Below are 71341 nucleotides of genomic sequence, written 5' to 3'. Positions count from 1 at the left end.
CCTTCCAGGGGTTTCCTAGAGCTAACCCTTGGGTCATCTACTGACTACTTACCTCCCTGAGGAGTCAAGTGTGAGGCTGTTACCTGCCCACAGGTGTGTCTCAGGTAGGCTGATGTTTTGTCTTGTCTTGGCTGTCTATTCACTTCCCCCAGGAAACCTGCCAAGTCTTACATTTGAAAATGCAGTCTAGCTGTGCCTTGCTGGGCCCCGGGGTCACCCCTATCCTCTGCAGACACATTTGGGGGCTCCCTGTAGCCCCAGGAGCAAGAGCCTGTCTCTGGAAACTGGGCTCCATGATGCCCACAGCTCCTTTCCCACCCACACCGGGTCTCTGCCCAGGAAGGACGGACTTCCAGCCTCACGCCCTTGATTCAGCTTCGCCTGCATTCAACTCCAGCTAGACATTTGCATGGTCCTTTATATTCACCTCTGTTTTATAAAACGTTCTTGAATTCTCACATCACCCCCTCCTGTACTACTGAGTTGAGTGATTTGCCCGAGGTCATACAGCTAGCTCATAGGTGGCAGCACCAGAAGGCACACCCAGCTCTCCCCGACTCCCACACTTCCTCTCCCTGCTTCCCTTTCCATGTGGGTCTCTCTGAGGTCAGGGCTACTTTTCCTCAGCCCCTCGATGTGGGCCCTGGTGGTCTAGCAGATGCTTTATTCCCTGCTCTGCTGAGAGCACTTCTCGTGTTGCACCCCAGCACTGGGGAGGGCAGATTCACCCCGTGGCCCCAACACCCCCCATAGCAGGTAAGGTTAATTACCTGATGCCCAGACATGCGGCTCCCATGACTCACCCCAGCCTGGGCACGGCCCTCCTGCCTCCTGAGAAGTGCTGTGGAGACCAGCTGGGTGGGTCTGCGCTGGCAGAACACCCCGTCTGCCCACTCTCCCTGCCAGCCCAAGTGGCCATGTGACCCTGGTTTTTCCCACTGGGATGATGGGTTTAGGGAAATAACATTCTGTCTTCTAGGTCTGCCCACCTCCTAGAGCTAAAAAATAAAAAGAAGAAGAAAGAAACAACAGGCCCCAAATGGAGTCATGTATGCCAAGCCCCAGCAAACTTAGCATCTCACCTAGTTGCAGTTTCAGCCTCTCCCCAAAGTGGAAATTCAAGCTAACCAATCTAGGGTTTCCTAGTTGGCACTTGTGACATAATATGCGTGATATCACCATCCCTTCCTGCCTCCCTTCCTGGAAGGTGGCTTTGCCTGAAGTTACCCCTTTTGTGCTCATAACCCAATCCCACCCTGTTTCTGACTGTAAAAACCCTCCATTTAAACACCTTCTTGCAGAGCCCTTCTACTTGCCAGCTGGATTCCCAAATCATTTAATAGCCAATTAGATCTTTAACTAATTGGGTGAACTCAGATTTTTTTTTATTGAACAGGGTTCTGACAGAATCCACCAGTTCCCTGAGATCTAAGAAAGATTTCATTTGAAACAAGCCTCAAATTCTGAGGAGCAGCTTCCTCTTGGATATTAACAGTGGCTACTAGCTTTGGTCAACAGCATGGCACTGTTCCAAACACAGAAAAGCTTTTGTCTGGATCCCAGGAAGCAGCATAAGACAGTAAAAGCACGTGCCCAATTGTTCAGGTGCCGGAAGTGAGGGCAGAGAGGGAGCTATCTGGGTCGCTGGAGGTGAGAGTGAAATCCAGTTTCCTGGTCTTCTGTCTCCTCCCACGTCGGTACCATTTCCAAGGCATCAAGCTGCCTTCCAGGAGCAAAAAGATGCTACTTGTGTTTCAGAGCAAAGGTTAATGCAAGAGGAACTTACTAGTGTCCACCCTTGGACATGGTGACTTCAGATTTACTGGAAGCAGAAACAGGCAGAGGAGAGTGTGCTGGAAACTGACATAATGAATGTGGTCAGAGGGAGGCAGGACTCCAAGCAGGCGCAGATGCAAAAACAAAGTTAATGCCCTGAACTAAAATGCTAACCCAGGCAAGTTGGGACGAGCCCACACAGATTTTTCAGAGTGGTTTAGAGAATCGGTAGAGCCTGCTAGCTCCCTGCATTGTGCAAGAGCTGATTGCAGAGAGCTCAAAAAGCTGATGCTGAAAGCTTTCAGCAGACTCTTCTTTTAAAAGCACAACATTCTGAACCCAGGAGGTGCATGTGGACTGTTGGCTTTCCGGGGAGGTCTATTTGTTGATGTTGTTTTAAGAGCAGCAACATCACTTTAGATCACTGGACTGATTTGCCAATCCCACCGGGCGAGTCTTTGTCCCACGGAGACAGTCAGTTCCAGGAGAGGGGTTGTTAGAGTGGGAGGCAGAAGACAATCTTGATTTTCTGCTTAAGGGAGTTTCAGGCACTGGATCCAGAGATTCAGGTCTGAGAGAGAAAGAGAGGAACTGGGAGAGAAATATTAGCGGCCCCTGATGGGCTTGGGGCCAGAGGCCCCTTTAACTTGAAGAGTCCCTCCAGTAGGCATATTGTAAAACTGTTCTACTTGTTCTAGAAGCTCCTTAGAAAACAGAGGTTTCCATGGTGCAACATGGAAGGTCTAATGGAGATGTTCATTGATTTTCGGTTAAAGATCTGTAAGTGATTCTCAGTACATCTCTTGGAAAGAATTCAAGGATTTGAGTGACACTGAGAGCACAAGATTCCTCCAGCTTCCATGTAATTATATGAACAAGGCTCTAAATTCATATATCAATTAAAATGAAAATTAGGGGTATGATCGAGGGTGACTCCTCTCTCAGACTAGGAATAAATAACACTTATCAATGTGTACATGAAAACACATTTTAAAAATTCATCTCGATAAAATTTAACTCCATATTCAAATTGTTATGCCAAGTTTTGATGTCTTTGTGGCTTTGATTAATTAGGTGTAAGAAATGTAAAAGCAACTCTAGCCAGAGAAAATAGCACTTCAAGATGTATGGGCAAATTAAACATTAAAACTGGAATTTAGGTGCAAATTTTTGTTGCAAAGAAATGGAGGCACAAGGGTTAAAGTCTCAGCTCTAATCAAGCTATCACCAGCCACTGCAGCATGAATTTGATCCCCCGGCCAGGGAGCTACCCACATGGCACAGCAAACCTCTCCTGTCTCGCCTGCTGCTCCCCTCAGCAGTGTGTTTCAGTAAATCTACCTGTTCAGCTCCCCACTCTGTCTCTAGTGAATCCTCTCACCCTGCACACCTCTGGCCTACACCCCAGTTCTTCTACACACACACACAAAGAAATATACCATGTGATCCTTCGGACTATAAGCGTAAATATCAATTGCCTGTGTGATTGAATTCTGTGGGGAGAGAGGATGGAACAGGAGCTCAAAGAGAAAAAGGATCAGTGTGTATAAAATTTTGATTGGAAAATGTCCATGCATTGTATTCAAAGGGCGATGGTGAGTAGAGGGCCCCGAGATGTGTTGGCTTCTCTCCCACCTTCAGTGCCGCCAGCCCAGTTAGCCAGAAGGAAGCTATGCTGTGGGTGTCTTTTTTTTTTTTTCATTTTTTTTTTTACCCCCTTTGGAATATAATCAAAGACAGAAATTTCAAAGCTGACGTCTACGGTGCTCAGCAGAGGAGTCATGTGCAGCCCCTGCAGAAAAACTTCCAGTCTGTCCTTTGCAACTACTGAGTGTTAGGATTAAATAAAACTGAATGTTAACATTGTGCTGAGAGATACACATTTTTCAAATGTCATTAAGGGAACATGTGAGCAGCAGAGTGTGAAAGCAAAAATCTAAAAGAACCGTGGCAACCCACAAGATGATCATCCGCACGTCACTTCACTTTTTTTTTTTTAAATAACTTTGCTTTTTAAAAAATATTTATTTATTTATTCATGCATAGAAGAACTGGGGTGTAGATCAGAAGTGCAGGGGGGGGTGAGTGGACTCACCAGAGACAGAGCAGGGAGCAGAACAGGCGGATCTACTGAAATACACTGCTGAGGGGAGCAGCAGGAGAAACAGGAGAGGTCTGTGGTGCCATGTGGGTCAGCTCCCTGGCCGGGGATCAAACTCAGGCTGTGGTGGTAATAATGCTGAGACTTAACCCCTAGGCCACCAGGGAGGCTCCACAGGTCACTTTTCTCAAAAAACTCTTATCTCCAATTTGGAGGGGATGAGAACCATGTTTTCTCCTAAGCTCATCTCAGTCCCATGAGACCTGTGGTATCAGTGTGTAAATAGACAACAGGGCTGAGCGTGAAGCTGTTCCACTGCTCCACTAACTTGCTGTGGGGCCTCAATGTGCTTAGCCTTCCCCCTTCTGGGCCTTGTTTACTCAACTGCAAGGGTATCAGATCATATTCTTAAACATACAGATTGAAGGTATGTACTGTCCTGAAGTGTAATGACTCTGTGTGTCCCTTTCACAGTAATCATTTTAGAGCCTTTGATGTCTTCCTATATGCACGTTCCTGACCCCTCTCCCAGCTCCCTCCCTCCTGGAGCAGAATGGGCACATCTTTGGGTGAAATATGCTGAATTTGAGACCCTGTGTCTTATAAGTGTGTGAATTTCTGGTAGGAACTTCCTCACTCCCTTTCCCCAAGTGTCTTATCTTTGCTCTAACTGAGCTGGTGCATTTGTGAGGCCATCAGGAACGAATCATGCACCAAGCATCTGCTCCTCGGTGCCAGTGCTCAAACATGAAGAGTAGCGACCACAGGGGAAAAAAAGTACAAAAAACTCCAGCTCTTCATGGGATCTCTCAGCCTGGTGAGGGAGAAATGTGTGTCTGAGCAACTGCAGAAAGACATCCACAAACACAGGAAACAAGGAAACAAGGAAAAGGCTGTCTGAGGCCCAGAGGAGGGCGTGGTCAACCTTTCCGGAAGGTTGGGGAAGCTTCCTAGAGATGTTTGAACAACTGAACAGATGAGGAAGAAAGTGCAAGGTATTTCTAGCCTGGAGAAGTGCAAGAAAGCGGATGTTTTAGACTCGTGAGTCGAGTCACGAGTCTGCCAGGGGAACAGGAGTGCAGGGAGTGGGCTTGGGGCTGGGGCTGGGGCTGGGCACAGAAGCTGCGCGTTGGACAGGTTGGCAAGTAGGGGCCAGATCATGGAGTTGGCCATTATCTTGAAAGCAATTAAGAGAGGAGCGAGAAGATACCTTAAAAATGATGAAGAGAATAGATCGGGGAGGTTGGAGTCAAGGCCAGCAGACTAAGCTCAGGGGCCACAGCAAGAAAGATGATGAAGACCAAATGCAGAAGCAGTGAGGTGCGGGAGGAGATGGATTTGATAGAGGAATTAAGATGGCTCCCACGTGTCCTGCTAGAGAGTGTTAAAAAGAAACCGCAGGCCCAAAATGGAGTCACTGATGCTAAACTTAATACTTAATCTAATTGCAATTGCAGTCTCTCCCAGGAGTGATATTTTAAACCAATCAGTCTGGAATTTCCTGATTAATACAACTGAGTGATCTGCCTGATAAGACCCCATCCCCTAAGGGTGGGTAACCTTGCCTGAAACAAGTCACTCTTCCTAATTCCGCCTTCCTGCCCATAAAAACCGTCCATTTTGTACAACTCCCCAGAGCAGCCTTCTGTTACATGAGATGCTGGCTAACTTATGAATTGTTTAGTAAAGCCAATTACATCTTCAAATTTACTCGGCAGAATTTTGTTTTTCAGCTGGCGTCTGCATTCATCCAGAGAGAATTACAGGAAGAGCAGGTTTAGGGAGGCAAGACATGAGGTTCCTTCATGGACACAATGAGTCAGGCCTGGGCTCAGCTGGCGTGGATCTTGGTCCCAGGTTACACATAAGCCAAGGATGAGAGTTATCAGTTTTCACATGTGGCAAATCATTATAGCTCACAGTGTAATCAAAGTAATAAGTTATTGAAGCACGGACTCTGGAGCCAGATGTTATACAGATGCAAACACAAGTTCAAATTCTCTTCTGTGGACTTTTGGAAAGCAGAAGGGAAGGTAGGTTCTGGAGTAACGAGCAAACAAAAGAAGCAAAAGAAACAAACCAAAAAAAAAAACCACTTCAGTTTAAAATTCTGCTTGAAGGGTCAGCACTGTTTAAGGAAGATAAAAAACTAAGGTTGTCAGATTTAGGCCTGTACCATTTTCGTTTTTTGAAACACAGTAAACACCAGCCCTCCCTCCCCCAATTCCCTAATTAAGTGTTGATAAAATTTCTTTTACGCTTCAGGAGAGGGATATAATTCTATTCTAACTAAGTTGAATAGGGGAAGAGGTGTTTGATGATCTTTTTAGGGGGCATTACTGAGTAATGGTGGAATCTTTAAAAGCTAGGATCAGCATGTAGGCAACATTTACATTAGGCCTGAGAGAGAGACAGGATTTTAAGTGACTGCAAATCCAATGAATCAACAGCATGTGCTGCTGAAAGCAAACAGATATCCTCCTGGTCTGCATTAATAGTCAACGGGGGCGGGGGGAGGGGGGAACCTCCCTGGTGGCACAAGGGGTTAAGTCTCTGCACTATGAAGCTATCAGCAGCCACGGCAGCACAAGTTCAATCCCCCCCAGGGAGCTACCCACATGGCTCATCAAACCTCCCCTGCCTTGCCCGCTGCTCCCCTTAGCAGTGTGTTTCAGTCAGTCTGCCTGTTCTGTTCCCTGCTGTGTCTCTGGTGGATCCTCTCACCACCACCCCTCCACACCTCTGGCCTACACCCCAGTTCTTATGTGCATAAATAAATAAAAATAAATCTCTAAAAAAAATAGTCAGCAGGGGTTTGACTGGTTCCCTTCTCCTACTACAGTCGAGGAATACAAGGAAACACAGAGATGGCTTCTACCCTAAAAGCCACTCCCTTCCAGCAGGCAAGATACAGAGTCAACAGCTGCTGGCCATTTGCGGGAAAGTTGCAATACTAAGCCCTCAGCAGATAGGCAGATTATTTCTTGCTGTGTTTATGTATTTCCTAGCAACAGGGGGCTGCATGGTTTGTTTTCCTTCCCAACAGGCCCTGAACGAGAAGTGAGGGGCTGTGCCAGAGATCTGGATTTGACCTGCTCCAGGCTCACCTTCCCTGAAGATCCAGTCGGGAACCCGAGGGGACAGACAACTGGGAGCTGTCTGACACACCCTACTTTCCCAACAGCAGTACTTGCAAACATCAGAACTCCCAAAATGCCTACCTTCTTTCCTTCATCTGGTAGCCTGACTAGTTCTGGCCCATCTTCTCTGAAAAAAAAAAAAAAAAAGAAAGTGACTAAGAGCCACTCCCCTGAGGTTCATCCCACTCTGGCAGTCAAGGAGGCTAGAGCTCCTGATGCTACAGTTACCAAGTGGAAGGCCAATCAGCTCACATTCAGGAGAAATCTGCTTTGCTCAATATACAGATTCAATGCTATTCCAATCAAAATTTCAATGTCATTCTTCAAAGAAATAGAACAATTATTGATGAAATTCATATGGAATCACAAAAAACCCCGAATAGCCAAAGCTCTCCTGAAAAAAAAAGAAGGGAATGGAGGCATTACACTCCCAGACTTCAAACTATACTACAAAGCCATAATCATCAAAACTGCATGGTATTGGAACAAGAACAGACATACAGACCAATGGAATCGAATAGAAAATCCAGAAATAAATCCACAGATTTATGGTCAACTAATCTTTGACAAAGGAGCAAAGACTATGCATTGGAGCAAAGAAAGTTTGTTCAATAAATGGTGCTGGGAAAACTGGGTCGCTACATGCAAAAGAATGAAGCTTGACCACTACCTCACACCATACACAAAAATCAACTCAAAATGGATTAAAGAACTAGACATAAGACCTGAAACCATAAAATATATAGAAGGAAATATAGGCGAAACACTACGTGATCTGCACATCAAAGACATCTTTACAGACACATCACCCAAAGCAGTGATAGTGAAGGCAAAGATAAACAGCTGGGACTACATCAAATTAAAGAGCTTCTGCACAGCAAAAGAGACAATAACAAAAACAAAGAGAAACCCCACCAACTGGGAGAACATTTTTGCACCCAACACTAATGATAAAGGACTGATCACAAAAATCTGCAAAGAGCTGATGAGACTCAGCAACAACAAAGAAAATAATCCAGTCAAAAAATGGGCAGAAGAGCTAAAAAGAAACTTCTCTGAAGAGGAAATGCAAATGGCCAACAGGCATATGAAAAAATGTTCAACATCACTTGCCATCAGGGAAATGCAAATCAAAACTACCATGAGATACCATCTCACACCAGTGAGAATGGCACATATTAAAAAAACTAGCAACAACAAATGCTGGCGAGGGTGTGGAGAAAAAGGAACTCTTCTGCACTGTTGGTGGGAGTGCAAACTGGTCCAACCACTGTGGAAAGCTGTGTGGAGATTTCTGGACCTACTAAACATAGAGCTTCCATATGATCCAGCAATTCCACTTCTAGGTATTTACCCAAAGGACACAGAAACATCAATTCCAAAGAACACCTGCACCCCTATGTTTATAGCAGCACTGTTTACAATAGCTAAGCTTTGGAAACAACCCAAATGCCCAAAAATAGATGACTGGATCAAGAAGATGTGGTACATATATACCATGGAATATTACTCAGCATTCAAAAAAGATAAACACATGCAATTTGCAGCAACATGGATGGCGCTGGAAGGGATCATGCTCAGCGAAATAAGCCAAAAAGAAAAAGAAAAATACCGGATGGTCTCACTCATAGCAGGAATCTATAAAACTTAAATAAGGGACCAGGAAAATGAATAACTATAAGAAAGTGAAAATCAAAATCAACAAAAAACTATGAACCAGAGACACTTTTAGGGGGGCGGGGGCGGGAGGGGAGGGATTGGAGTCAGAATGGGGGGCTGCAATTGTATGGGGAATATAACAATAAAATTTATAAAAAAAAAAAAAAAAGAAATCTGCTTTGCTCAAACCAATACTGTAGACTTTGTCCATTACATCCATAGGAATAAAGTACCTTGACTAATAAACAACCCACCTTCCTTCTTGACCCCTCTCCGTGGCCCTGTGACAACTCCCCGCTTTTCTTCAGTAATTCAACATTATCTCTGTATCTCCCCTTCTTGTACCCTGCCCCAACCACCCCACCACCACCACCATCCCCCTCCCAGCTCTGGTTCAAACTACTTCACAGCCAGGTCTAAATCAAGTGAGGAAAAACTCACCTAATCTAGGTTGTCACCCTCATTGTGACGACTCCCAAATCTACATCTCTGGCTTGGGAAAGTTGTGACTCCATTTCTTAACGTTATGCAAAATGTGGGGCTTTACAGGATTCGTGGATAACTGATTTTGATCTTATATGAAGTTCTGTTGAGATGTATAAATCAAGGCATCCCTGGTGGCGCAAAGGGTTAAGTCTCTGCACTATGAAGCTATCCACAGCCACTGCAGCATGAGTTCCATTCCTGGCCAGGGAGCTACCCACATGGCACAGCAGACCTCTCCTGTCTCACACGCTCCTCTCCTTAGCAGTGTGTTTCAGTCAATCTGCCTGTTTCGCTCCCCACTCTGTCTGTGGTGAATCCGCTCACCTCCTGCACCTCTGGCCTACATCCCAGTTCGTGTATGCATAAATAATCTTTTTTTTTTAAAGAGGTTTATAAATCAGATTTCTCCCCAGGTTAACTTTTTTTTTTTTTTTTTTTTTTTTTTAAGTTTGCAACTGAAAGAGAGTCTACACTCATTTAAAAAGTCATTTGAACTCAAGTTCTGCTGAACTGTTTACTGGAACCAGTTGTGTGCTTATAAGCCAACTGGGGGTTGGGAGGAAAGCCCCGATAGGGTTTTCCAGTTTCCCATCACAGCTAATCTCCAGTTAGCAGCATGTCACCAACTGTGGAGCTGGGAAGAGATGTGTAATGTTCATGCACTCAGAGGGCGATGCTTCAGTTCTCAGTTTTGTCAGGCAAAACTCCCCACATAGTGTCTCTGACTTTATTTCATAGTCACAACTACCAGCAGGGTGACAACTTGCAGTGATTATTCCCTTTTTGTAGATGAGCAAGCGGAAACCCCCAGGTCTGACATCCAAGCCCTTCCCAGCTCACTCCACCATCCGGTTGGTTTGAGCGGTTCTCAAAGGTTAAGTGTAACAGATTGCTAGGTTCTGTCCCGAGTTTTTTTCAGTAACATTTAGGGAGAAACGCCTGCTGCTGGTACTAAAACCACACGTATGAATCCTTGTCTGTGCAGTTTAGTGGCAAAAAGGTACTGGCTGCGTTCTTTGCTAGCGCTGCCACTAATCAGCTCTGTGACCTTTCGACAGTATATTTTTCCAAAGGAAGATCAGGGCTTCAAGCTTCAGTGATCTCAGGGTATACTTCCCATGCACTCCTATTTTGTTTCATCCCATTACCACTCCATATATAGTGTCTGGAGACAAAAAAAAAAAAAGGCCGGGGAAGCTCCAGATTTTGCAAGCAACAGCATCCCCCAACTATTTGCCTGGATGACAATGGGCAGAGTGAAGTAAATGCAGAGTATCTCCCTCCCTGATGTTATCTAGCACATTTTCCTCTAAAGATAAATGTAAAAGGGTGCAATTAAAAACATTAAAATTGGGTATCCTTGGTGGCATAGGGATTAACTCTCAGCACTATCAAGCTATCTGCAGCCACTGCAGCATGAGTTCAATCCCTGGCCAGGGAGCTGACCCACATGGCGCAGCAGACCTCTCCTGTCATGCCCGCTGCTCCCCTCAGCAGTGTACTTCGGTCAATCTGCCTGTTCTGTTCCCCACTCTGTCTCTGGTGAATCCTCTCATCCCTCGCACCTCTGGCCTGCACCCCAGTTCTTGTATGCATAAGTAAATAAAATAAATCTCTTTTAAAAAAACATTAAAATATACTTATCCTGGAGGCGCAAATTATTAGTCTTAATATCTAACAGACTTGCTTTAATAGGTAGTAGACCCAAATCCTTCATAACAATCTATGGAGTTATTATTAAAGCCTCTGTGAGAACATACACAGGATTTCCTGGAGAGGACCGGAGTTGGTGTGAGATGAGGGAAGATATTTTATCTGCTCTGAAAATCATTCTAAACCCTGATCCCCTATATTTCCCTAGTTTATGCTTGCTTGCTACTGGGATTTTCTCATCTTATCAGCCTCCCTTACCTCCACCACCGAAAAGATCGTTTATCTCATTATCATCCTCGGTTCTCCTTGACGGCAATGCAAGCACTTGCAGATCAATAAAAGTGTCTGGGTAGAAACACACCTGGGTGGGAACTTTCCTATCACATACACCTCTGTATTTCCTCCTTTTTAAAAAATCTATCTCTGAGGGCCATCTCATACCGAAAAGATGAGAACTCCTGGGACTCGCCATCTGTTCTACCTTTCTGACTCTGCGCTAAAGGAATGGGGCTTAGCTGGGTTAGATTATTCTTGCGTGTGTTTTGCTACTATTTCTCCAAGATTAGTCTCCTCAAGGTAAGGAGAGTCATTGCCTGGTGAAACCCTTGTATTCACCCTTCAAGATACAACTCCGAGATTATGCTCTCTGGTTTCCATCTGCTCCCCTAGCAGTGCATTCATTTGGTCATATTCTGTATTTCATATAGTCATGTGAGCTATATCTTGCATCCCCAGGCAACAGAACAGAGCCTGGCACTTGAGAGTCAGTAAATGTTTCTTAGTTGCTAACCTTCTTGTTTAAAAAACAAAAACAAAAACAAAAAACCAACCAGACAAAAAAAACCCAAAAAGCAAATCTCTGTTGTTTGTATAGGATTAAAAAAAAATCATGCATGCCGTCATGTACCATTTAATAAAGCAGCAGTAGTTTACATTTTCCCCATTTTTCTAAGAGACAGGTGGTCAATGATATTAAAAATTGTCCAAAGTATTTACTTTCACGCTTTTTGGTGGCCACTCTCTCCATCTAATTAGTTCTACTGTGTCTAAATCTAGACCAAAACATTACACTTAATGGAGTCACATGTTAGCACAGTGGAAACCAGTTTTGCAATTAATAAAAAATATTTACTTAGCAACTGTTGAGAGCAGTGTCTAAAAATATCCACCTTCCCCCCTTTCTTCCAATCTTAAATATCAAATGCAATACTTCATCACCACCAAGATTTGTGCCTCCGTCTTTGGCAGAGAGCCAATGGAAGACTGCTTGATAGCCCTCAGAAATTGTTCCAAATAGTTAAACTATTTCACTTCTCTGAATCAGTAACACTGCAGACTTAATATGGTCATGTTGAGGACATTTTTCTTGCACATAACATACCAGCTATAAAGAGCTGTAGGGCGGGGTGGGAGAGAGAGGAAATCCTCCTGTGCACACACTAGAGTATCAGAAGCCATGTAAGCCTGGTTACATGGAAACGCTCCCAAAAGTCTAAGTGAGATTTACAATCACAAGCAAAAATAAATTGCCCAGACTTTTTAATCTTAGCAGAATGCAAGTTTTATTTTTATTTTTTTGGTCGGTTACACTCAAAACGCTGTTATCCTGGTCATTCTCCCCGCAAGATATTACCCAATTATTTCACATTCTGGTAGCATGAAATAAACATGTTTGTTGAGATACTGCTGTGGTTATTTACTTTTCAAATTTGCTAAAAAAGAGGGAGATGACCTTTCCTTCAAGGACAGGAAACTAAAAAAAAAATATTCCATAAAGCAAGCAGTGCTCTATGCACTCAGGTGACTGCCCACGTTGGCTAGAAGTGATAAATCCTTTTTAAAATTGTGAGTTAAGGGGGCCTCCCTGGTGGTGCAGGGGGTTGAAGGTCAGCACTATGAAGCAGCCTGCAGCTGCAGCACAAGTTCCATTCCCCGCCAGGGAGGTGTCCCACATGGTGCAGCAGACCTCTCCTGTCTCCCCTCTGCTCCCCTTAGCAGTGTACTTCAGTAAATCTGCCTGCTTGCTCCACATTCTGTCTCTGGTGAGCGCTTTCACACCCCCCACTCACTTCCGGCCTATACCCCCCAGTTCTACACAAACATAAAATTTAAAAAAATAATGAAAAAACGTTCTGAGTTAAATTTCCATTTGCATTCAGGGTATCATTTACTGTTAAATTTGATAATCACGCATAATTATGTCAGCTCTCTTCCCCATCAAATTCCATTACATTTCCCAGGCCAAATGGAGCATGTGCAGCTCAATGCGGGTCAACAGAGGATGGGGGCTCCAGAAACTGTCGGCTGAGGGATACGCCATTCGAAGTCTGCTATGTGTCACTGAACCAAATAACTTTACATCCCTATCTCCCCATTTCTTGTACAAGTTTTATTGATGTATCCTGCTCTTGATCCCTAGATATGGACAATGTGTCTTAAATCCATTCAATATTAAGTTAACTTAATTAAGTTTTAAGCTGATTATAAAAACATTGATTTCAAATTTTATTTAGTAGCAAAACTGGCTGACATTTTCCTTTTGCTATCAACACAAAGACCTTGGTGATAGATTGACACAAGCAACATGTACCAGAATTGTTCTCATATAATGACCTGTGTCACCAGGGCATATTTTTTTTTTTTAAAGATTTATTTATTTATTTATACAAGCACTGGGTACAGTCAGAAGCATGGGAGGGTGAGAGAAATCACCAGAGTCAGAGCAGGGAACAGAACAGGCAGAAGGACCGAAGCACACTGCTGAGGGGAGCAGTGGGTGTGGCAGGAGAGGTCTGCGCGCCATGTGGGACCCTCGCCCGGTGGCCGGGGATCGAACCAGCGCTGTGGTCGGGGATCTAACTGGCACTGCAGAGGCTGCGGGCAGCTTCACAACCCAGCGCTTAACCGCTGCGCCACCGGGGAGGCCCAGGGCATATTTTTTAGTGTGGAAAGTACTTGGCTGGGTTGGTTACAATATTTTTGGGCTTCATTTCCATCCACTCACTTACCCCCCGTGAGACTGAAGAAAACAAGCTCTAGTACTTGGTCCTAAAAGTGAACTCTGCTAACTGCAACAGTTGGGTGCATAAATGATGAAAGCTCTATTACATCATTTCAGATTTTAAGTTCTCTAAGGTTGTCACCCCATTTGATACTTGCTACGTGTGTGTACATATATATACATACACACAAAAATAATATATAGTACAAGTTCTTTTATAAGGGTAAATGTTATTTAAGAAGCCAAGAGAACACAACTACCTTTTCCAACTTAGGGTTCAAATATCCTCAAATGTAAAATGGAGCCAGGAGTTACCTCAAGGGAAACCATTGAGGACTGGAAAATCAATACATGTGAAGCACGTAGAAACGTACCTGAGAATAGCCCTCAACCATGAGTGAGTAATGATCTCTGGTTTTAAAATGGTGACAAAAGGAAAATCAAGTTTCAGTCCCGGCTCTGCATAACTGACAAAGTTGTGCAACCTTGGGTGGTCTGTACTTCTCAGTTCTTATCAAATGAAAAAAGTAAGTTTTCATGATTGTTACAAGGTTGAGATGTACTTAAGAATTTTGAAGACTGTAAAGGGTTCTACGTGGATTTAAATTCCTTAATTCTTTAAGATAGTCTATGAAACTTAGTGTTCCATAATTTAAGATGGGGATGATCTTACCACCTTTTCAACTGAGAATGAGGATCGAAAGACGTTAAGAATATTTTTATTGTCAGGCCACCATGGTTGCCTTTAACATGAGGGTTTGGTTTGCGAGGACTAGCAAGGAGTACCCAAAACCTTCTCTGGTAAGCTCCTGAGATGTCTACCCTTTCCCAAGACAGGAATAAGAGGTCTTAAAGGTGACAGCAATGTCATTTACAGTCAGGCTCCAGGAATCCGTGCCTTTTGAGGATGTGCCTTAGTAATTCAGAGAAGGAATGGCCCAGCCTTGGTGCCTAGCGCCTACTCAGAGGGTCTTGGATAGGGATATGATGCTGGAGGACAGCGCCGTGGTCTTCCAGCATCACCTACTGTCAAACCAGCTGATTCCTCAGCTGGAACAAGGGAGAAAGAGCCATAAGCAAAGGGAGCAGAGAAACAGGTCTCACAGGAGACTGGCCTAGGCAGTAACATTTAAAATTCCTCAAAAACAATTCTGGCAAGGGATTTCCCACCCCCCCCACCGGTTTTAAATGTTTTCAAAGTAAGGTACTGACTTAAATGCCATCTTAAATGACCTCAAGTATGTATTTCCTAGGTACATGCATGGTCTCCATATTCAATGTTCCTCAATTCAATAAAATTACACATTTGATGCACAAGAAATATAATGTTCAGACCGGGTATTTTTTTAGACAAGTCCCTCAGTAAGCAACATGTAGAGAAATACTAAAGACAATCTAAATGTTCTGTCCATCAACTTTGCACTTACTTTAAACAAAGTGGTTACTTTTCTAATGCATCATTCCTTTAAACTTTTTTAGCTGATAAACCCTTTAAGTGGCTCTTGTATTCTCGACATGCACCCATCACTTTCAGGATTCATTGCACATCATGTTCCATGTTCATCTTGTGCTTTTTCTGCCCCAGCCCTGAAGTCAGACTTTCTCCAAGAAGCCATCGTTCCTTCCTGTATTTAGAAATCAAGATCTGGACGCTAGGTGTGCTCATTGCTACTGTAGTTATGATTCCAGACCACAGTGAACCCAATTGGGAATTAAATAGAACATTACAGTCACACACAACACTGAAACCATGAAAAACAAAGGGTGAGGAACTGTTCCAAATTAGCCAAAACTACACACACACAACTAAGCACAGTAATGTTGTGCTGGATCCTGTACAACTTCATACTAGGATAACTGGTGAAATAAAACTATATTAAAAAAGGTGTGACTTTGATAACAGTGCCATGTGTTTGATGTCAGAAGTAAACACCAGGTGTAAAGTGGCATGATTCTGTAACCACTTCCAAATGGTTATGTGTTTTCAGTTAATGTACAAACGGTAAATGGAGCAAAAGCTAAAATAAACAGTATGTGAAAACTGTGTAAAAAGCATTAAGGGAGATCACTGTGTATCCCTGAGACCATAATTTTCAAAATTAAATTACAAAGAAGATTAAAAGCAACTGTTAAGGCAGAGACTTACAGAAAAGTTTCTAAGGATACTGACTCAATTCACTATTAAGCTCTCACTTGTTTTTTGAACCATGATCATATTATTTGGTAGATAAATGGGCAATTTGTTCTCCATCAATGAGAAACAACAAAAATTTTTCTTAGAATGTTACAACCACCAATCGCTAACATTTTTAATGGCATTGAGAAAAGTAGGTAAGAATGTTTTTAACACCTACATTTTGGTACTGGCAGTCACTTTCTTTTTGGTTAGCAACGTGAAGTTTTATAAAGCTGCTCAATTTTATTTCAATATGGGATGACCTACTCCCTACAAGTGAAATCCACATGACCAAGTATGAGATCTATTTGGAATTGAACCACACTCAATTCCCTCCAAAACCCAACCGTGGTTCTTGCCACCTTCACAAACACTCCTTTATTTTTCATGATTTTGATGGAACAGGCATTATCTACAGGGTAGGCCTCTGTCTTCTCATTACTGTTGGATGACCTCATCCTCCTAACAGCTTTGTCTATACTCAAATGGACTCTAAAGGTCGCTACTTAGGACTCGGGTATGGTCAGCTTCCTATTCAGGCTACTTCCTTTTGTGGAATGATCCCAATTTTCTACAACAGCTGTAATTAACGCCGCCAATTTTTTTCATTCAGCCAATTTTTTTTCATTCATTTGACAATCATTCAGGGATTACTTTGTTGTGCTCATCTCTTTGCTCTTTAGCTATTTTATTCTTCTAGCTTTACTTCTGATTTTTTATTTGCTCTTCTCCATCTAAGAAATCTGCTTCTACATTTGCCTGGATTTCTTATCTCTTCTCCAAAGCCTGAAACAACCCAAGACCAAGATGGATGACCACCTAGGTACTCCCACCACATTCAAATGTTTACTCTTTAGCAATGGCTAGTATGGTAAAAGACTCCTTACCAATACCACCAAGAGCCTTTAAAGAGATTGTCTTGGCCACCTTTGAATTCCACATAGCAAGCACAACTCCTGACAGTCTAAAACCCATTTGGAGTGTGCTGTGATGCCAAAATAGGTGTGAATTTCTTTAAACTCTACACAAATGCTTACCTATGAAAAACAAGTGATTGAGGTCTGAGATATTCAAGAGGGGGTGGGGGAAAGCAAGCACAGAATATGCTGGATAACTATGGGTGCTTTGATGGTGGGAAAAGTGGTGATCACACCCAATGGAAGAAATTCTATATTGTGAAAAAATAAAAAAGGATGTTTAAAAAAGAACATGAGCATAGTGATAAATAGGGAATAAGAACAGAATATCCTGCATCAGCTATCAGATGAATAACTGACTTACATGTTCTGGCAGGATGCTTGCTATGAGAGCCTAACTTATCTTTCAAGGCCTCTTTTCACTTTGTTAGGTGCTTTGACACATGGACACTATTCCCACTACTTACCATCATTATTATATACTTTCCATAAATTAGGCAAGAGAAGTTCCTCAAAAAAGTCCCTTCCAGGAACCAGTTTGGTAAAGGCAAGACAGAATGAGCCAATTCACTCCATCAGGCTAAAAAGGTGCAGAGACCAAACAAAGTAATTAAGTGGGATTCCCAAGAGCACTCTTAAACAAGTTGATTCTGCGTTCTCACTGCAGTATATAACTTCAACCAGTAGACACAATGCATTTGACCAACTCCAACCATGTTCTCCTAAGCTGGTTTTTCTAATAGCTCTGCTATTGCTCAGCATTTTCATTGCCCTTTTGCCTATGTCCTCAAAACTGGTTTAACCAAGTAATTTCAGAAAACAAATCATTCTATTTCAATATACTTGATAATTAAGAATGCACTAACCCCAATCAGACAAACTTGATTCTTCGATGTTTGCAAGTATACTTAAACCACCTGTCCATCAGTAAATATACTCGAGGTGAAGTATAAGTTTCTTGGGGTAAAAGCCCCCAAATGTTATGAGCAACAGTAATGTAACTCAGTAAGAGTTTCATAGTCTCACTTCAAGACAGTACACCTGAGCCACAAAATACTGCTACATATTGGTTTGGCTCAGTCTTGTTATCTACAGCCTATGGCTGAATTTTCAGACACTAAGCTAAATACATCCAGGCCAACCTCCTAGAAATACCATGGTTCATTCTAGTTAAGTCACAAAAACCTATTCTTGTTATTTCATCAAGTTTTAGGGAAAACTAGCTCATTGGCTTGGGCTATAAAATCCTTTTGTCTAGTATTTTTATTATAATGGAATTAAGTTTGTAATTGTTACAGTATACTCTGCTTGAAACATTTAACAAAATTGCAAGGACTAGTAGAAATAGAAAAATCTTAGTATTAGTAAAAGCAAACCTCCAAAAATCCATTTGTAGGCTATAAGAGCATGAGCACAACCATATGGGAGGAGATAACCAGTCTCTCCCTTCATATATATTCTTTTTTATTTTGTTATACCTTCCCAAAACAGACAATCAACAGTAGTTAGAATGGCCATCTCCCAACATTTAAAAAACTGCACCCCCCAATGGGTGAACAAAGTAAAGAGCAGTTAAGTAACCTAGAGTTCAGCGGAGTAAGCCACTGTGGAGCCTTAAAATGGTGAGGTCTTCCAATTTCAGAGTGATGTGTCTTCAACTTGTGTCATTTTAGTGGAAAAACATAATTTAATTTTGGTGAAATGAGATTCATCTCCCGACAGGATTAGTAACATCATTCACTCAATTTCATTCTTCTTCTGAGAACTGTGAAGAAAATGAATGGTAGCTAGAAGATCAATGGGATTCCAGCTCCAGCTGCAGACGGAATGAAGATATACCACACAAGAATACCTATATTTTGATTTACAAAGCTAACAGTTTTAAATCTGCAACTGAATTACAGACCAACTACAACCACAACCTTTTCAAATGGCAAAAATACAAAAAAGTTAAGTGTTACAAAAATATTTCAGAAAAAGTGCATAGTCTAAGTGCATAGTAAATAAAAGCACTGAAAAATATCTTGCTAGAGGGAGTTCAGCTTGGAAAAGTTATTACCAAAGCCAAACGTTTTTATTTTACACAAACTATACTCAAAAATAGCTTTATGAGACTGATTTCTGGCTAAAAGTATCAAAGGGTTTATTAGTCAAGAAACAAATACCTTAACTGACATGAGTGGATAGAAAAGAAACAAAGAAGCTGCCCACCCCAAAGTTCATAATCATTAAGATTACTGCAGTATGTCGATGCTAATATATCCTTTAATGGCAGATTGTGGCAATCATGGAATTAATTATTGCTAAAGTAGGTTTCAGATAAAAAAAATCAAACTTGACACTATCTGAACCAAACACGTGTCAATTTACAGTTTCAAGGTTATTTTACAAAATACCTACATTTACACAATAGGCTCCTGGCAGCATTTTCAGACAGAGGTTCTTTTAAATTTATCTTGACATGTTATAAATGAGTAAGTTATACTACTTAAGGAGAACTGTGGTCAATAAACTTATTTTCCTCTTAGGTTAGAAAAAACAAAGAAGGTGCATTTAAAATTGAGAGAGAAAGCTCTCTCGGTTTGGGTGAGGTTGGGGAGGGTCAGCCCTCAAATGGAAATTTAAGTGGTGTGATGCACTCTGAGGGTAAGTAAATCTGCTCAAAGCCAATTAACTAGGAATTTAAAGAAAAATTTCATTTGCTAGTCAAACCCTTTAAAGCTTTCGTTATTACTCAAAATCAGCCCAGCGGTTAGTCTGCAGTGGTACGAATTACAATACCAGGTCTTGGCATCTGCAGTTCCAGGTATTGTACCTACAAGTCCTTTAAAAAAAAAGAAAAGAAAAATCACAGAATGCCTTTCCCCTTAGGACGAGAAAAAAAAAAAAACTTTTTAAATAAAAAATTGACAAGTCAAAACACTCTATCTAAAATGATTTGCAAAGGAATCATATGTAACAAATGGCTTGAAGTAGTCTATTAAAAAATTGGGGCAATTTTGATTTCATAGTGAGTCAGCAAGGCATTTTTGTTGTTTAAAAAAAACCTCATTTCCTTACAGAAACAGTTTTTAGTTTTTAATGAACTTGTAAACAAAAAAGTTCCCATTTCAAAATAAAAACGAAATCCCAGATCATAGAGATGTTTACAGTGATTACATTTATCTAAGCAACATACATACATATTCAGTTGTAAGATGTTAACTAAATTTGTGACAAGTATGCTTTTTTTTTTTTTTAATACCGAGAACATTATAGAGTTAATGCAGAGTCCTAAAGATAATCTAGTAGTCGCTAAGTTTTCTTAAGTCTTCACTTTAGATGCTGTTATTTCTAGCACAGGTAAGCAGGCAGAGTCTTTCATATGCTCAAACACTGGAATCTTTGGTTGCTACCATATCAGCTGGCTTACAAACAAGAAGCCAACCATTTAAAGAATGTTTTAAGTGAACAACTTGCAAACCCCAGGGATGGATAAACCCTAAGACGCACAATTGTGAGCATTTACAACCATCACAACTGTGGCCGAAGACTGTTCATGCCGTTCTTCCGAAATAAGATCTCAAAGCAGTATAGTTCAAAATAAAAGGTTTTAACAAAAAATTGGCATATGCACAATTTCTCCACCAATTTGTGTGTCAACCATTTAGTTAACTTTTCCACTTGAAAAAATGCAATAGAAAACTGGACACCATGTTTCACTATCTCAGTTAATATTCACAATTACAGCGCTACAACTCAGGACACAGCATCACCAATGCTGTCCAGAGCCAGTTTATACTGAAGGAAGTTCTTTACATCAAGTAAATGGTTGTCCACAACCACTGGCTAGTGTACATATGAACTAAAATTTCTAGATTTGGGGAGAAACAAATGCTGCTCCAATCATCTGCTCTGCTTCTTCTGTTCCTCATTCATGCTTAGAAACCTGTTAAAGAATCAAAACAAAAAAAGAATGTTAAAATTCCAAGTTTAAAAAATTCTTACACTATACCAAAAATAGGGAAATTAGGTGGAACTGGGCCAATAATTACTGTAGAATGGTGACTCAAGTTATTTTCACTCATTTAAATATTGGTCTTTCAATTTAAATGCAAAAATGAAACTTTTCTGTTCTGGACCAATAGGTAGGACAGATTTACATGGAGTCTTCCAGTCAGCACATGATTCTCAAGTTAGAGAATTACTAGTTCAAATGAGCCTGTTTTGTTCACATCTTGTACTTCTGGTACCTAGAACATAGGATATGTTCAACTATTTGTGAAATGAATGAAAAATAAACTGCTTTAACTAGAAAGTGTACTTTATAATCATATTGAAACAAGAACCTTCCTGTATACTGTTTTTGATGCAAAAATGGTAAGCTTTAATAAATGTATTCAAGGTGTGATTATTTGAATTTCAATTTCACTGACCACAAATCTCTCAAGCTTATCATTTTTTTAAAAAGATTTATGCATAGAAGAACTGGGGTGTCGGCCAGAGGTGCAGGGGGTTTAGAGGATTCATCAGAGTGGGGAGCAGAACAGGCAATCTACTGAAATACAAAGCTGAGGGAAGCAGCAGGCAAGACAAAAGAGGTCTGCTGGTGATTGCTTGATAGCACTGAGACTTAACCCCTGTCCCACCAGGGAGGCCCTCAAGCCATCATTTTTGTTCAGACCTCTTACCTTTAAAAAAGGTTACTTCAATCAGTTATATTAAAAAAGCTAGGTTTTATCACTGATTGAAAATGTAAAGAGATGAACTTGTTTTTATTTATTTTTTGCGTAAGAGGACTGAGGTGTAGGCCAGAGGAGTGGGCTTTGAGAGGATTCATGAGAGAGAGAGTGGGGAGAACATGTAGATTTACTGAAATATACTGCTTAGGGGAGCAGGTGGCCAGACAGGAAAGATCTGCTGGGCCATATGCAGTTTAGCTCCCTGGCTAAGGATTAAACTCAAGTCACAGCAGTGATAGTGCTGAGACTTAGTCCCTACGCCACCTGGGAAGCTCGTTTTTATTTTTTCTTATGCCTTCTCACCTTACACACATTACACTTCCCTCGCCCCCCACTTTAATAGACTGGAGCTTCAACACAAAGGCAGATTTCAATAGAAGGAGGTTTCAGGTAGTTACATGCTTTATCTAGGCAAATAGAAGTATGCCTTGCAGTAGTTAACGTGAAAATGGCACCAGCACCCATCTCCTTGCATCTACGGCCCTTCCTTGAAGATGCTCCTTGGCCCACTACCTTCTAAACTCTTCTAGTCTACCTAATATCAGCTCATTTTAATTCACTTTGCTCTTTTCCCACTTCTTTAGCACAAACTATGTTTTTGTCAACCATAAACTCCTTTTCTTGTACTTAAGTATTTGTTAGACCATACCCTAATGTGCTCTCTAGGACAAGTAAAATAGTTCTGGTTTCCTTTCCATATATATGTGCATTTGTTTTTTCAACACCCAGGACGTATGTGTACTTGCTTGATAAATACATTAACTAGGAACTTTTTCATGTGAGGGCAGATCCAAGTGCTATACTTCTTTGTCTCTCCATTGTGCCTAATTACCCAGATATACAGAAAAGACCTCCGCTGCCTGCATAATTACTAAAGTTCAGAAAGCAAATGCTACAAATGGCATTGGTAACAAAACTTCCTGAAAATTTCCCCACAGTGAATACTATCTACATTTGATTTATATTGTTAAATAGGATTAGCAAGGAAAATATTAAAGACTGTCTAATGAAACCCAAATTAGATAAACTAAAGAGGAATGTAAGTTACATTGTCAGTCAAAATATTAGAAAACTCTTGTGTCTTTAATAGGGACAAGAATTGTGTAGGTACGAATGATACTTGTTCATCTTTTAATCTGGCATTTGAGGAATGGCTGGGTCAATTAAATGATTACAATTGTTTAGGGACTGGTTAAAGGAGCTAGCCTAAACAATATTCCTGGTAGAACAGAGCAGTCAAATCCAGATTTAACTCTTCAGACTGGCCAATGGTAGGATACTCCACCCAGGAATCAAAGTTTCTCCAGTGAATTGTCCTAATATGTTACTGAAGTCTGTTTAGGAAAAAAAATCTCCATAGGATCATTCAGCAGGGATTCAACATTCAGTCTTCAAGTACTAAGCATTCTTTTCCCAAATATGCATTAGTCCTTGGTTTTTATGTTGTAGTTGAGGTGGTGTCTCTTGACTTCCAAAAGTCCAAAAACCCATCTTCACTGCAACAACAGTTAAAATAAGGAGTGACTTCCTTTGTTCCTAAAAAAAGAGGGGGAGGGGAAGAGTTAAAACAGGTTTGGCAGACTAATTCGAGACAACTCAGGAATTAACAGTTACATTTAAGTTTTTTTTTTTTTCAAATCTGCAAAAGGAAAAAAAGTTTACTTTTATATAACTAACCAGGAGATTCTAGCCCTCAATCTGGAAACTATCTACTCTTATTTGTGAATTTATTTCATAGGTCCCTGACATTTTGGTAGAATCACAAAGTTTTTCACAAAGGTTTATTTATATTAATTAGTAAGGCTTGGACTTTTGAAATTTAATGTCCTTTCATAGTATAAGACATGACTTTTTAAAAAGCAATTTTTAACGAAATACATTCATTATACAATGCCATTTATGCTACTTTCTCTAAAACATGCTTGTGTGGTCTTCTGGTTATGCACAGACTTTAGCTTGGAGAATTTAAGATTTCTTACTTGAAAGTACAGAAGAAAAACAAACCACAAACTGTTAATTCTCCACAGAAACTAAAGTATATTAAGTTGGGAAAGACAAAGGAAATGGATTTTTATTACAAGTAAGATAAATGACAAGTATAGCCGGTACACATATGTTAACCATTAAAAAAAAGACTGATAATCTGACTTTTGGGGTCTTTTTTTAGTATAGAAGTCAATCTGCTACAGATTTGAGTTTGTTGAACTTTAAAATACCTGTTACAATGGATTCCTTCCCCATATGGTAGATGGATTGCATTATACACCAGACACGCAGCAACTCTGTACTCTTCTGTGTCCTGACTGTTGTATTATCATCTGGACAGTATGACAGCTTGAAAGTTTCATAGGTCCAATAGGCCTTTGAGACCAGAAATCAACTCTTGCATCCTCGTCTTCACTTCTTTTTGGACTGCTTTCTTTCTCTCCAGCTTAACTGTCCAGTGAAAAAAGCTGACAAAAAGTTCAGCAACAAGATGAAAGTCCCTTGCAACTTCTTTGGATTGAGTGTATTCAAAGTAGATCAGTTTCTCCAGGTATTTCAAGGTCTTCCCCTGTGATTTGGGTTACGTTGCTGAGTGACTAACCATGTTCCTAGCAGCAATTGGTGAAGTCAAAAAAAGTTAAACTAGACATAAATGGTAGGTGAAAGCCCAGTAAATACTGGAAGGTAGTTCAGGAAAGACCATGACATGGTAGGATAATGTGATGGAAAAGTATTTCTAATCTCTTCAACATCAACAATTTGATATCCATGTAATGTTATGGTAAAACTATGCTTAGCATCGATGGCTGCAGTAGTGAACAAATGGATTAAGATGATGGTAATAGTAGAATAATATGAGGATCCACCTTTAATGACTTCTGAAATTCTCCCTCACATCTGTGTTCTCAACTAAAGAAACAGTAACCTTACTTGCATTCTAAATGTCCTATAAATATCTTTTACTACTTTTTAAATGTCTTAAAGTACCTTCTGAAAACCAACTTATAGCTGAAGGAAAGGGTGGTGAAGTGAATTTGGTGCTGAGCAATAAATCATAGGGGGTGTCTTGTTTTATCGTCTTTTTATGGACTTTGGAACAGAAAAATTGAAAAAAGGTTTTTTCTTTAGAAAAGTAATTAGAATAGAAATTGATCATATATAACAAACCCATCTTGACTGAATAAACAGACTTTAGAGTCTTTGGACATTCTTACTGACTGCTAAAATGACCTGCTATAGCTTTTCATGAAGAAATATTAGGTATAAAGTTTTCTGAAATGAAAATCATATGCAATGTATTAGTTAGTAAATGCTACCATCTGGGAGATTTCTGCAAGAACAGATATTCTTACAGTAGAGATATCTACTTGCCAAGGATTAATTTAAGAAACTCAATTCCCTGATGGCGAAAACTTCTGAAAGTTTAATTTCTATGAAGAATATATATGTTTACATGTAATGTATTAAAAAAGCACTTTATAAAACTTAACTAGAAAAAGATAATGTGGTATTTTCATCATTACTGAAAGAATTTACTGGGGTCAATGAATCACTGAGTCGTACCAGCTCTTGAAGAAAAAGCCTATTGCAGTGGACCCTAGGAAACCATGATTTCAAACACGTTTTTACTTAGAGATTGGAGTGAGAAGTAACCTGAATCAGTTGTTTTCGATCTCTAGACTTCATAAGATTTCTTAATGTTGATGACTCGGAGGAGGGGGTTGGAGGAGAAGGGAGGGCAATACTTATTTCAGCATCCTCAAACCTAAGGACTTCAATGGCTTTCTATATAGGGGGTTTTGTGTAAGGTATGTTTTGGGCAGCAAGTTTTTTTTATCATCCAAAATAATACAAATGTTTTCAAGAAGTCAAAGATCAAAAAGAATTTTGTTGTTTGTATATGTGGAGTAGCATGCTTTAGTAGCAAGCAGTATTTTGTTGGAGCCAAAATACATCACTTGTAACTGTATATCTTAAAACAGTCAATGATGTGTGTGATGTGTTTTATAGTAAGTCCAATTTCCTCAAAATTTTCCAAGTCTGTGGTTATGTAATATCATACAGCCCATGTCTAATGCTATTTAATCTTGTAAGATTTTAAGTTGCTTTATGAAAAATAGCTACAATACAAAAATAAGGATTAAACTTAAGTTTAATTACAATTTTTTTTCCAAGGTAACATACTAACTCAGTGGATCCAACTTCTCATCTTTTAGACCTGGATAAGGCAGGACAAAAATTCTGCTTGTTTATTGAGTAAGAGACACATAGTAAACTAACAATGGAAACTAGCTCAAAATAAAGTAATTCTTTCTGAAGGCTGCTGAATGCCTGAAGTGAAATATTCTAGGTCAGAAGAGATTTCAATCTAATTTTAGTTCTAGAAACTGCAACTCGTGATGATCCTATTATCCCAGCTAGCTTTAGGCAAAAATTTGTTTCATTTTGTGAGAAAAAACAAAAGCACTATAGGCATTAGGTATAACAAGTCCTCAGACTACCTAATCTTATCTAAAAGGTAGGGCTATTTCTCAGTGACACTAGCTACCTACCTCATTAAGAAGTTCTCAGCACTATGATTAAATGATACCATAATTAAAACAATCAAAAGGGGCAATTAAGTCCCAATTGAGATGCAAAGGCAGAGCACTGGGCAAACATTAGTTTAACATCCTAAGCTAAGAATTTTCCTCATCTTGGAACCCCCACTACCATCAGCCTCCATCTATGAAGCCTTCCCCAATACAAAACATGGAAGAGAAGGATCTCAATTTCATTCCCAATAGATAAGCTGCTGGGATGAGGATAACATCAGTTAATTATACTTCTTGAAAAGCATTCTCAGATTAGTCTGTTTTTAAATTACAAAATTGTTTAAATACAACACTAAAAATATGGACCAAAGAAGATCAAGTTCAGACTAGAGCAGTCATTCAGAAATTATATAATTAGAAACCAAAACCGAATCTTACCAGAGCCCACCACTTCCAGAAAGTAGGCAGGTAATCAGCAGGTAAGCCCCAGAAAGGGGAAAAGAAAAACAAGCAAAAAACATCAAACACAGGAGTCCAACTGTATGGCAACAGTGGTAAGAAACGGAGCTGTGCCCTAACAGTTCTACTCCTTCGTGCTATAAAGAGTGCCTGAGAAAGAGAAAGGAAATAGAGCTTCGTAGTTCAATGGCATTTGCCCCACTTCATTTCAATTTGCAAGGTCTAATTGCAGAATTCAATTCCACACGGGACTCCCCAGGCCCTGAGTATTTGCAAGATACTAAAAAATGAAGACAAAAATCAAAGAATCATCTTGAAATTAAGAACATCTGTAGTTAAAAAGCAATTAAGAGATTTGTAACTAGGAAAGATGTGCCAAGCTTTTCAGTTACCTGAGCTTTTATGAGAGTAAATGAGACGCTCTGCAACTGAGAAGACAGACACGTTGGGGCAATGCCAGACTCACATCTTGAAATTAGATTATGTTCACAATTGTCCATTTTAAATGCTAATGCATTAACATGCAAAAAAATTCTTAACACTGTTAGTCTAAGAAAAGTCAAAATACCAATGCTAACCAGATTCATTATTAAAAATCAACAAGTGTTAGGTCTAGGATTTTGGATTGATTGATTATACCATATTCCCAACACCAAATGTGTATTTTGGAAAGGGGTTAATGAATGAGTAAAAAAGATGCAGTTGTTAAAAATGACCCAAAATCCCAAGAGAAATGATATAATATACACACATATATGTATATACAAATACATATACATATATATATGAACAAGGACATTTGGGTTTAAAGTTAGTAGTCAAATTTTCCAAGGACGTCTTTTTTTTAAAACAGAGCCAAATTTTTATGCATTTTAAAAACCACCTCCTCGATCTAACACTGTTAGAAATGAATGAATTACCCAATTTTGTGTTCAATTTTTTTTCCCCTGTAACGTCACTTGGTTCTTGGCTACTAACCTTTCATGTTACTCTTGGTTTTGTCAGTTTGCTTGCCTGTGGGGGTTTGGGCCTGTTGACCCTGCCCACTTGAAGAGGCTGCCTGCTGTGCTGCTTTCTGCTTTAACATTGTCCAATCAAATGTGTAGTCATATTGGTGATTTAGGGTCCTGGAAAATAGAAATTTGTATGTTAATCCTTTAACAACTGAGTCCACTGAACTTTCCAGACAGAGCATTTTTAAGGAGATGGGTATTTTCTCTTACGTGTGAAGCTTCTAAAAGATATCTATCCCTAGGATAATTTTTTAACGATTCAGTTATAATGAACTCTACTTGTTGCATGTCAAGACTGGAGGAAAAAGAAAACAGCCTGCTATTTAGTATAAAAATAATCCTCTCCCTTCTCAAAAAGCAGCTGCCTTTGCATTTCTTGAAAGGAGCAGGGGAATAGAGAGAAAAGGGAGCCAAAGCAACCAAAACACTGAGTCAAGTCATCAGTTATGCAGAAGGTGCCTCCTGAAAACAAATTAAGAGTAGGTGAAGGACTCTGTGGGGGACAAGTCTAAGCCTGAGCTTTATGGAAGATTTTTCTGGGGTTCAAGGATTACTCCCCAAAATCTTACTCTTCCAACTAAGATCTGAGGTATTGTACTCTTTATTTCCCCCCTTTGTTCAAGACCAGTTATGAGTTGTTCCTAGAGAACTCTAGAGCTGGGCTGCCTCCACACTATCCTATAGATTCCATGACTGTGTCATTTTTTAAATTGCTTTCATTTTGGGTTTGAATAGGGGCTCTGTACCAAAACTGAAGTGTTCCAAGGGCCAGAGAAAGTCACTCACTAATGTGAATTGTTAATTCTTGTGGAAAAATCAGATTCTACTGAGTTTTACTCAGCTGTTTTGCCATCTCAAAACAATTTCAAGCATATTTGCATTACAAATGGAAAAATGACAAACTCAGTTTTTGAAATGTTGCTCATACTGGTTAAATCCACTAAACAACCTACTTCTCAGAGTAGGTATGCTGGGTGGATTTAACTAACTTCCCTCAATGAAGTTTACAGTCTTAAAAACTAACCTGAAAAGAATGCGGAATAGCTGCCTCAGATACATGTAATCTGGGGCTTCCTCAAAGCGCAGTCCACGACAATAGTTTAAGTACATGGCAAATTCTGCAGGAAACCCCTAGAAGTTCAAGAGTTAAAACAAATTTATTTTAACATAGGAACAGAAATATATTTAAATTACATGAAAAATTGTATTTGAGGAGGGTATTTTACACTACTTTGCTGGAAGATCTAACAACTAAAATAACTTGTGAATTGGTATCCTCCTCATAAATTTAACAAAATTTCACCATTCTGCCCTTATTACATACAGTATACTTTTTATACTGGGAGAGGAAATATGTATCCTTTTCTTAGAACATTATGTTCTTCAATAAATTAAGACATCCCACTAATTTGTTATTTTATCATTATCTACTAATTTGAAATGAGAAAGGGAGGTCAGTAATGTTCTTTCTGCCACAAGAAGACAATGAAATGTGCATTTTCTCACCCCTTGGGACAACAGTATATACTTAGGTAAACAGAAAAGTAAAACCACCAAGTGTGCAATCACACAAAACCACCACTGTTGTGATACAAATTCATTCTAATGCTTTTTCCTATATAGATACTGCTTCCCCCCCCCGTAACTATTACCATATTACATATGTAACATATTCTGTTTTCATCCATTAACAGTATACTATAAGCATCAGTGTTATTTCCAACCTCTTCATAAACTTCTAAATGGATGCATATACTTAACTACTAAACAGATCATAATTAACTTGGACATTTAGGGAATTCAAATTTTCCTCTATTAAAAACATTACTACTGGGCTTCCCCGGTGGCGCAGCGGTTGAGCGCGGGGTTGCGAAGCTGCTCGCAGCCTCTGCGGTGCCGGTTCGATCCCCAGCTGCTCCCCGGCCACCAGAGGAGGGTCCCACATGGCACGCAGACCTCTCCTGCCGCCCGCTGCTCCCCTCAGCAGTGTACTTTGGTCCTTCTGCCTGTTCTGCATCCTGCTCTGACTCTGGTGAATTCTCTCACCCTCCCGCGCTTCTGACTGTACCCAGTGCTTGTATGAATAAATAAATAAATAAATAAATCTTAAAAAAAAAAAAAAAAATTACTACTAAATAAACACCTGTGGCTACGTTTCTTTTTTCATGTTCTGTTTCTGAAGAAAGATATTCAAAGATGTACATCAACATTTTTAAAGTTATAGATGTCAGTCACCAAAAGGACATTACTTCCAGCTATGAAGAAATACAAAATATTAAAGCAACAAAAAGCCCCACATACCCTTCTCCTCAAGTATATGTGAAGGAAGATTGAGTAAAAAGAGGCAGTTCCTTCCCACACTCTGTAACATTTTGAAAACCTTTGATGCCCAATAGTCAGAGTAGGATAGAATGGCTATGCTTTCAACATTTTTATGACCACACTTACATAAACAGATTTAAAATTCACCAAGCACTTTCAAGCTATTTCATTTTGGAGGTGGGCACTGGAAACTAATTTATTGTATATTTTTCTTTTAAAATTTTTTTTACACACAATCTGTGTTAGTGGTAAGTAACATTTACCAAATGAATTGAAATTAATACCTTTTAGATAAAGAATTAACCACAACTGAGGGTCAAATAGTAGACTTCACACACTACTGCTTTCTGATAGCAGGCAAAACATAACAGAAAAAACCCACCAATATCAGGGCCTCCCTGGTGGTGCAAGGGGTTAAGACGCAAACCTATGGAAGCTATCCACAGCCACTGCAGCATTAGTTCCATCCCCACCCAAGGAGCTACCCACATGGCGCAGCAGACCTCTCCTGACTTGCCCACTGCGCTCCCTCAACAGTGCATTTCAGTAGATCAGCCTGTTCTGTTCCCCACTCTGTCTCTGGTGAATCCTCTCACCCGCCACACCTCTGGTCTGTACCCCAGTTCTTGTGTGCATAACTAAATAAATCTTAAAAAAAAAAAAAACAAAAAAAAACCAACAAACTACCAATATCAGAAGCAATACAGACAGGAAATAAGAGATACCACTGGACCATGAAACTGCAAAAATATCTTACTATTTTATACTAATATCTAACACTTCTGTGTTCACTCAACTCTGAATCAATTATATGTTGCTAATCCAGATAGAAAGAGTTCACAATTTCAAGATCAATATTAAGCAGTCCACAAGCAGAGAATGTACTAAATTCCCTATCTCCCTGAAAAATGGGTGATGTTTTTATTTTTAGTAAACCAAATGAATCTTTCTCTTGCATAAAAAAGGTAGTGTATAGAAAATGTAATGTTCTGCGCTTCCTGGAGTATACAGATTTTTAAATTATTTGGGTAGGTGGTAGAATGTCATAATTAATTTGACACGACATTTTAGTCTCATGTGCACAACATAATGACATTTGTATACACTGCATTAGCAATGATCACAGTAAGTCTATGTACCATCTTTTCTTAGCAACTTTCAACTTTGTAACACCCTATGACTGACTGTAGCCCCATGCTGTACACCCCCCACCCCCGACTTAATTCGTTTGTAACTGGAAGTTTGTACTTCTTGATCCCTTTTCACCCAATGCCCTCCACTCGTCTGGTAATCACCAATCTGTTTTCCGTTTCTATAAATTTATGTAAAACAAATCCCAAAGACTTGGTAAAGATCATAGTCTATACACCCCACTCCTCTTTCAATTTAGATTGGTAGCAAAGGGGAAAGCAGATTTGTGAATAGGAGACACATAAAAAAACCTTTACCTTTTCTACAAAATGTACAGTTGCAATTCTTTTTGTCACCCAACTATTTAACTGTATGCTGTTTACTAATTATTTCAGGAACCCTAGTGTTGCAAAGTTCTTTCTAAGGAAAAGACAGTGATTCCTCATCAAGACACAAACAGCTCTCCATTCAAAACTTACTGGTCTAGTTCTGAAGTTTGAAATTTCAGAGAAGTGAATATATTGAAGCTGTTACCAATGTTGCACTATTGTTTGACATTTTCCTATTGTGGATTGTTCTGATCTTCCTGCCTTTCTCTCTCTCCTCCTTAATATACCAATTACTGATATCCTTCCTTTTCTGACATTAGTTTACAGTTAAGAATAAAATTTAATTTTCCTCATAATTTGTAAGCATCATTTAGAAAAATCTGCCTGTTTTCTTGTATTTCCTACAAATTTTAAGATTGTAGAGCCCAAGCAAACAGAAGACATCAGACAAAGCAATTCTAGAGATATTTAGAATAAAAAAATAAATAAATTTAAGATGGTAAGCAGCTAGTTTATACCTATTAGGATATTTAATTACCAAGGCTGGCAAGGAAAATGTTCCATTGTGTTCCTGACTCATATATTTCTAAAAAAATACTCATCACTTACCTTACATAAAACTTCAACAGGAGTAGACATTTTCTTTTCACTAATCTTTTCATATTTTTGTTTCTTTGTTGCAGCCTGTGGAAAATAAGAAATCACAGACATACTCAACACTACCAAGAAGAACCTGATTAACACACTGGCATAAATTACAATTAAGATTCAAGACAAATCTTAACCAAGAATAAAAAATAAATCAATGTATAATATTTAACTGAACTGTTAACTTTTTTTGAGTTTCTACTTCAGAACCATTTTTACTTACTAGGATTAGAACATGAAGGTGTGTGATTTAAGTTAAATTAAGTTAAATTTAAAGCATGTTTTCTTGACACATTTAACACAAAAACAGAATCATACCATAAAATGTGTTCATCATTAGAGACTACAAAATGGCGTAAGTCTAAACCTGTTTCAAAGTAAAAATATTCATAGGGGATAAAGCTACCCACACAAGGGGCCTCCCTAGTGGCCTAGGGGGTTAATGCTCAGCACTGTCACCCCTAAGGCCTGAGTTCCATTTATGGCCAAGGAGCTAACCCACATGGTACAGCAGACCTCTCCTGTCTTGCCTGCTGCTCCCCTTAGCAGCTGTGTTTCAGTAAATCTTCCTCTTCTGCTCTTCACTCTGTTTCTGGTGAATCCTCTTACCCCACTACCTCTGGCCTACACCCCAGTTCTTCTGTGTACCCCCCCCCAAAAAAAGCTACCCACACAAGAATTTAGTAATCTGTTTAGTGCACAAATGCTCAATAGATATAGAGGCCATTCTTTAGAGAGCAGTAAGTATCAAAATTTTCCTTTAGAGAACTTAAGTTATTAAAATCAAGACCATAGTTATTCATCATTAACACAAACACAAAACTAACAGTGAAACTCCTAGTTAATAGAAACAAAATGTTAGGATATAGCTATTACTATTGGATAGATCACTTTGGGGGGGGGGGAATAATATAAGTACTATTTTCAACAAAATGGCAACTCAGCAAAATGAGACAAGTCTCTACCTTTTGCAGTTCATGTCAACTACCACTCAGATAAAGCTACAAGTTACCTATTTACTGTCCCTAAAGAAAACTGTTCTGTGGGATTCTATTAATTCTTAGTGAAATGACCTGATTTTCCAAATAAAAGGCAAAAAGAAAGTTAATTTATTCTCAGGAAACTCCGTATTTGCAAGGGACATTAAGGTCATCTCCAATACCCATTTTTCTTCTTACAACAAAACACTGGTAGGTAGTATGAGTCTAGTTTACCTTTAGTCCTTGCCATGGCAGGCTGGTTCTATTAAAATACATCAAAACATATCCTAATGATTCCATGTCATCTCGGCGACTGGAAAAGAAAATATGAATTTATGACCTAGAGTTATTATGAAAGACATGTGAAACAAAGCCAGGTACATAAGAAGAAATTTTCCCAAGTGAAGAGAGAGCTATTTGGTATGTTGTACAAGAAGGTATTTAGTTAAAATTTTCTCATTGAATTCAAAATAGAAACCAACACACTCCTACAATTCGGCAGGACACTTAGAAGTTTCACAGGCACTCATAAAATAAACTTAGGGATACTGAAATAAATTAACATTTAAAAAAGAACCAAACATCTAACGAAACATACAGCACATACGTATATGCTCAGAAAGATACATATATTGAAGAAATGGTGATACTCTGGCCTGCTGGAAATGTGAAATTACAATGTAAGCTAAGTATTCAAATATTCATAGGTATTTCCTAAGCTTCAAATTTTCTCCCGAAGATCCCTAGAAGCATTTGTCATTTCTATGCTTGTGTAAAGGAGCAAGAATGATTGATAAAGATGAAGGGAACATGAATTTGACTAGAACCCATGTCAACATATGAAAAGTGAACAAGCAAAACTGACCAATTTTGCTTCAAACCAGATCCTAGAAGTGGAAGAGCTAAACTGGCTTTTGGTGCAAAAACAAACATCAAGATAAAATTGCATTTGTGCTTCTAACTTTCCATCATGCAATTATTTTCTTCCCAAGAGACACTCTTAAAGCAAACAAATAGGCCTCATTTAATTGGATTCTCTGTGCTGACTAAAGGAGCAGGTAAAAGGATTGACAAGCATCCTTCAAATCCTCAGCCAGAAGACATGTTTAGATATTATGAAACACTGAAATATTTTTTAAAAACCCCACCACTGGGGTCTCCCCTAGTGGTGCAGGCGGTTGAGCGCTGCATTGTGAAGCTGTCCCCAGCCTCTGCAGTGCCGGTTCGATCTCCGGCCGCCGGCAAAGGTCCCACAAAGCGTGACAGACCTCTCCTGCAGTGCCCGCTGCTTCCCTCAGCAGTGTACTTTGGTCCTCCTGCCTGCTCTGCTCCCTGCTCTGTCTCTGGTGAATCCTCTCACCCTCCTGCGCATCTGGCCTGTACCCCGGTTCTTGTGTAAATGAATAAATAAATCTTTAAAAAAAATAAATAAAAAATAAAAACCCCACTAATGATTTTTCCGATGTACTTGGTAAACACATTCAATTTCCAAACTCACCTCTGTTCAATACCAAGATGTGCATTGATGCTAGCATACCGGGCAGTGCCAGTAAGATTTTTATCTTCTCTGTATGGTATGTGTTGCCTTGTCCTGTTGTCTCTGTACTTTTTGGCCAAACCAAAGTCAATAAGGAATAACTTTAAAAGAAAATAAAGAGACATTAGGTTTCCAACCTTGTTCAATTAAGTTCCTTATTAATAATTAAATGGCATCTATTCTACAAAATTTGATCAAATATATAAAACTAAAGTGTTATAAATAGAACAGATAAGGAACAAACCTAACACGCCAATAAACTTTTACTAATCCTCATCAATAAATCAAATTTAAAAAACATAGTTAAGTCAAGTGGTTGAACGTGTGTCAGAACAATTTCACAGGCCCAGGTCATTCAATGTATACCCAGGAGCCTATCTTTAGAAAACTAGTGGGGAATCATATACATGCTTGATAGCATTTGACAAGTGTACTATGTTCCAAAACAGAACCTGACATCCTGTTACTACTGGTAAACAGCATGAGGTTTCAAAAACTAAGACATAACCTATCTGTAATTCTTCCATTCTACAAAGGCCACTCTTCAGTATGCCATCTCATACTGAAATAAGCTCATTATCTAAAATAAGAACTCTGAAAGTTTCATATTGACAAAACCAGTATTTTTACTAACAATTATATTTTACTACTTCACATTACCATTTTATGCATGTCAAATTTCTGGAAAATACAAGCTGATTTAAAATCTTTTAAAAAGCACTTAGTATTTAAATCAAGTGGTTGTAGTTCACGTGGCTAACTTAAAAACCAGACTAGTGTTTAAGAACAAACTGACATTTAGTGGCTATCTCATTTATATGGTACACAGGATATCAGACAGTGTAGCTAATTTTTTAAAAGTAATTCAGATTACTCTCCAAATTAAAACCTTTAAAAGGAAAAATTATTTTTGACAAAAAACACCTAAAATAGTAGTAATTGCCTATTTTCTAAAGTAAAATAAAAATATTTACTTAAAATGTTTACCTTTTATCATAAAATCACTTATGAAAAGTTACTTTAGCGACAAAGATGATCAAGTCAAGCAGGTCCATGTGTTCATACGCTATGTACCTAAACTACTGTTCTTTTCTAATTATGCCTAAAGATTCCCATTCTTTCCATGAGGCTGACAGTGAGTCTCTTCTGTCCTAGTTTATAATGCTGGGAAACTTGATCACCTAATAGTCTGTCAGGGTTTTTTTCTTTTTTAAAGGCTGATTTATTTGAAAAAGACCTGATCAAGGAAGTCTTTAGGTGGATGAAAAAACACTTATTTTGGTCAAATATGTAAGATATATTTGTGACCTAATCTTAGTTATGCCATGGATGGAAAAGGCACTGAGGTTTGAGTTTCTGTAACCATGTTAACAATGAGACACTTATTTTCACTTGGCTTACCATAAAAGAATGAAGACTAAATTCTTAGAAAAATGTTAACTGGATGATGAAAGCTCTCTAGCAGATTAAACTCATTTCCTAAGCAATCAAATTACTATAGGAATATGAGGAATTAGTTATAAAACACTAAGAGAAATAAAATCCATAGTTTAATTTTCTCTGGATATAAAAATGAGCTCAGTACACAAAGATTAAAATGAGCAAAATATACTTCTGTTAAGCAAAATAAAAATAACTTAAGTTCTACAGATTCGTAATAGAAGAAAACAAGGAAAAAAAAAACACAAAAGGACATCCAGCTACATAGTGGTTTTTAAAAATAGCCCTACAAGCTTATGTGGATTTGAATGTAAAATGATTTAAGACAGAATCTCTAAGGGATATTTTCTGGGGTTGCTTCCTTTAATACTTCAAAAAGAAAAAAGAAGAAGGCCAACAACTCTGCTCTGAAGAGGTTCCACAGCCTCATTACTGTCTAAATCTACATTCAGTACCTCCAATTTCCAACTCAAAAGCTAGAGTTTCTCACAACTAAAAGACTCACTAGTAGTGAGTTCTTTCACAACTCTAAAGGACAAAAACTAAGTTACAAAGAAAAAATATACAACCACTATCTTCTTAAATCTCAATCTTTAGTATCAAAACAAAACTACTAAGCAATTTTAACTTTCTCTTCTTGTAGAAATTGAAAATAAACCAAGGAAAAGTAATGTCACTGCTAAAACAAAGGTTTCCTATTTTAAGAGCAAAGAACTGAAAGGAAAACTACCTGAAACAAATATTTCAAATGTCAGTTGCTATCTTCCGGTACCTGTATGAAGCGCTCTAGTAGCTCCCTATGCTTTAAATTAAAAAATGAATATTAACATATAATGAAAGTGCTTACATGAAATTATGTGACACCAGGGATACAACTGAACAGCAGCAAATATACAAAGGGAGAAGCAAGTCAATGCTCATTAAGGCACAAGAGAATGTATTTTTTGTAAGTCTGCACATGCAAAGTCTAATCTCTTTGGTGGGCCGAGCTGCTTTTCTGGAGATTATAGTTATACATTTTAAGTAAAACTTGTGCTTGTTTTTAAAAATGCAGTCTATTTTTCAAATGCAAGTAGAAATGAGTTAATTTTTTTTTAAATGTAGAAGAACTGGGGTGCAGGCCAGAGGTGTGGGGTGGTGGTGGTGAAGAAGGGTGTGTGTGTGTGTATGTGTGTGTGTGTTCACCAGACACAGACTGGGGAGCAGAACAGGCAGATTTACTGAAATATAAGTAAGGGGAGCAGTGGTGAGATAGGAGGACCAATGGGGAGTTAAGGGGAGCATTGATGAGATAGGAGAGGCCTGATATGTGGATTAGCTCCCTGGCTGGGATCAAGCTCAGGCCCTAAAGCTGACAGCACTGAGATTTAACCCCTAGGTCACCAGGGAGGCCCAAGTTAATGTTTGATATACTGGCATAACATTCAGAAGTGCAGAAATACTACTGTAAATTTTAGCTTTTAGTACTCATGGCAAATTTTCTCCTGACTAGTGATCACATTCCTCTGCCCGTCCATAAAAATTCACAAGATCACATTTCCTCACAATCCAGATAAATGGTATGTAGGGAATAAAAACAATTCAATACAACTTAATGAAAATTATTCCATGATTATGCTATAATCTGTAAGTAAAACATGTGAAAGAATGGATAGTAAAAATGGACCCCAGATTTGCTTTATAATGTACCTATTATCCATCATCCTCCTTCTCTCCTCAACCAAGATCTAGTCACCACAGTTTATATTTCACTGTCTGTGGATAAAAATATATTTGAATTTCTGAAACCTTTTTAACAGAAGCAGGACCCTGGAACAAAGCTGGATAGTAGAGAAAAGGATTAAATGATTACCAAGATGATATATGTGGTGGAAGGAACTACAAAGTATGCTTTAGTCAAATACAACTTTTTAAAATTACTTATGCCAATACTTCCTTCTCAGGATATAATGAACAATAAAGATTCATTTGTTTAAATTCAGTTTTTTAAATTAAAATAAGTTTTTATTTTCCCTTGTTTGTCTGAAAATTCATACACATAAAGAAAGAAAACTAACTTCTATGACAGTAAAAGACTGTTTAACATTTAACAAACATTTAGAAAAGTACTGAGGTGTTTAGCCTGCCAAACACTAAATCATCAGGTAAGGCATTCATTTATAGTATATCATGCGTTACAAACTGTAATTGTTTTGGTAAGTGCTTCACTGATGTTACGCTGATTTTTTGAGGATGCGAGAGTCTTCTAATTCCAGAGCATATAATGCTCTTTTAAGCATCTTAGGCCATTTGGTTGAGGACGAGAGATTTTGAGAATAAGGTAAATCAATTCTAGAAACACTAGATTTGAAAACTAATCTACACTTACCCAAATTTCACTAGGAAAGGGGATTAGAGGTAAGCCAGTATATATATATATATATATATATATATATATATATATATATATATATATATATATATATATATATTCATTACACAGCTCTGATGCAACTGAACTTAGATATGTATCATGTATTAAGTTCTGCAACCCCAAATACATTTAAAAAAACTAAATACTCTATCTCAAGTGTACCATTAGATAAAGAATTTCAATACTAGACCAACATATCGTTCCCTCATGTGGATGTCAGAGCGCTAAATATAATCCTGATGTCATTTAAGTTTTCTCTAAACTTTACAAGCTTTGAGCAAAGCCACAAAGAAACATCTCAGTAATGTTATATGTTTGCCAAGTATGTCTGAATAATGCCAACGTAAGAGGTGCTTGAACAAGATCTACATTCTCCAGAATTAAAACAAAAATAAAAATAATCAAAGTAAAACAATAAAAAAGAAAAGCACATGAATTTGGGATTGAGGTTGGAATAGGAGACAGTTTCAGACCTGGTTTAATCCTGAGAAAGATGGGTCCTGAGAAGTACTAACAGTCATGCTTCTTTTCCTCTTCCCCACTGGAGATTCTAAACACTAAACAGACAATAGAGGGTGGCAGTGCATCAAACAGTATTGCTTACATTGCAACAATGGCCGGCGCAGACAGGCAACACCGAGGCATTAGAGAAAGAACAGGGTAGCCAAATGCCATCCTTCTTCCACCAAGCACTGTAGCTTCTCAGTTTTCCAAATGAGAATCACATGCTCAAGAACATTTGAATTCTGGAAAATACTCAGGTTTTTAAATGCCACTATATCGTGTCACTGCCTGAAACAGGGATATAGCAATGGTGACATTTGGCTTTTTAATTTTTTAATAAAAAATGGGGAATTTAGATCTGTTGTCTTTGGTACCACAATCTGCCCTTCCCCCAAAAAAGATTATACAGGGGAAAAAAATCTTCAGTAAGGAAGAGGTAGAAGGCATTTAGTCACCTTAAAATTTATTTTCATAAGCATGCAGGGCTGATTACTGGAAGAGATGAGCAAATTCACTAAGATTGGAGTGGCCACTCCTAAATATCAAATTCAGAACAATTTTCCAAGTAAGAAATTTTTCTTTAAAAAATCAACTTCAATCACCCCCCCAAACATTTTTCCCATGAACAGAAAACTGCTGGAACCAGCTGACCAGAGAATCCAGTCTCATACAACTGGCATTTATCAAATTACAATACATAAAAACACTAAAAACCGACTACATAAACAAAACACTAATCTAAAATAAAATGCTCAACAACATTTAGAATTTGAATGTTAGTTTAGTAAGACACTGTGCTTCTACCCTAGTTTCTGAATCTGCACAACAGCAAGCAGCAAGCACAATATTTTTTTTATCATCTCTACGGGACACAAGATCCAGGTCTTCAACCCTAGGCAATATGGGTTTCCTAACACAACTACAAGGTATTTTAAAAAGGGGAAAAAGACAAAGACATGATCTAGGCCATCACTGAATTTTAAGGCAAAAATCATGTACTGCAATGTCAATTATGCAGATCACAGCTCATATGAGGATGATGGATCTTCAGGGGAAAGAAAATGGGAAGGAGAAGGTTGGGAAATGGCCAAAAGATTTGAATTAAATAGACAGAATTGCCCCCAAAATGAAGAACAGTGATTTTTTTTTTTCCCCAATGAAGTTACCAGGCTTTTCAAAGAACTAAGAACCTGGTTGCTTTAAAGAGACACTACATTAAGTGGGGGAGGTTGGGGGGGGGGGATGCAACTAGGGGGTGGCAGGATAAATTACATGCAGATTTGAGTATCTTTCATTAAAAGTCAACTTCAAAAATTTCCAAAAACCTGATTAGACCAACATTATTAATGTCTAATGCGTTAACAAATAACACCAGTTCTGATAGTAATGGCTCTGAGTTGGCATTCACACAGGCAAACAAAGGTAAACATTTAGAGCTAGACCTAAAAACACCAAACAGTCCCTAATGGTTTAATAGAACAAAGGGGAATCTTCCTTCCAAAAACAAAACAAACAAAACAAAAAAAAAAAAAAACCATAAAAAAAAAAAAACAGAAAGCCCCAAGTTGTCCTGAAGTTGAAAATTTCTATGTGATCATCAGATCATAATATGCTTAGTGCATTGCCAATGCTGCCTGTCTGCCCGAGCTCAACATTGAATTGATAAATAAAGCAATTCACTCATTAAACTAATCATTGCAGGAAAAATTAACACAATTAGTTTCTAACTACAATCATGCGCCACTAGCTAAACCCAATTACCCCGTAAGTTCAACCACTCTGAGACCCCAATGAACACCAATTTTGTTGTATGAATGCATCACTTGTATTTTTCTTCAAAGGGGGAAATAGAAGTGGGAGAACCCACCCAACTTAGCACCCAAGTAAGAAACTGTCATTGACTTTTGCAGCAAGTCTAAAAGTTATCCTTTTGAGTACACAAATCCAAGGACTGAAGATTTTTCATTATCAACCATGCTAAATCAGCAATGTTAACGCCATGGTGACAGATGGGTCAGTGGTTCCCACACTGGCACAAGCACATATATTACCAAAACCCACACTTCAGAGACAAAGGTTAAAATATGATTTTTAGCATTCAGGAAGAAAAGTATATGGGGTTTCACTATTCAAATGAATGAAAAATAAGATAAACTACTGAATATAGTTAAATAACGTAGACGATTACATTTCATTATAGTGCCCTTGGAAATTTTATACTTCTGTACAAATAACTTTTGTTGGGTAAGTCGGAGAAAATTTATTTCCAGTTACTAAGTTAATAGAGTTAAGTGATTATCCTTCTAGCACAATCTTTCAAAGCAATTATCAATAGCAAATTCAATTTACTATAACTTTTAAAGACTGAAAATTCACCAAAGCAATTCTTGGAGATATTTTACTCTGTTCTTTCATGCAAAGAACATTTGACTAACCTTATTACAGTGACGCCCAATACCCATTAGGAAGTTATCTGGTTTAATGTCTCTGTGTATAAAATTCTTTGTATGCACATATTCAATTCTACTGATCATCTGGAAAAAAAAAGAGGGGGAGAGAGATAGCTGAGTTAAGTGATATTTAAAACAACACATTGTTTTCATATCTCAATTATTTTCTCAAAATCACAGGTATGTCTTAATAACTTTAGAGTTAAAAATAACAGAGTGACAAAATTAAACGAAAAGGGCAACTAGGTTCCCCGTTTGTCTCCAGACTGACAACGTAAGCATAAACCAGCATAAAATTACACTGTTCTTTGGCTTATTCTCCCACTGTTGATGGCAGCCTCTAACCCTGATGGGAAGAATTGGTGGTAGCACCAATTCCTATTAAATTATAAAATTTAAACTGTAAAAATAATAGTTTTAGAATTGTTTTAGTCGTGATAATGAAAAGTAAAAGCTAAATCTTCACTTTCCATCCCTAATCCTATGCCCCATGGCAACCTACTTAAAACAAGTATAACATATTTCATTGCTTTTAAAAACACATAAACTCAGAAACACACAGATACTTGGGAGCAAGGTTTATAGACCAACTGAAAGCTATTAACAGCTATCAAATGTAATTATGTTAGAAATATTTTATTCAGTTTATTCTTGTTAATTAGTTTTAAATTAAACATATTTTCTAAGTATTCCTGGAAATTGGCAGTATACAACATTTATATAAATGAGGACATACACGCAATTGATTCCCCCCGCCTTTTCTTAAAAAAAAAAAAAAAATTATTTATTTATACAAGCACTGGGTACAGTCAGAAGTGCGGGAGGGTGAGAGAATTCACCAGAGTCAGAGCGGAGAGCAGAAAAGGCAGACTGACGAAGCACACTGCTGAGAGGAGCAGCAGGCACGGCAGGAGAAGTCCACGCACCATGTGGGACCCTTGCCCGGCGGCCGGGAATCGAACCGGCGCTGCAAAGGCGGCGGGTAGCTTTGCTGCCCAGCGCTCAACTGCTGCGCCACCGGGGAGGCCCTGATTTCCTTTCTTGCATGCTTTTTCTACTTTGATCCTTTTTTCTCCACATTTGCATAACATGTTTGAAAACTGAATAGTAAATATGTCATTCTAACAAGTTTTTCTCAATGAACTTGAAAATTATGTCAAGTCAAATGGTACAGGTCTTACTGTTTTATTTTAATGGTTACAAATATTCTATGTATGGGTATGTTTCCCCAAATCACTGCCCACTCACATATTGTTTCCAGTATTTTCCCACTATGAACAGTAATAATGTATTAATATACGTAGATATATAACTTTTTAACTACCGGTGATTTTATTATAATAAAGGAAGAATTGCTACATTGAAGGATGTGTCTATTTTTCATTTTGATAGGTCTCTTGTCAGACTGCCTCTGGCTTTCAAAACAGTGCTCTAACAATTTTTCCAGTAGTAGCATTTGATGCTATTTTTTCCCCACTAGCAAAGTCACTTTGGGTCCTTCCAAATTTTTGCCATTTTGACAGGAATTGATCTCCCTTGCACTTTCGTCACACTTAATTTGAAAACCTGCTCATTTTTACTGACCGTTTGGATTTACTGTTCTATAAACTGTTGATCTATATATACTGTCCATTATCCTTTTGGCTTGTCCTTTTCAATGTTAAAGAATTCTTTCAATACAATTGACAATCTTTTTTTTTTTTTAAGAATTTTTTTTTTAAAAGATTTTATTTATTTATACAAGTACTGGGTACAGTCAGAAGTGCGGGAGGGTGAGAGAATTCACCAGAGCCACAGTGGGGAACAGAACAGGCAGACTGATGAAACACACTGCTGAGGGGAGTTGCGGGTGCGACAGGAGAGGTCTCCGCGCCATGAGGGACCCTCGCTGGTGGCCAGGGATCGAACCAGCTCTGCAGAGGCTGCGGGCAGCTTTGCAGCCCAGTGCTCAACCACTGCGCCACCAGGGGAGGCCCACAATAGACAATCTTTTGTCTGTCATATAAAGAAATTAAAATTTTTGATGTCTTTTTTTGATTTGACTATGGTATCTCTTCTGTAAGTTTCTAATTACCAAATGTGCCTATCATTTTTGTGAGATATTTAGAATTGCATTTTTATATGTTTAAGATGGCCAGTTTATCTTTCTACCCATGTGTTCTTGCTTTTCTAGTAATATATGTCAGGATTCTATTTTTTATTTGCCCCATTTCCCTCAGAGTTTTCATTCCCATGGATATAAAGATTCTAAATCTTATTCCTTTATCTTGATAACTATCTTTTGAAACCAAACCTGTAATTTCTAGCTTAAACAACTTATACATTTAATGATGATGAAGATATATATATACACACACACACAATGTTCAAATACTGTCTTTAGATACAGCAGTAATTTGTACAATAAAGTTACTAAAAACATCTAGCTCACTTCATACAAGCATTTTTGTCCCAGCCAAGTAATACCTACCATTCAACTGGGACTAATAATTTACTGGGAAAAGACTGAGCAAAAGATGGCTAATGGCACAAACTACAGAAACTACTTCGAGTGTTGCCAGTCATCTACAGAGGAAGACTTGGCTGTTGTCTCCTTGGTCAAACGCTTTCAGCGGCAACCCTCATTGATCTATATACTCTTTCTTGTGTTACTAGTATACCCAACATAAAGTTCTATCACAGAATCCTGAATATCATGTTTCCCCATCCTTCTCTAAACTCTACGCTCCTGAAGGGAAGGGACCAGTTATTCTTTGTATTTCCGAGTGCTAGTTAAATGTCATTTTATGACAGCCATATGTCCCTGAGTCTCTAAAATATTAACTCTTGTTTGAGCCATTTAGTGGTTTTTATGTTATGCTTAGGAAGTAGGTACCGACTGGCAATTCTGTTTATCACCTCATTTTACTTTACGATGACAGCCAGTGTATATTCAAGAAATAACATCCTCTCCCATAGCATTTTTATAAAGACAGTGAAGTGTTCCCAGTATTTCCCTGCGCTTAAAAGATATATTGCCCAAATAAAAAATTACCAGTTCTTACCTATTAGCTTTTATTATATATCTATTTCCTCAAGGGCTTGCTCCTGACCTCATCACCTCCATCTTAATTTTCTTAAAACTAACTTTGCTGGGCCTCCCTGATGGTGCAAGGGGTTAAGTCTCAGCACTATGAAGCTATTGGCAGCAACTACAGCGAGTTCGATTGCCGGCCAGGGAGCTGACCCACATGGCGCAGCAGACCTCTCCTAACTTGCCCGCTGCTCTCCTCAGCAGTGTACTTCAGTAGACCTGCCTGTTCTGCTCCTCACTCTGTCTCTGGTGAATCCTCTCACCCCCTTCCCCTGACACCTCTGGCCTATACCCCAGCTCCTGTATACATAAATAAATAAATCTTTTTAAAAAACCCCAAAAACTAACTTTGCTGTTTTCTTAAAATCAAAAAACCTTGAGTTCTGGTTTTAAAATAATTTGATCTTGGGCCTCCCCGCTGGCACAGCGGTTGAGTGCAGGGTTGAGAAGCTGCCCGCAGCCTCTGCAGCGCCGGTTCGATCCCCGGCTGCTCCCCAGCCACCGGAGGAGGGTCCCACATGGCGCACAGACCTCTCCTGCTGCCCGCTGCTCCCCTCAGCAGTGTACTTCGGTCCTTCTGCCTGCTCTGCTCCCCGCTCTGGCTCTGGTGAATTCTCTCACCCTCCCGCACTTCTGACTGTACCCAGTGGTGCATAAATAAATAAATCTTTCAAATAAATAAATAAATAAACAAACAAACACATAAATAAATAAAATAATTTGATCTAACCTCCAGCCAATGCATCTAATTCACATCTTCAAAAGTTTCCGGGTTTTAAGTACTACCACAAATTGAGAATCCATTACTTCAAAAAATATGTACTTGGTCAGAATTCCTTAAATTATTTCAATTCCTTATTTCCCCCCAAAGACAGCTTTCACAGGGGTCCCACAAAACACATAGCTTAATTAACTAAAAATTCACTATATACATATATATTTTTAATCTTTAAATCATACTGAAGGCATTCTTCAGGCAAAAATTTTACAAGGAAACCTGTTATATTCAATGCTAAAACAAATATATTTCCATCTGATGGAGCAGCTTTAAAACTCCTAGTCTACAGGTGGGAAATAAATCAATATACTCTGGGTTTGCCCAATACTCATAGACAAACATTTACAGGTAATATACATGAATGAGAACACACTATTAAATTTTTTTTTCCCTGGTGCTCATAAGATTAAACAGTGATACACAGGACTATAGTACTGGTTTACAGCCATTCAAATTATATCTAAATAGTATGGGTATTTTCATAAAAATTTCACATACCTGGTCAGCTAACATAAGTACAGTTTTCATTGTGAACCTTCTTGAACAGAAATTGAAGAGGTCTTCAAGGCTGGGACCAAGAAGATCCATAACTAGCACATTGTAGTCTTTTTCCTGACCATACCACCTAACAAAACAGAAGGGGAGAAAGGAGGGCATTATGAAAAGCATGTATCACTTAGTATTACTACATTAAAAAAATTCTTAAGCCCTACAAAACATAGGAATTTTCTCCTCTGGTTAAGTTTTCCTCTATTCAAATAATGAGCCCATGGACTAATTACAAAATAAAGATGAAACCCCACTCTGGTCAAATGTCCCCACTGTCCCTCTTAAGGTGGGAATGGCAGCCAAACACTCCTCTGACCAAAGCAGCTAAATTTTATACCAGCCTGTCACTGATGCTTGAGACTTTGGACAAGTTCTTTAATGTTACTACTTAATTTAAGAAAGAAAGGCAACTGTATCAGTGATTCCAGAATGTTGCAGAAAGCAAAGATCATTTATTTTAACTCCTGTTCCATTTCACGCCAAGTTGTATTTATTTAAGCAATAATTACATGTCCCTTTTTTTTTTTTAAAGAGAATCAATTTTTGGGCCTCCCCGGTGGCGCAGCGGTTGAGCGCTGGGTTGCGAAGCTGCCCGCGGCCTCTGCGGCGCCAGTTCGATCCCCGGCTGCTCCCCGGCCACCAGAGGAGGGTCCCACATGGCGCGCAGACCTCTCCTGCCGCCCGCTGCTCCCCTCAGCAGTGTACTTCGGTCCTTCTGCCTGCTCTGCTCCCCGCTCTGGCTCTGGTGAATTCTCTCACCCTCCCGCGCTTCTGACTGTACCCAGTGCATGTATAAACGAACAAGCAAACAAACAAATAAATAAATAAATAAAACATGCCTCTATTAAAAAAAAAAAAAAAATAAAGAGAATCAATTTTTGCTTAGTTTCAGATTACCAAAAAAAAAAAAAAGCAAAAACCCAGTAATACCAAAGAGGAATCTTATCTTAATTTTATTATTTGAAATTACTGTGACTAAATATATATTTGTTCTCAGTAACTCAAAGAAAATCTACTAGGATTGGGAATCAGTGCAATACATGATTCCAATTCTATGATTCTGGTAAGGGTACTTTCCTAAAAATAAACACTACCATTTTTATTTCAAATTTATCTAATTACATATTCTTCTTGGAAATAAAATGGGTCAATGTTTAAAATGTCTAAAAAACAAAATATACAAAACAAAATAAAATAATAGGCAAGTTATTTCAAAGGTAGACTGGAGTAATTTCTTTGCAACTCCAATAAAAACTAATACCAATTTGAAAAATCTGTTTTTAAACTATTCAAAAGACAGAAAAAGATTTAACCTCCCTCTCAACCCCAAATCAGTATCAGAAGCATTAACAACTATCAGTCTGGTAGATAACTGGTGCTTTTAGTGCTAATTCTTTTTTAAAAGTTTGTTCTAATATGATGTTCTGTTGCTATGCTGATGACTTAAAGGAAAATTAAGCTAAAAATAAGAGCATGGAATTTAATATTAGAAAATTATGTATTCCAAGAAAACACAAAATTAAGTAACTATACAGGTGTGCTGGTCTGCTATCCCTAAAAAATGATCTAATGTGGTCATGGACAACTTATTACTACCCCTTAATGGCATCACTTACCAAAATTGCAGGAATTTCAGGATGATACCAAAAAGGGAAACAAAGGAAGTCTCTAAAGCACAGTTACCTTTAAATTCAGACCTATTCATATCGGTCCCACATTCAGATAGAATGAATATGCTCTTAGAGTCTTATGTTGAGCATAAAAGACTTAAGAGAACTGGACTTAAGAGCTTGTGCTACCTAGCTGAGATTGCCCTCTAGCCTAAAAGCAATAGATGTGTCATTAGCATGGCAGAGGCAGAGCTAGTCTGTCCTCATTATATCTGAAACTGTACAAAGCTGCTGTTCTTTGTCTCTTGCATTCTTTATTTTCCATAGGGGAATTAGACACCAGTCATATTCATTCAAATATTTGTTTGAAAGCTCACAGTGGAAATGAAATTTTTAAAAAGATTTATTTATTTATACAAGAACCGGGGTTCAGACCAGATGCGGGAGGGTGAGAGGATTCACCACAGACAGAGTGGGGAACAGAACAGGCAGACAACCGAAATACACTGCTGAGGGGAGCAGTGGACGAGACAGGAGAGGTCTGTTGCACCACGTGGGACCCTCGCCGGTGGCCGGGATGGAACCAGCGCTCCAGAGGCTGCGGACAACTTCACAGTGCAGTGCTCAACTGCCTGTGCCACCAGGGGAGGCCTGGGAATTTTTTTTTTAACTGATGGGGCTGGTGGTGGCAATAAGTGCATAAAACATAAATAATACTAGAGGTAAATGATGAATAAAATAAGTTGTATTGGGCCTCCCTGGTGGCACAGCGGTTGAGCGCTGGGTTGCGAAGCTGCCCGCAGCCTCTGCAGCACCGGTTCCATCCCTGGCCGCCAGCGAGGGTCCCACAAGGCGCGCAGACCTCTCCTGCCGCCCGCTGCTCCCCTCAGCAGTGTACTTCAGTCCTTCTGCCTGCTCTGTTCCCCGCTCTGGCTCTGGTGAATTCTCTCACCCTCCCGCACTTCTGACTGTACCCAGTGCTTGTACAAATAAATAAAATAAATCTTTAAAAAAAAAAAAAAGTTGTATTTTCCTTTTTCCTGTTTATTTTGCATACCCCCTCCCCCTTTCCTTCTTTCCTTTACTAAACCTCAGAGGCAAATCTGTGCTAGGGAGCTGTCAGGAACTTCAAAATCAGTTCTTGCTAATACAAATGTCAAATACTAATAATTTTAGCAGATTTTTAATATAAATCTTACTTATCTAGGTTTAAGGAAAAGTGACACTTTATATGAGCAGAAAGAGCTAAAGTAACAGAAAAGTCAGAAACAAAAAGGAAAGCAATAAACTAATTCTCAAGACCACATCTCATCTCTACATTGATATGCACTGAAAGCTCACTAACAAAACTACAATAAACACCCATCCATCTAAGTCAAAGACAAACCCGAAATATAAATGGTACAAATTCATAATTCTTATCTTCAAGCAACTGCATAATTTCATAAAGCTCATTTTGAGAAGTGATCTTAAAATCAAGTCTTTAACAGAATATTCTCATAAATAGAAACCAGGATTTTAATTAAAAAAATTTTAAATCAAGTTATTGACCATTTTTCTCCCTACTTAAATGTATGAACATTAGATATACCCACTATTCTTAATGTAGAGAAAATAAAAAGCAGCTAATACAAAAGCATTTAGCATTTTTCTCTGTGGCTAAACCATGCATTTCAAAAATAATTAGATCTTTCTATTATACATGACTCCTTAAACCTAAGTGACACGTATGTCTGTCATTCTTGCTTTTTTGGTCTTAAGGAAAATATAGCTTATTTCTCTAAAGTTAACACTTCACAACCTTCCATCTGTGCTTTCCACCTGGACTAACTCATCTAGACATTACGCCAGATTAGGAGCCAAAAACAGTTGTCTGCTGATCCAAATGCTACTTTATGAAGTTTCTTCACCTCCATATTTCCCATGTCTATTCTAGAAGTTTTTCTCTATTTTTAACCCCAAGCTCTTAATACCCAGATGCCAAAGAAATCTTTTTTTAAGTAGCCCATCCTGTGCTGGCTTCCCATTTTAGAGAATTCCCTAAGCCAGGACTACAATTGTATTCACAATCTAACTTCTTGACAATACAGGTACTGATATTTTGTTATTCCTACTCCTGTACCTGTCAGGGCTTAATGGCTTTTGTGTTTAAGAGTTTGCTGAACCGGGTAATGAACAAGCACTGAACTGAAGCTTGCAGACAATTTGAAACATAACATGGAAGACTCACCCGTTTCTCCACTTTCTAGCTAGGTACCTTCAAACTGGTCTTATCTTTAGAGACTTTTTTTATGCTAAGTATGAGAGGTGTTGCTATTACTAAGCACACTGTGGTAAAGGGAAGTACACAAAGAAGGCAGTTGTATTTAAACAACTCCAGTTTGATGTGAACCTTATTCTGCCTCAGTTTCAAAACATGCATAAGAATCAATTTAATGGACGAAAGTGGGGGGAAAAAGTGTGCAGGGGTCTTGCTTCCTGTTTGTTTCAACCAGTACTTTCGACTTGAGTATTACCTGAAGGCTGAAGAATGATTTGCACTTTATAAAGTCATGGCTTACATAAGGGCATAAAAAAGGGTACCTTAAGGTCTAAAGAATATGCCAAAAGAAGGCAAGTTCTATCTCTCTACTCTCATCTTCTATCCAAAGTAAAAAGCATATCCAAAATAAATCTAGTTAAAAAATTAAGACATGCATTAAAAAAGCACAATTATAAGATGACACATTCATATGCCACTGGGGCTGATTAAAAAAAAATGCAAAAAGATCAAAGGGAACTTAAATCTGTGCAAAGAAGGCTTGTGAAAATACTGTTACAAGTCAGACCCTGGAGGAATAATATTTTGATAGTGAAGATACAAAAGGATGTCCCAGACAGAGACAAGGACAAATCATTTTGGACCATGAGTCCTACAAAGTGGCTGACAGTTTAGGGCTGCATTAAAGAGCTCTGAATTCTATAAATAACTGAAGAAACTATCAGCAGAATGTGGCTGGAACATAATATAATTAAACCAATACTGTAGGATTAGGCTTAACATCGGTATGCAATAATGAAATGGAGGAGAGTAGGGGAAAGAGTGACAACAACACGGGGACTAACTAGGGAAGTGTGATACTGTAGTTGAAGATTCAAGTGAGGGGTTTTCTTTCTCTGAGAAATCATTTTATGAAAATGGAAGTATCTCAGGAAAGAAATAAAATGGCTGAAATTAAATGTTTTACATACTCTTAAGAGACTTAGTGACTTCCAGCTGAACCTTAAGTATGCAGCTCAAAGTGCCTAAATATGTTCTATCCCTATGACAATATCAGCAAATATATGCATTTACTGTCCATTCTCTGTTCAGACAATTAGTTTGATGGTTAATTTTCTGTCAATCTGACCTGGTTAGAGATATAGGCATGGACCATAAAACCTTAATCTGGTTCTGTCCATGAAGGTATCTCAGGAAATTAGCAAGTGAATGGTAGATCACATATAAAAAAGTCATCCTCCCCAAGTGGAGGGCCTGAAGAGAACAAAAAGGTGGAAGGAAGAAAGGAGAATTCATTCTCCACTAGAGCTGGGAATTCAGAACTCCAGCTTCACAAGCCTTTACACTTGGCGTAGAAGTGCACCACTGATTTTTCTGAGTCTCTGGCTTAAAGACTGTAAATTGCAACTTCTCAGCTTCCATACTTATGTGAGACATATAGCTATATCTATATATATATATATGTTTATTGATGATGAGAATCCTAACTAGTAGTAAGGCAGTCATTATATTTGTCTTATTCAAAGAATCAAGCACAACGCCTTATACGCGGGAAAATTCAGTAAAGTCTGCTAACCAAGAATGAAAAGTCCTATTAGAGGCTGTAGTAGGCTATGAGCTGCTTGATTTGGCAGAGGAGATAACAACACAAGGAGTACAAAAACACACCCTGCAATTAAAGTATAAAGCCATCAGGAAACATCTATTCATCTTCGATTCAAATAAGTCAAAAAATTACAAAGGTTTAAGCGACAATTTTATTTGTACTGTCTTTACCTACGCTACTTATCTACCTTGAGATTATTAATGTCAGAGGCTTCTCACTAACCAACTAAAAAGTATAAGAACTGAATCATTTAATGATAAGTATAAGAACTGAAGTATAAGAACTGAATCCATTTTCCTAGCATCTACATTCTCAAGAAATGGTCTCTCTGAGGATTTCTATTAATCTATATAATTGGTTCTCCTTACATTTGTGACCTTCGTTTTACTTTGCACACAAGACCACCTATAATTTATTTATTTTTAAAAGATTTATTTACTTATGCCTACAAGAGCTGGGGAACAGGCCAGAGGGGTGAGAGGATTCACCAGAGATAGAGTGGGGAACAGAACAGGCAGATCGACTGAAATACACTGCTGCTCTCTCAGGAGCAGCAGACAAGACAGGAGAGGTCTGCTGTGCCATGTGGGTAGCTCCCTGGCCAGGGATCGAACTTGTGCTGCAAAGGCTGCGGAGTGCTTCATAGTGTGGTGCTTAACCCCTTGCACCACCGGGGAGGCCACATTAGATTATTTTAAAAATCAGTTTTGTGATACAATAATATTCATGCTGTCCTTATTAATGCTGTAAATAACAAGATACAGACACAAATTCAATTAGCGCTGTAATATTTAGTGTAAGCAACATATGGAGATATCTGCAATAATAATATAATATGAAAATATCTGATTTCCACTATGACAAAGCCAAAGGTACCGCTATGACAAAGCCAAAGGTACGGCTAAAACAAGTGGAGGGTTTCCTGCCTACAGTCATAAAAGAAATACTAGATTGCTAGAGGATTATGAAAATTACAAGTATAATTGCTTTCTATCTAAATTCACTAACCTCTTGGAGGATAGAGGTAGTAAACATTATTCAACCAGGATAAGAACCCACATCCACACCGTTTTTTTAAGGTAAGCAGACACAGACTAAGATTAACAATGTGGACATCATGTGTATGGTTTAGTCAGCAATATACTGTCAGCAGAGTTTACTTTCTTCATCCTAAATGCTACCACTACTCCTTACAATATTACCGCCAAGATATCTGAACTATATATAGCGTAACAGTGCCGTATTTCTCAGTCTCCCCATACCTTGCCCTTTACCTTCAAAGAGGCAGAAATGTTTCTTAATCCTTAAAGTTATAAAACACACAGAAATGTGCTTGGCTATATCACCATGCAATACTAAAACTACTATTTGCTTATTCAGTATTTATGGTATATGACAAGACAAACCCAAATTCCTGTTCTCAAAGATTATAGAACAGTGTGTGCAGGCAAATAAACACCACACGTGGCAAGGAGTGACTGGGTATTGAGAGTACAAATTATGGGGACCAACCTATTTTTTGGAGGGAGGCATTAGAAAGCTTTTCTGATGAAGTCCAGCTGATTCTTAAAACATGAAGGGATAACTATGGGGTTAGTATGCCCGTGACTTTGGTCCTCAAAACTGAAAGCAGCAGACGTAGTTGGTATACAGTGAGAAAAGGTCACCTTATTTTCTCGCTCAGTTAGCTGAGCTTGTTGAAAACCTACCATCAGCCATTTTGCTCTCATTTTTTTTTTTTGGTTCCCAGTACAATGGTTATCATTCTTATCACACAGTTAAAATTATATTCAAAGATCACAGATGATCTAATTTTTGTCTAATTATCATCACTTCTCTAACATTGCTAGCAGTGGTGCTGAAAAGAACTAAAAGATCCAGAGGACTCAAGTATTAAAATATAGTTATACTTTTCTGTTGGGAAGTAGATAATATACCTGGAGCTTCCATAACACTAATTAATTAAAAAGGCTTATCAGGGCCTCTCTGATGGTGCAAGGGGTTGAGCACAGCACTATGAGCTATCTGCAGCCTCTGCAGCACAAGTTCGATCTCTGGTCAGCCAAGGAGATACCTACACGGCGCAGCAGACCTCTCCTGTCTCACCCACTGCTCCCTTCAGCAGTGTGTTTCAGTCATTCTGCCTGTTCTGTTTCCCGCTGTCTCTGGTGAATCCTCTCACCCCGCACACCTCTGGCCTATACCCCAGTTCTTGTAGACATAAATAAATAAATCTTTTTTTTTTTTCTTTTTAAAAAAGGCTCGATCAAATCTTTCCTAATCAGCAAATACATAGAGACATAAAGTAGATTATGGCTGTCCAGGGCTGGCAGGGTATGGGTGATTGCTAATAGGTTCAAGTTTTTCTTTTGAGGATTGTTAAGAATATTCTAAAATAAGGTTAAGGCTATGGTTGCACAACTGCTGAATTATACCTTTTATTTATTTATTTTTAAATTTTATTTATTTATGCATCCAAGAGCTGGGGTGTAGGCCAGAGGTGCAGGGGGAAGGGAGAGAGGATACATCAGAGATAGAGTGGGGAGCAGAACAGGTGGACTGACTGAAATACACTGCTGAGGGGAGCAGTGGGCGAGCCAGGAGAGGTCTGCTGCGCCATGTGTGTCAGCTCCCTGGCCGGCGATCGAACTCGTGTTGCAGTGGCTATCTAGAGCTTCATAGTGCTGGGACTTAACCCCACCAGGGAGGCCTAATCTATACCTTCCAAATGGGTGAAACTTTAGGTTTATAAACTATCCGAATAAAGTTATTAAATCACTTTCCAAAATCTGCACTTTCAGCAGATTCAACAGTTACTAAGCACCGACTGCGTCTTTTACCACAGGTATAGGCTATAAGCGTCTTGAAGTCTAGAAGAACAGACGTACAATCATAAAGGACTAAGCATTTAAGGTTTGGAAAAGTATCTGAAAAGGTTAGGACAAAACTAACTCAAATTCTCTCCACATTTGCAGAGAAAATGAACACATAAAGAAAACAATGAATTGCTCCCAAGTCTGACATAATTAAGTAGAAAAGACAGAAATCTGGGCCTGAAACACATAATAACATCTGCTACAATAGTCACAGCCCTCTAAGCAAAGTAACTGCTAACTATCCCCAAGGCTCAGAGGAATGAGTGCCAAAACCTGAGCACATCATTTCTCATAGTGTGGTCCTCTATTTAGCAGAAGTTTCTGGGGTATTTGTTAAAATTACAGACTCTTGGGCCCCACTCCAAAACTAGTCAGAGAGAAGTGTAGGAGAGGCATTTTTAAAAAGCTCTGCAAGTAACAATTATGTAAGGTTGAGGTTTGGGAAATGCTGACTAAGCAGAATTCACAGGGAGCCTTAGAGGGGTTACCAAATAACCTCATGAATTAAGCATTCTCTGGTTCAGAGTACTGTTTGAAGGAAAGGAAACATTCACATCCTCACATAGTTTGAGATTTAGAGAACATTGTTTCTCCTAATTTTCAGTAAGAGAAAAATTTACAACTATATGCCAGGTTCATAGCAGATGTTCAAAGATATATAGCTAGATCTATTTTTATTTATATTTATCTGCTCTTTACACACGCGCGCACACACAACTGACTGAAAGAAATGCTTGCTTATTCTCTGGAAGGTACTGTACAATATATGTTTTAAGTTCACTGAAATACTCTCAAATATCAGAGCTTTCATTCAAAGAAAATAAGCCAACATTCCCTTCTTTAAGAGGAAGACAAAATATTAAAATTAGGGGGCCTCCCCGGTGGCGCAGCGGTTGAGCGCTGGGTTGCGAAGCTGCCCGCGGCCTCTGCGGCGCCGGTTCGATCCCTGGCTGCTCCCAGGCCACCAGAGGAGGGTCCCACATGGCGCGCAGACCTCTCCTGCCGCCCGCTGCTCCCCTCAGCAGTGTACCTCGGTCCTTCTGCCTGCTCTGCTCCCTGCTCTGGCTCTGGTGAATTCTCTCACCCTCCCGCGCTTCTGACTGTACCCAGTGCATGTATAAACAAAACAAACAAACAAATAAATAAATAAAACATGCCTCTATTAAAAAAAAAAAAAGAACTACTTTAAAAAAAAAAAAATAAAAATAAAAAAAAATATTAAAATTAGGAAGGTTCAAAATGGGAACACCAGGATTTGGTTTAAATTTTAAGAGTAATTTCAATCAAGTGAGAACAGCAAAAAACAAACAAACAAACCCCAAAAAACCTAACCTGAATACATAGTGAACAGCATGGTAAAGGGATGGAAAAGGGAAAGAATGGTATTTATAAAAGCATCAACTTGAGTCTGATTAGAAAAACATTATTTCAATTGTTATGAAGGACAATAATTCAATTTGCTGCTAATATAATGAAAGACTTTAGAATTTAAAATTTACAAAAATTTTATGCTACTGCTTTCCAACAAGCAAAGAAACTTTAAATCAGATCTAACATTTCCCTTTCCATAAAAGTCACCTTCAGGAAAGAATAGTCTGGCAGCGTATAGAAGTATAACAAGTACACTGAACAGCTTCCAGATGAGCTGAAATATAGGAGACCTCAATTTCAGAATTTGCAAAACTCTCCACTGTATACTTAATGGTAGCACAAATGAGAACATCTGGATGATGTATACTATGTATGCTTCAGTCACTGTCAATTATCTTGTTGCCCTTAAAAAAGAAAAAATGCTTCAGTAACAAAAATTTAAACTTTCTGGTGATGCTCAACTAGAACAAAAAGATTCCCTAAGGGTTAGCAGCACTAACTTAAGCTGGTGAATATCCACAAAAGCAAATCTTCCAGTGAACAGACATGGGTTTAAGAAGATGACAGTATCTTTCTTTACATTAGCATTTAAAGATGTATAAACTAGTACAGCCACATTTTCATTTGTAAAATGGCTGCCAGCTAGTGAGTTCAGCAAGTACTTAAATACCAAATACCACATCATAAGATGACCACATATTCCTATTAGGAACTGAGGAACCATGCATGCTTCAAGTACTCCTAAAATGCTAAAAATGTGTAGGAAACATAACCGTGCACAGGGTTCCATTACAAAAACACACACAGATAAAATCAAATGTCCTCACTATAAATCAGTGCATTTTTGCCAGCACTATGCTAAGAAACATAAAAGATACTTCCATTAGCAAGACCCAGTTCTTTCCCTCAAAGAGTTTCTGAATGCTCTCTTATAGGAATGCATATGAGACATGAACAGGAAAATGGTCTCATATATTGGTTTCAGGTATTTTTCATTTATCACAGCATTAGACTGCAAGGGATTATAGTGCACTTTGCCATGTTTCCTGGTATAGGATTTCCTGAATTAATCTCCCAATTCATAAGACGAAATGAATAAGCTAAGAATCCAGCCATCCAAGTTGTAGTTCTAGGAAAAGGTGGTGTTGGGAGGTGTAAGTAAGGAAGCAACGATTATTAATCTCTGAGATATGGTTCAGTTCAGTGGTTCCTGAAGTTTCTGCACATCGTAACCACTTGGGGAGCTACTGATGCCCAAGTCATACTCCAAACCAATTAAATCAAAGTATCTGAGGCTAGAAGTTAGGTGTCAATAATTTGAAAGCTCCCAATGACTCCCATGTGCTGTGAAGTTTGGAAAACATCAGTACAGTTGAAAAGAGGCAATAAAATCTATTCAAATATATTAGCTGTGATTTCAGGCAAATGAACCTATCTGATTGGCACACTTTATATGAAATCCCAACTTACAGGATTGTGGTAATGATTATACAAGAACAAATACAATGTCTACATAATCAAATTTTTTTCTTGATGGAGAACAGGTGTATATACCAACAAAGAATTCAAACATTCACCACTTATTTCAGTTGTACAAATCAAATGTTATGACTAAAAAGAACTACACATTAAAGTTAGAGTAACTTCTCACTGCATCAGAGAAATCTTTTATCCAATTGATCACATCAATTTATACATTAAAAAAACCTAGATTGTCTTAAAAATCCCTTATAAGTGAAAGCTGACATTACAAATTATATTAATAGAATTCATTCTAGGTTCAATCTAGAAGACACCACAAACAGAACAATTAACTGTCAAAATAATGTTCTTTCCAATTCCCTTTATTCTAAGGATCATAATGTCCTCTCTAGCTAAACCTTTTTTTTTGTACAGCACTTTCAAAGTCCCCATTAAAACACAATGCCTCCCCCACTGACCACTCACAGAAAAGGGAGAGGCAGGATTCCAGGTCTTCAAAGGAGAACCAGGTGAAAAACCTCAACTGCTTGAGTATCACCAAGTACATCTATTTATCAGATAAGTCTCAGAATGTACTTCAAGGTGATAAACAGATTAACAACCTGCAGTTCTGCAAGCAAATCAATATCAAAACCAGAAATCAAAGTATCTATGACCCATAAGATTCACTTAAAAAATAAATAAAATCCATGTTGTCAAAGAATGTAGTTTACCAAAGATTGAAGGATAAAAAAAATTCTTCATCTCAATAGAGGGTGTGGACAAAACGAATTCAATGGTGGGGTTAAGATCTGTGTATTTCTAGTAGGTAAATTATACCTTATTTAAAAAAAAAAAAAACACAAAAAAACCCCAATATCCATAAAGACCCTATGCGGTGACCGGTCATCCAAAATTCTAAGAACTACCTGAAATGATAGCAGAAACAGGAACATTAACAAAAACATCACTTTACCTACATATTCACTTATATTGTTAAGGCTATTAAGGTACTCACTTAAACCCAGAAAACTTGCTGTTAAACTCAAAGAACTGATTTTAAGAATAAGCTTAAAACAATAAATTTGTATCATGTGTTTCAAATTCTAATTGTTTATAGACTTGTTGAGATTCAAGTTCCTAATCAACATTGACAAAATCATGACAAAACCCTTACACTAGAACTTTAGGTATAGCTTAATATACTTCCACACAAAATGATCTATCTCTAAAAATGAATAAATTCAAGGTAGTAAAATCAGGTACCAAACAAGAGTTTCATAAGTATTTGCTCCAAATTAAGAGGCACATTAATAATTGCCAACTAAAGTTCATATCCTTCAATCTATGAATTCACAGATTCATCTCCTCATATGGGAGAATAAGAATTATAAGCATCCAATTAAGTGGTAGAAACAATAGATTATTTATATTTATAGAAGAGATTTTCCGTTTCTCTGTATGACCTAAGTGCCATACAATGAAGCAGCAAACTATGGCTCTGCAGCATCAAGTGCAAAGATGTGGAGGTATGTGAGCAGGCATGATATATATGACCTTGACATAAAGGTGAAAATGGCTCACAAGATAATGGGGAGTTAAGAGACTCTAGTAACCCCCCTGTGACACAAGCATCTTATTTGTAAAAAGGAGTTGTTGGATTATTATTTCTCAGGTTTCAAGCAGCTCAAAAATGCTATCTAAGCATCAACACACTATCCCATAATTAGATATCTACTATAAGACAGTATAAAACACCTTTAGAACATATACCATGGATTCAGTTACCCTGTGAGTTAAAATTACATTTCTTATGCATCTAATGAGGTGTGTAATGTATCTATCAAGAATACAGACACAGGCAGTAGAGATGTCATCTTTCTCCTCTGATCAGAGCATTATTTACAGAACATAAGTTCAGTGCCAAAAAGTCAAGATGAAGAATAAAGGTTAACTACTACTTTATAAATATCTTCTAGAATGCTTGACAAAGAGGGCAAAAATGGTAATTAAATACAAGGCAACAATTCTCCCATGTCCTTTCCCATCTTCATTAATTTACTTCCTTCTAAATGATCAAACTATGGTTCACCCTATGAAGATGGCATTTTAAAGTGGCATGTGGTGCCTTACTACTACAAGAACATTCAAAGGTAAGCTCTAGCTATAACATTAAACATGATGACATGCTTTCTAGCTACTGTCATTTGAGAATATGTCTTAAAATTGCAGAGCTGAAAGTTCTGAGATCCAGTAGGTCAATGACTTTTAAGTGGGGAGCTTTCTTCAAACAAAAGTCCACCCCAAAGCTCAGCATGCAAAAGGTCTTCCTACAGAAAAGGCATAGCTATACCTGTCTACCAGCAGCCACCTTTTCCACCCAAGAAATAATAAAATCACTAACTTAATAAAATCCTTTTTATTTTATAGATGAGGAAATGTATAAGCCCAAAGAGAATAAGGGATTGACTGAACTCACATCACTCAGTAGATAACCACATGGGACAACCTGAGTTACCTCATATCATAATTGTGTTTCTTTAGAACACATTAATTTGTTAATTCAATTTAGCACGGCACAAAGTATGGGACGGTTATGAGAGAAAGGCAGTAATTTTCTGTATTTTTTTTAAAAGATTTACATATTTATGCATACAAGTGTAGGGGGAGGGTGTGAGAGGATTCACCAGAGACACAGTGGGGAGCAGAACAGGAGGTTCTACTGAAATATACTGCTGAGAGGAGTAGTGGGCAAGACAGGAGAGATCTGCTGTCCCATGTGGGTTTTCTCAAACTCATGTTGCAGTGGCCGGTGACAGAGAGTTTGATAGTGCTGTGTATTTAACCCCAGGGCTACCAAGGAGGCCCTGCAGTAATTTTAAATGAGCTCCTGGATGTCAATTCACCAGACTCAAGGATTTCAGTTTCTTTAAAAAGAAAAAAAAGAAAAAAAAAAAAAATCAAGAGACTCAAAAGTCATCCTCCTTTCATAATTTTTTTTTTTTTTTGCTTTTTATATAGGATGCTTGGCTTCTATTTAACAACAGATTTCTTAGTAAGGTTCTTAGACAGTAACTGTAAGGTCTGCTTTGCAGAGCAGTACAAAACTTTAGGAGCTCCCATGGTATCTTTAAAAAAAAAAAAAAGGAGTGGGGTGGAAAAATTAAGCATAAATTCAGCAATATCTAAAACTTTAAAATTACTATTATCACTTCTAAAATAATTGGTAACAAAACTGTTTTATTTAATCAAGCTAAAACTATAGTTAACCAAAAATTTACCAAGTAAATATATTAACTGTATACCATATATAGGTGATGTGTAAATAGTGAGGTGGGAAGACAGCAATCCCCCTCAACAAAACAAGAATGCCTGTATGCATTACGTCTTTTTCATCCTTTTCCATTCGTTTGGAAAACACTTCACTTTAAAACCAATAAACCACTTTTGTTTCTATGAAGTGGATTCTACCACTCCTAAAATGAATTTACTCTTTTTCCACCCTAGTCAGTTACTTAATTCTGTCGTAGAGACTACTCCCAGAAGCCACACTCTATTCTTGGATACCCTCCCCAACCAGTTCACCCAGCTTTCTTCCTTAGTGGCAGATCCTGAAATCGCATCTCCTCTCCCAGCAAGTCTTTAATTTGAAAGCCAGGTTAATCTCTCTATAGCTCCACCCAGACAGTTTATGACTACCACAACTCTCTCTATACTCATCCTATAATAGACACCTATTATTTTGCACAAGTTAATTTCATTGATTCATGTGTTTATGCACATGTTCTTATTGGTCTTCTCTGTTAGTGTTGTAATATGTAATAAGCATGCAGATAAAAGGGGATGTATTTAATTTGGGGTTAGCACTAAAAACGCCTGATGCTTAATACTTTTCTGAAAATGATTTAAAATACAAGAAACTCAACCTGATTTGTAAAATTTATAAAACCTCCCAACACAAGTGACTCTCAGAAGCATTATAAGGGAGAGAAGTCAGACAGAAATGACTTCATAGTGTTTGACTGATACCTATAAAATTCTAGGAAAAGCTAGAGTGAAGGAAAGCAAATCAGTGGGGACACCACAAGTGGAGAGGGGATTAAACTATAATAAGGGTAAGGAGCTTCAGTTGTTTAGGCTAACACAACTAATGTTTCTTTTCTTTTTTTCCCCTGAGGAAAAAAAGCTAGATATTTTAATCAAGGTTTTTATTCTTCCACAATAACAAATTTATTTTCCCACACAACAGAGTTTTCTAAAGGATAGGAATCATTTAAAATCTCAAATTTGTATCTTCTCAGATTCCACATTAATCTTTACCTCATAAATCGGAATTTTCTGCCAAATAATTTATTTGCTCACAAGCAATAGAAAATTCTATCATTCAATTTCTCCATTAAAAGGTCTGTTAACATCAGAAATCTTTTAAGAGTAGTGTCACTTTATGTTAATAGTGTTTCCTCATCAGAATTAATGTAATTCAGTCCTTAAAATTTGAGGAATAGAAACTAGAAAAGAAAAAGCTAGAAAGTAAACAGAAGTTCATTTATTCTACCTCTAGAATAATACTGCAAATGGTATTTTCAGTAATTGCTGCAAAGTGTCTGGGTTTTAAACTACATTTTAACCTCGGATATTCTGACATCTTTAATCTTAAAAATCAAACTATTCTGAAACCCTGTAAGGCAACCCATTTAAAAGAATTCACTTTCTTTATCTGGCCACCTTTTTATTTGCTTTTACCAATATTCCATTCCCAAAAAAAGGGCCACAATCATCCCAATTGTGTTGCTGACCAAGTAGCTCAACAGGTTAAAGTTACTCATCGAACTGTGGTTACATGATTAAGTTTTCTTTTAATACAACTGATTTGAGTACATTTCCTACACTTGGCGCAACTCAAACCTATGCCATTGCCCATAAATATTTAGTACACGGACTGAAACGCAGCAAACACTACCACTCATGAAAAAGTAATTCACACCTTTAAGAGGAATATAAAGGATTTTGCACAGTACAATTTAACAACTGCACATCGCATCTGCTGCAGAGATCACAAACAGACTATCATTATGCCAACACCCTCCTTGAACCCCACAGCCGTCTACAGCTTTATTCTGGGCTTTTCAACGGCTTAATTCACTCGGGGCTGCTAAGGAGGGAATCAAGGAAGCATGATTCGTGAACCCAAGCAGAGAAAAGGGCAGGAATAGGTGGTTGAGTCACGTCGTTCCGCCATTTTCTAAGCGGAGGAGGAAGACATGTTGGAACAAAAACACAACAAAAGAGCAGCCATTTCCCAAGCCAGCTCCAATAGCAACTGGCTGAGCACGGTCACTTCGGCACCTTCAAATCCACTTCACTGGATAAACCTAAGAACATCAGAGGTGCTGAAGGAAAAAAAGAGTAGCCAAGCCTGTGCCTTGGGCTCAAAGACGACCCGCACACTTAACTGCAATCGAAAGCCTGGCGGGGAGAATGTCGCTAGCTCAATGGAACATACTGAAATTCTAAACTAAGTTGGCAAACTAAAATTTACTTTGTGATTGTGGCAACTTACGGTTCACAGGAATCCACCAGCTAAGGGCAAGTCGGGTAACTCAAACACCAAGGCCCGGATTCAGCTGTTTCTCTTACCTGCCTCGACCCATTTTCCCCATCGTAATTTCCTCTGGGGATCGCCTATTTGTTTATGGGTGCTTACCGTATGTGGGGGATGCCAACCCCACCTTGAAGAATCTTATAGAGTTTGCTCTCGTACAGCAACTGGGGATGCCTGGCCTTCTGAGATTCTAGTTTCACTGCCACTTCCTGCAGGGGAAAGAGGGAAGGATGGCATCAACATCCCTACGGAGTCAATGTCACTTGGGAACGGAGGGGAGACATTAGCGAAGCTCCAACCTGCGACTAGAAAGGTGGAAGTGAGAGGCCGGGAAGAGAAAGCTCCCTTTGTAATTATAAAACGAGGCTAGCAGCCTCAAAGGTCTCTTCAGGGGGTAGTGACGAAATCCGCACGTCCTCTAAAGTGCAGGAAAATGATTCATCCAAAAAACGTAATGAGAGATTATGGAGCAACCGGGAGATCGGAAACTGTCCTAATTGGAACAAGAACCCCAGTACAACTAAATATACATACACGAGACCAACAAACATAGGGATCACAGACAGGGGATTTTTGCCGTTTTCATCGTCAACGACGGTTTTAAAAGTTCCATTAAGGACCATTTTTAACAAGCTAGGAAACTTCATCGTTCACCCCATTTTTCTATAGGATTCTTTCCCTTGTAGGGAAAGAGAGTGGGAGAGGTTTCTAAGCCAGGAAAACCGGCTCCCTCTGGGCAACCCAGTGCGGGCGAGGGGAAGAGGCCAGAGCAGTTCGGGGGTTGGGGGGCGGTGAGGACAGGCGCAGCGTCGTAGTGAACCCCACCCCAAGTGATTACCTCGCCGTTGGTGATGTTGATCGCCAAATAAATGTCCCCGAAGGAGCCAGACCCGATCTTCCGTACTAGTTTATATTTCCCTCCGACAATGAATTCGGCCTTCGAGCCGCTGCTGCTCGCCATCCTGAGAGACGAAGATGGAGGCTGGGGCCAAGCCCCGACACCTCGAAGGGGAGACCGAGGCCCTAGGGCTGGTCCACGAAGCGAGGCAGCGGAGGAGGGAGGCAGGAAGCTGAAAGCTGGCTCTTTCTCGACGTGACAAGGCCCAGAAACCGCCCAGGAGGACCCGAGCACCGCCGCTCAGTCAGGTTTCTTTCTGCCAGGCCGGAGTTTGAGGGGGTTCTCGCGGTCCCCAGGCTGGGCCACTTGTTTCTGGGTGGTCGCCGCTGCCTCGATTTCGCAGCGACGTCGCGAGCTGGAAAGGGGGTGCGGTGAGTTAGGGCGGCGATACCGCTGCCACCACTGCCGCCGGCTCCCGCCCGGAGGGACCCCTGTCACTCCGCCGACGCCGCCATCTTGTTACTCCGGCTCCAGCCCACACAAAATGCCCCCAGTCCCCGGGAGCCGCTTCTTCACGGCGCAGGGCACTCTGGGAAAGGAGCTCGGGCTCTCGCCCGGGAGGCTCGGCCGAAAGAGGAGGGCGGAACCGGATCCGTGGGAGTCGCAGCCCACGCTCCGAGCGTCATCCCGTCACGGCCCAACTGCGCAGGCGTACTGCCGGTTTTGCTGACTGCGCAGGCGCTTGGTGGCCTCGCCTCAGCCCCACCCCGAGCTCACTTCCACTTCCGGTCGCCAGGTCTTCTATCCTGGCTACCTGTTTGTTAGTCACCTAGGGGTACCCGGTCTGTGAAAGCCCGCGGAGCCCGGGGCTCCACGACATGTTAGGAAGGCGTCACCCTCATTTTTCGTGGAACATGGAGGCTTCAGGCCCCCTTAGGAATTGGGTATTGACCTTTGCTCTTTGTCTGAGGCGGGTTTTTGAGGCGGTTTTGACCTTTGATCTCTGCTCGCTCCACTCCCCGGACCGGCCTGTTCAACGCATTTTCTGTTTTTGAAAGCGGTTGTCGCCTCTGGTGGAGAGGAAGAAAAAAACAGCCCTGGGTGGGCTGGGGTTGTTCAAGATTCTCGGTTTTAGACTAGTTCACTAGTCTTAATTAGAAGTCTGCTGTCTGCGAAGTATTGGGAGACCTTTCAGGAGGTGAAAAGAGAGAAAACAGGCGTTACCTTGCCCCCTGAGTCTTTGTTTTGTTGCCCCAATGGTATATTTGATTCCCCCCCAAAAAAACCCAATATTTTAGTAATTTTAGTAATAGAAATGGTGGAAAATTAATTTAGTTAATTTACAGCCGTGGAAAAGTTGCACATGCTAAAAATATCCTTTCCTGAAGAGCTGTATCTTGGTCGTGCCTAAAACTGCAGTATTTAGCAAAAAAATACAGTGGAAATAACTATTACATGGTGAAATGGACAACGTTTGAAAGTTGACACAGCAAAGCTTTTCACTAAAGCTTGAGAAAAAGTTTTTAAATAGAATTTGTCTAACAATCAAATCTTGACCACGTTTTGGTTTGCAAAATTTGACCTGAGGAAATTGGGCTTGGTAGTACTAATGATCATAAAAGGAAGATCCTTGTTTGATACCATCATAGTTACCAGAAGAATCAAACTTGGGTGAATGACTCAAACCTCTAGAAATTTAAAGAGAAAATCTACCCCAAATAAAATAATTTCATTAAAATAGGAATTGGGGAAAATGTAGACTTAACTTTGAAAGCTGATCAAGTAATTAGCAGTGGGGTTCAGCCTGGAAGGTAAATCTTAACTCAAATTTCTGTGTTACGGGCCTCCCCGGTGGCGTAGCGGTTGAGCGCTGGGTTGAGAAGCTGCCCGTAGCTTCCCGCAGCCTCTGCAGCGCCGGTTCGATCCCCGGCTGCTCCCCGGCCACCAGAGGAGGGTCCCACATGGCGCGCAGACCTCTCCTGCCGCCCGCTGCTCCCCTCAGCAGTGTACTTCGGTCCTTCTGCCTGCTCTGCTCCCCGCTCTGGCTCTGGTGAATTCTCTCACCCTCCCGCGCTTCTGACTGTACCCAGTGCTTGTATAAATAAATAAATAAATCTTAAAAAAAAGATAAAAAAAAAATTTCTGTGTTACTCATGCTGACTGAGACATTTTTAGTCGTAAGAAGCTAAATGTCTTGAATTTGAAAAAAGAAAGAGGAGACTTCCCCTACGGTTTAGCACGAAGTCTGAGGCAGTACCAAAACCCAGACTCCTGATTCTCAAATCAGCACTATTTACACATTCTCCTTTGCTGACTCTGAAGCATGATTGGCCTACTTAAAATTCTCTGCTGCTAGAGTCTAATCTAAAATTAAAAAAAAAGAAAAAAAGCCGAGTTAAAGCTTCTGAAGTTTCCGGAAATAGTTACTTTTCTGTTGATTTTCTACCATAGCCATCCCAAACTTAATAGATTCCTTGGCTTGAGAAGTTCCCAGTAAAGGGTGGTTATATAATTTTAAACGAATTTTTGTGTCCTCCCTGGTGGCGCAGGGATTATATTGCCAGCCACTGCCTCCTGAGTTCAATGTCCGTTCCCACCCACCTCTCCTGTCTTGTCCCCTGCTCCCCATATCAATATATTTCAGTGGATCTGCTCTCCACTGTGTCTCTGGAGAATCCTCTCACCCCCCTGTACCTCTGACCTGCACCCCAGTTCTTATATGCATAAATAAAAGAGTTTTACCTCTTGGGAGGGAATAGGGGTATGTGCAGAGTGGATTAGTTTAGGGTTTCCCCAAGGTTTATGTATGCATGGCCACACATTTACTTTTTTCCATAGAGATTTGAAAAATAAGAGCATTACGATGTATTTTTTTATTCATCTAATTTCAAATTGTACTTTATTCTGAGATTTTTATCTTTACCTCATTCAAATGCTCCTTTGTAAAATGGTATTAATGTTAGAGATTTTTGGTTTTTCTTTGGTTGGTTGTTTAGTAACTTTATTTGGTAAAATTAAAATGGTTACTACCTGTCCTTTTGTTTTTTTGTTTGAATTTTTGTATGCCTTTAAAAGCCTGCATGGGGCCTCCCTGGCTGCGCAAGGGTTAAGACGCAACCTATGAAGCTATCCGCAGCCACTGCAGCATGAGTTCGATTCCCAGCCAGCCATGGAACAACCCACATGGCGCAGCAGACCTCTCTCCTGACTCACCTGCTGCTCCCATCAGCAGTGTACTTTGGTCAGTCTGCCTGTTCTGTTCCCCACTCTGTCTCTGGTGAATCCTCTCCCCCACCTCCCCCCACTTCTGGCCTGTACCCCAGCTCTTGTATGCATAAATAAATAAATCTTTAAAAAAATAAATAAAAGCCTGCACGCTGGGACCCCCATTTCAAAATGACTTCTAGAAGCTCTTCCAACTCTGATCTTTATTATTTTATGTATATACTTGGTGGGCCACCTCATTTGTTTCCTGCCTGCTATAGTCATACTATTCCGTCATAGAAGGTATCCAGTGAAATATACTAACATGTCACATGAGTGGTTGTGACCTTTTCAAATTTGATTTCACCTTAAGTTTTAAATTTGTCCCATTTAAGAAGGGCAAAAGTTTGCTTTTTAATGTAGAATATGAAGTTTTTAGGTGTTGCCTATGACTCAGTCTTCTTAAATCATGTATCATTTGTGGTAACTTTAAGCTTCAACAATTGAAAAAGTACCTGCTTTTGTTGCAGCTATATTAAAGTTACAAATCATTCTGTACTTATTGAATCATCAGCAGCTTTGGTGAAATGGGAGGAATCTTTTAAAGTGTGCCAAAATGCAGTTCCTGGCTTCTGGATCAGATGAATTCACTAAAAATAGAATCCAATGTATATAATTAAAATTTTAGACCTTGGAAGAAATTTAGAAATCATCAAATTCAGTAATCATATTTTTAAATGCTATAATTCACAGAATGCATTCACACATGTCAAGTATGCCTCATATAGACAAAGTGACTTGCATATAGAGTGTACAGATCTGAGTGGCAAAGACAGGACCAGAACCCCAACTAACCAAAAGAGGAAAAGAGGGTAAAAAGCATATTGGGACAATCACGTTCCAGTCATCTATGTTCATAGAGAGGTCAGGCTAGATTGAAAACCTTTTTTTTTTTTTTTTTTTTTTTTTTTTAATAGAGGCATGTTTTATTTATTTATTTGTTTGTTTGTTTGTTTATACATGCACTGGGTACAGTCAGAAGCGCGGGAGGGTGAGAGAATTCACCAGAGCCAGAGCGGGGAGCAGAGCAGGCAGAAGGACCGAAGTACACTGCTGAGGGGAGCAGCGGGCGGCAGGAGAGGTCTGCGCGCCATGTGGGACCCTCCTCCGGTGGCCGGGGAGCAGCCGGGGATCGAACCGGCGCCGCAGAGGCCGCGGGGCAGCTTCGCAACCCAGCGCTCAACCGCTGCGCCACAGGGGAGGCCCTGAAAACCTTTTTTTTTAAATCACAGCGTTTACCAACCAAGGAAGGGTCACTGGTAACCAGTGTTTTGAGTAAAATGATGATATGCACAACAAGCATAGATGGATACTATAAAGAGGAAAATAACACAAGTGTGGCCTGATCCTCTCTAGAATTGGTTAGCACCACCAGGAGCCTCCCTGGTGGTGCAAGGGGTTAAGCACCACGCTATGAAGCTATCCACAGCCTCTGCAGCAGCAGTTTGATCCCCAGCTGGCCAGGGAGCTGCCCACATGGCGCAGCAGACCTCTCCTGTCTTGCCCGCTGCTCCCCTCAGCAGTGTATTTCAGTCAGTCCGCCTGTTGTGCTCCTCACTCTGTCTCTGGTAAATCCTCTCACCTGCCCGCACCTCTGGCCTGTACCCCAGTCAATTATTGTATTTCTCCTGTCTTACTTCCTGTACCTCTGGCCTACACCCCAGTTCTTTTGTGCATAAATAAAAATAAATCTTAAAAAAAACAAAAGGTTACTAGCCTGCAAATCCCCTGTATCATAACTTCCAGTTACACTTTGGCACAATTTATGATTAAATCTATCTCCTGTCTCCTATCTTCTCATTTCTTAACTGTATCTTTACAAATTTCAAGAGTTTGTTAAGGTCCCCTCACCACCTTCCTCCCCCAACTTAATTAACTTAATTCTGTGTAACTCCCCTGTTCCCTTCCCTACCCATTTCAAAATCTCAAGAATTTTGCAAGTCTCTGGTTTGCAAGGATGTGCACATAAGACTGAAAAAGTCCCTTTAGGACACAGCTAACCTCACACATTTGTTGACCGTCAGTGAAGCAATTGAAGGGAGGAATTACATTCCTGCAAGAGAACTGGGCCCACAAAACCAAGAATTTAATTTAGTATTTAAAAAAGAATAATCTGATACATGTTCAAATCGCTCATATTTTGCATGAACTCAAGAATTCCCTCAGAAATCAATAGGCAGGGGCCTCCCCTGGTTGCGCAGTGGTTGAGCGTTGGGAGGCCAAGCTGCCCGCAGCCTCTGCAGCGCTGGTTCCATCCTTGACCACCGGCGAGGGTCCCACATGGCCCTCAGACCTCTCCTGCCGCCCACTGCTCCCCTCAGCAGTGTACTTCTTCAGTCTGCCTGTTCTGTTCTGCGCTCTGGCTCTGGTGAATTCTCTCACCCTCCTGCGCTTCTGACTGTACCCAGTGCTTGTATAAATAAACAAATAAATCTTAAAAAAGAAAAAAAAAACCCAAAATTTAAAAACAAAAAAAAAAAGAGAAAGAAATCAATGGGCAAGGTCATGGAGATGGGGATGAAGTCATTTTGTCACTGTTCTAAGGCAGGTTAACCCAGACTTTACAATAATCTTGTAGATGCTTGAGTTACATATTTTAGTCACATCATGATGATGTGACCCTCTCCAACTATCTAAGTAAAACATCATCTACATGATGAGTCTTGAGAACCCAGGAGGTTTTTCTAGTTTTAAGCAAGAGCCCCTGGAAACAACAGTAGTGTTAAAAAGAGAGAAACAACGGGCCAAAAATGGGGTCTTTCATGCCAAGCCCTGCCAGACTTAATACCTAACCAACTGCAGTGTTAGGAGTTCCCAAGTGGAAATTTAAACTAACCAATTTGGAGTTTACCAGTGAACACTAGAGAAGCAATCTGCACACCCTGCCTTCCCCCAATGGCAAGTGGCTGAAGTAATCTTCCTTTCCTTTTGCTGATAACCTTGTGCCACCCTCTTTCTGACTCAAAACCCTTATTTTGGACAATCTTAAGCATTTCTCAATTTGAATGCTTCCCAATTCATGAGTCGTTTAATAAAGTCAATTAGATCTTTAAAATTAACTTGTTTGGGCCTCCATAGTGGCACCGGGGTTAAAGTCTCAGTGCTGTCAAGCTATCACCAGCCACTGAGGCATGAGTTTGATCCCCAGCCAAGGAGCTACCCACATGGCACAGAAGACCCCACCCCTCAATCTGCTCCCCTTACCAGTGTATTTCAGTAGATCTGCCCGTTCTGGATCTGCCCGTTCTGCTCCCCACTCTGTCTCTGGTGAATCCTCTCACCCCCCTGCACCTCTGGCCTACATCCCAGTTCTTCTATGCATAAACAAAAAAATAAATAAATCTTAAAAAAATAAAAATTAAAAATTCAATTAAGTTATTTCAATTTTTGTTACAATGCTAAGCATTGGAAATTTAACTTTATTCTTGGAAAGTAGCCTGGGGTGGGAAAAAAGAAAAAGCTTTTATTTGGATATTTAAGGGCTAGGTTAAATGGTATCAGGCAAGGGATCCTGATATAAATAGTCAGAAAAGCTGAACGTTAATATTTTCCTGGGCTTCAAGCTTATAATCTTTTAAGAGACCTCAGATTCTAAGGTTTGTTCTAGCTTTATTTATTTATTTATTTATTTGCATTTTTAAAAAATAAAAAAGGGAACAAGTTTAATTTTACAAAAAAAAAAAAAGTGAAAAAAACAACTGGAGCAAATTAACTCCTGAAAAGGTTTTCGGCCTTGTTGACCACATTTATTGGAAGGGTTGGAGAAAAATAAAAATGCCATTTAGCTTAAGAAATTGTGAGTTATCTGCAAATCAACACATTTCAGGAGTGGAAGAATCCTTGATCATTTCTTAATATCAAAATTTACGCAGGTGTCTCTGAGCATCTTCTACATCTAAAGAGCAATCGCACAAAGTCTCCTATTTTCCACATGGGATAAATTCTTTGTTTCAGCCAACTCTCAATGGAGGGGCAACTAGAACACCACCATCTCCCCGGACAAAAAGCATCGGGATATTCCGTTTTGTTGATTTATTGATTTCTTCATATGTTTCCTCATCAATTTCTATAGTAGTTACAGTTTCTTCCACATCTCCCAACATCATTTTTAAATGTTGATCATAAGCATGTAATCTGCCTCGAAGCTCTCTGTCATTTCTCATTTTCACATAAATTCGTTCATCCAAGCTGAGTCTAATGAGATCCAGGGGTTCTTCTGCAGTGTTTGTAGTTTGTTGCTGGTCCACGTCGTCCACCATGTTTCAAACCCTGCGCCCTTTCCCGCCTCTCGCGAGAGCACGCTGTTCTAGCTTTAAAATATAGTGCTATGTACTGAAGATGACTCCTATATTTTGAAGTAGAAGAAAATTAACATTCTTTTGGCTTCTTAAAATTCAGATAATATGTAAATTTCTGATGGGCAGGTCCCAGCTTACCTTAATTACCACTTAATAAGTCAGTAAGTCAGATTCCTGATAGAAATTCTGAAACCCCTAAATTAGAAGAGATGGGGAAGTCCTTCTTTTTGAAATACTTAAGAAAGGGCAGTGATTGTATCTTTGCAAAGGTACCTGTAGCCTTTCCTGGAGGTGGGCAAGGGGCCTCACTTAAATGAGGCCCTGTCATTGCTATTTCATCTAAAAAACAAAAATCTTTGCTTAGATTCTCCTAGAAGGC

At 39.1% G+C, this 71341-nt stretch overlaps 2 protein-coding genes across 11 annotated transcripts; both read right to left on the bottom strand.

The window, feature by feature from the left end:
* Nucleotides 1–18376: 18376 nt before the first annotated feature.
* Nucleotides 18377–64050, bottom strand: CSNK1A1 (casein kinase 1 alpha 1). 10 transcript variants are annotated; one of them, XM_037508966.1, is made up of 12 exons: nucleotides 63401–64050; nucleotides 62665–62771; nucleotides 45726–45852; nucleotides 41362–41460; nucleotides 38896–38979; nucleotides 34531–34670; nucleotides 33267–33345; nucleotides 32014–32088; nucleotides 28647–28753; nucleotides 27588–27736; nucleotides 25777–25834; nucleotides 18377–20837 (listed from the first exon to the last, which is right to left on the bottom strand). In XM_037508966.1, the coding sequence occupies exons 1-11, from the start codon at nucleotides 63521–63523 to the stop codon at nucleotides 25800–25802; spliced, it is 1125 nt and encodes a 374-aa protein (XP_037364863.1). In that variant the 5' UTR covers nucleotides 63524–64050; the 3' UTR covers nucleotides 18377–20837; nucleotides 25777–25799. The 10 variants fall into 10 exon arrangements, with proteins under 10 accessions (XP_037364863.1, XP_054550242.1, XP_037364867.1 ...); XM_054694267.1 differs by having other exon boundaries at nucleotides 25801–25834; XM_037508970.1 differs by having other exon boundaries at nucleotides 27624–27736.
* Nucleotides 64051–70356: 6306 nt separating this feature from the next.
* LOC119242699 (U6 snRNA-associated Sm-like protein LSm3) lies at nucleotides 70357–70942 on the bottom strand. Its single transcript, XM_037508205.2, has one exon. The coding sequence runs from the start codon at nucleotides 70921–70923 to the stop codon at nucleotides 70615–70617; it is 309 nt and encodes a 102-aa protein (XP_037364102.1). The 5' UTR covers nucleotides 70924–70942; the 3' UTR covers nucleotides 70357–70614.
* Nucleotides 70943–71341: the final 399 nt, after the last annotated feature.

This window comes from Talpa occidentalis, unplaced genomic scaffold, assembly GCF_014898055.3.
Source record: "Talpa occidentalis isolate TD23 unplaced genomic scaffold, MPIMG_talOcc4v2.1 talOcc4.13, whole genome shotgun sequence".
Classification (NCBI taxonomy): domain Eukaryota; kingdom Metazoa; phylum Chordata; class Mammalia; order Eulipotyphla; family Talpidae; genus Talpa; species Talpa occidentalis.
Note: the sequence above shows the minus strand (reverse complement) of the source record. Positions and strands in the feature narration are given on the sequence as shown.

Coding starts and splice junctions, on each gene's coding strand:
- LOC119242699 (XM_037508205.2), bottom strand. CDS start 70,923: ATGGTGGACGACGTGGACCAGCAACAAACTACAAACACTGCAGAAGAA.
- CSNK1A1 (XM_037508966.1), bottom strand. CDS start 63,523: ATGGCGAGCAGCAGCGGCTCGAAGGCCGAATTCATTGTCGGAGGGAAA. Junction 62,772..63,400: donor TCAACATCACCAACGGCGAG/GTAATCACTTGG, acceptor TTTCCCCTGCAG/GAAGTGGCAGTGAAACTAGA. Junction 25,835..27,587: donor AACCAAGAGTAACATGAAAG/GTTAGTAGCCAA, acceptor TGCCTTATCCAG/GTCTAAAAGATGAGAAGTTG.